The following is a 72,089-nucleotide window of genomic DNA, read 5'->3' on the forward strand; positions in this document are numbered from 1 at the left end:
GAAGGGGGCGTGGCCAAGCGGGCGAGGGCCTTCAATCAGGTAAGGGAGGTGTTGAAGGGCGGCAGCGGCAGCCAATAGCAATGAGGGGGCGGGATCTCCCCGCCCCCCCCGCCGCCGCCGAAGCTGCCAGAGAGTCAGGTGGCTCCGGGATGCGCGGTCGCGGCGACAGGCGGAGGCGGGCCGCGCCGGGGCCGCGGCTCGGCGGTGCGCGCTGCCTGCCCGCGCCTGCCCCCGCGCGGGGCTGAGGCGGCCCCCCGCGGCCCCCCGCCCGGCGGCGCTGCCGGCAGGCGCCGGGCCGCATGAACAATAGGCGGTGGCCGCGGCCCCGGCCCCGCCGCCGCCCGCAGCGCCCGGCTCCCGCGGGCGCCTCCCCCTATGGAGCGGCCTCGCCATGGAGCCCCTCACAGCGCTCAGCCAGGAGGGCGCGGGCGGCGGGGAGCCGCCGGGCGGCCCGCTCTGGACCGCCGTCTTCGAGTACGAGGCGTGCGGCGAGGACGAGCTGAGCCTGCGGCCGGGCGACGTGGTGCAGGTGCTGTCCCGGGACGCGCACGTGTCCGGCGACGAGGGCTGGTGGACGGGCAAGATCGACCAGCGCGTCGGCATCTTCCCCAGCAACTACGTGAGCAGCGGCGTGCAGGGGGGCGGCCCCGAGCTGCGGGCCCGCTACCCGCCGCCCCCCGCCATACAGTGTAAGGCGGGCCGGGGCGGCGCGGCGCGGCGCGGGGGGGCTCCGGGAGGGGGCCGGGGCCGCCGCGGGGCGGGGGGGGGCGGCCCGGCGCGGCGCGGCCCGGCGCGGCCCGGCGGGGAGGCCGCCGCTGCCCGGCGCTCGCCGCTGTCCTCCAGGCCGGCGCCTCCCTCGGCGGAGGCCCGGCGGCGCTGGCGCCGCGCTCGTGCCGGCAGCGGTTCCCCTTGGCTTTCGGGGGCTGATGCATCTTCGCGAGGTGACCGAGGCCTCCTGGGCGGGCGGCGGCGGCTCCGGCGGCTCTCCTTGGAAGGATATCCCTAGGGAGAGGTTGCTGGATGGGAAGCTGTGGCTTCCTGCAAGGTTGATTCACTGCTAGTGCTCCTTCAGTGCACTCCTTTCTCCTCGTGGGGAGAAAGCGTATTATTTAACTTACGGATTCAGCTGACTTATGTCACCAGGCTCCTTCTTAGCCCTTTATCCTCTTACAAATCCTGCTCTAAAATATTTGTGAATGAGTCTCGTTCAGGTTTGGATATTTGGGCCTTATCTGGGTGTTGCTTGAGTGAGGTGTGATATTGAAGGCATGAAGGAGTTTGTTTCTGTAAATTTAGTGCAGCTTTGAGGCCTTTGTTGGAGCCAGAGAGTAAAGTCATTTCAGTCCCTTCAGTTTTTTAGCTGATATTTACAGTTGTGGAAAGAGGAACAGTCTCAAATAGCTGTTTCTAGATCTTATTTCTCAATTCTTCCCTCTGACTTTTTCCTGCTACTGTTAAGACTTTTTAGGGGGGAGGGGAGAGGTGAAGATAAATCTTCAAACTAGTAGGCTTTTCTAGAAAGAGAAAGGAGTAAAAAGATGTTCTGTCCTATCTAAGACATAGTATCTCCAAGGAATACAAACTAATAGCTTTTTTTCCCCCCTCTTTATTCTATGTCTGCTTGAAAGCATTTAGGTAAAACTCACTAGTTCATAGTATTGCCCTTGGGACTGCAAAAGGACTAGGTTGGGCAGTAGCACTACTTTCGTCTTGATTTTTTTATTATTTTTTTCTCACACATGCAGGAAATGCTGAAAATGTTCAGTAGATTTTGCCTTTGAGGGAGTTAAAATGTGTGCCCTCCCTGCCCTAGAGGACCATGTCTACAGAAACTCCTGAAGCCCCAACTCCCCTTCTGTTTTTGATTGTGCAAGGACAATCTTCTTAATTATGGCTTCTCCTATATTACTACACTTTTTGTGGTTTGATAGTCCAGGAACAGTTGTGGAGTTGCACCTTCCCCGTTGTCCTTGTGTTACCCTTCCACTGCCATAACACGACTACACAGCTTCTGTTCCCTGAAGTCATCAACCATATGTTCATGATGGGATAGAACTTATTCTCCTCTAAGATTTTTGATATGCTAAAGGGCTTTTTTATTTTTATTTTTTTAAAGCAACAATGCAATTTGGACAGGTTGTATACCCTAAGTCATATGGTAAGGTTGATTGCTGTTGAATTGGATATTCAATTTTAATGTGACGAATCCCTCTGCTCTTTGCAAGTAATGATAATCCCTTTTAGAGCTGGTGATGTTAGTCTGATAGCTGTTTGGAATAACAGTCTACTGTTAACTTGCTTATTGGAATACAAGAATAATAAACTTTACTGTGAGTAGTCTGAGGTTATCATTCCAGAGATTGTTTGACAAAGGTGTTGGAGTGTAAGCCTGAGAGACTCTCCTTCCACTCACAGCTGTAGTGATATAGTTAGTAGCTACATGCTGTCTTTCAGTCATTGAAGTAATACGCTTCAATCTTATCTCAGTGGGGGTACTGTGAGAGATAAAAGTTGTACTCTTACTGCATTGCCTGGTAAGGCTGTCAGCGTTGGGTCAAATTGAAGGACCCTCATCTGTGCTGTGAGCTCTTACCCACTAGGGGCTGAATTAAATAGCTTAATCAATGGCATAATGAATACTGATTAAATAATAACTACTTTGCTATTGTCAACATGGCCACTGGTTCATGGCTTATAAGCTCTGTAATTCCTTACCAGTCCCCAGAGGAATGGTAATACTTCAGTTCTTAAATTCTAAGGTGATAAAAAATATCTGTTAAACATTCCCATTGTCTTTACAGTTCAGTACAGCAAGTCTGCCAAATTAAACTTGAGTTTAGAAAATTGGTTAGTATGTTTAGAAAGATGAAGAAAAACAAGTCTTCTGTGCACTAATGTAGCTGTGCACTACTCGTACCTGCAGCCTCATGGACTCTGTAACTAAGTTGTGAAAAGGAAGGAACTGATTAAACCCGAAGTTCCCTTTCTAAAAACTTATGCAAAAGTGAGCTTTTTTTCTTCTGAGAAAACTACCCATGTGGGTGAGGTGGCCATTCTGCCTTAAAGAAACAAGCACATTCAAGGTGAAGCTGAGATCCTACTCATAAATGAAAGAAAACCTTCTTTGCAAAATAACTTGTTACATTTCATCTGGAAGCATAAATCTGATAGAAGTGTCCTGGAGTTATTCTAGCAGCTTTGTGCGTGCAGCAGGAGCCTATTTCCTGAAGCGAGGCAGAAGACCGCACAGGGGAAGGGAAAGAGCTTTTCTTTCCATGTGTTTGGCCGCCTTTTCTGCTCGCCCCGCTCCTTCTTTTCCTGCCCGCAGGCTGCCTTCCCCTTCCTTGCGCGCTTCGCCTCTGCGCGGGCAGCGGAAGGCGCTGTGGCGGGGGCGGCGCGGCGCGGGCGCGGCGGCGGCGGCGGCGGCCGGAGCTGTCCCTTCAGCACCGCGCCGCGCCGCCCCGCCGCGGCTGCACGGCTGCGCCGCGCTCCCCCTCGTCGGGGCCTTCCGCGCCCGTGGGGCGTCCGAGGACGCTGCTGCCCGCTTCAATACCCCTGGCGCGTGCGAGTGTCAGGAGTTTGGGGGGTCGCCTGGCGATCTTGCTTTGTGACTTAGCTATTTGTTTGTTTTCAAGCTTTTAGTTGACCCTGTCGCTAGGAGCGGGTTAAGGGAAGGTTCGGTGCTGAAATTCCCCTGACCCAAGGGGATGGGAGCAGCTATTTGATCTGTTTAGATCTCTTTATCAAAGAGAAGCACCAGAGCATCTCCTTTTGTGAGTTCTCAGCAACACAGTAGTTTCATATCAGTAGTTATCATTGTTATTATAGTCTTGCTCTAAAATTTCACTGTTTCTGGTCAGTATCTTCTCTTTTCCCTCCACTCCTTTTCTAGTCGTTGGTAGCTCATCAGCATTTGAAACATCAAAACTATTATTGCAGGAGTGAAACCTTCTCTGTAGTTAAGGCAAAGTATGTGTAAACCCTTGAAGTTCACAGTGCTAATGAAAAGATGTATTCACAGTAACAAATTCTTTTTGCCTTCTGGATGGGAAAGAACCTTTCTTCCTTTTGGAAAACTTTCCTGGTCAGTTTTCTAGCTTGCTTCCCATCACACTTTTGTTCATGAGGGATGATGGAACACCAGGGAAAAACAACACATGCATCCTTATGACCCTAGCTAAGAAGTCTGACGTATTGGCTGTATTGCATGGGAAGGCTGATAATACCATACCTGTATGTATTCAATTACTTGTAGTTTTGACAAACTTCTTTTTGACCAAAAGTAAGCCAGACCTTTTAATATCAAGCTCATGGAAGACAGAGCTTAATAAAGGAAAAAGTGTGCAGTTGTAGGCAGCAGAGGGTTTACATCAACTCTACAGTTTTGTAACAATGTTCAGTACTGTAGGATTATACTTAGGAAAGGCTTTTCATCGAAACAACTAACATATTTTAATTAAGCTGAATCTAATCTGCTTTCTTGCTTTGTATGCCCACATAATTTCTTTTAAGACCAGTAAAGAGGTCTGTGTATAAACCCAATAACTACAAGACCAGGGTAGTGTGGTAATACTGTGCTCTGAATTAATACCTGGAATTGAGCAAGTCCTTTATAGACTTAATTTCCTCTCTGTTTGCCAAAGCAAGGGGACCATGTCAGATTTGCAATATTAATTGCAGGCAAGTATTAAAAGTATCAGTGGCTTTCCAATTAAAGAAAAAAATATTGGTACATAAGGATTTAAGATTTTTAAAAATTTCTTTATGACAGTAATTGGTAACCACCAAAATATCAGACAGAATAGCATCAACAGTATCTCACCACTGGCCTAACACTACTGTAAATTCAGTCATGTCAACATGTATTCATGATTATATGGTGAGTTTCCCATTCTGCATTAGTCATTGTTGAATGAGTTCTTTTGTTGATAGGTTCTTCATAAACTATCTAGTGTACAGTTGTAGAGAATTATTTTTTCACCTCTTATGCTTCAGATGTTAATTTATATGTTGCATTTATATGCTAATTTATATGCTGAAATTAAGGCATCTAAATTTGCAGATTTTTATGGTGTAACTCCATGTAGCCACCAGTTTGCTGTACCAGTCTGTAAACTATAAAGGATAATTGTGAGCGCATGGGAATACAAAATGATAATTCTGTTATTCCAAGTTGTTTTCTGTAATGAAAGTGTACCGTGTATTGATCAAAAAATATTTTTTCTGTTGCCAGCTCTGCATACTCAGTGTGTGGTCTCATCCATCTGTTTGTCACATTATCATCAGTAATGTCAGAATTGGGTGAGAGATCTCTTGTGGGGAACAAGTCTGCAAAGCTTGTAGAGGTGTGGGAAAATAAGCTTGATTTGAAAAGGAGTAAAAACTTGCTGGTGTCAGCTAAATAAGCAGAGACATGCAAATAAGATGCAATTTTTGTTAGCTTTTAGCTATATCCCATTAATGACTAGTCAGTGGAGATTAGCCCATGTCTCACGTGTCTCACTTTCTCACTTTTTTTTTTGAACCTTGACCTATCATTGATGGCAGGAAATAAGGGTGTATCCTTAACAGGGTTTCAGCATGTTAAGATGAGGGTATTCTTTTTTTAAGTATATCATTCACCACCCTTAGGTCAAATTCATCACCATTCACATTGAATACTTCATACAGTGTTTTTTACAATAGTGCAAGTTCTATTTTATCACACTGTATTTGGTAATAAAAGATTGTTGGAAAGGACTGCTGCTTTCATTTGTATTGTTTCAGAGTGAAAATTGTTTCTTCTCCTAAGGGTTGGCTTGTTTTGCAAGGGTGAAGTTGGGCAACGTGGACTTTTTCAGTTTATATACAGGTTGCATAGTTGCTAAATGTTTACATCTTTTTTTCCTCTTTCCCTAGTACTGGAGATCGACTTCTCAGAGCTTGTTCTGGAGGAAATCATTGGCATAGGGGGCTTCGGAAAAGTGTATCGAGCTATATGGATAGGAGATGAGGTTGCTGTCAAGGCAGCTCGCTATGACCCTGATGAGGACATCAGCCAGACCATTGAGAATGTCCGCCAAGAGGCTAAGCTCTTTGCGATGTTAAAGCATCCCAACATCATCGCCCTCAGGGGTGTTTGTTTGAAGGAACCAAATCTCTGCTTGATCATGGAGTTTGCCCGTGGAGGATCACTAAATAGAGTGTTGTCTGGTAAAAGGATACCTCCTGACATACTAGTGAACTGGGCAGTACAGATTGCAAGGGGAATGAACTACCTGCACGAGGAAGCAATTGTTTCCATAATTCACCGTGACCTCAAGTCCAGCAACAGTAAGTGTTATGCAGTGAATAGCCAGGGTACTGGGATAGGATTTCAGAAAGAAAGAGTACAAAGAAAAGAGGGGAATAATGTAAATTTAGAAATTCACTTCTGTGAACCACTGTATCCTCTAATCCATTCCCATAGGGGTTTAGTTCTCTACAATATGGTGCTACAGACCACAGGATATAAAAGTAACTAAACTGATTGGATGTCAAAGCAACTATAATTGGACCATGCTTCTGTGGTAGTTAATACATGTACAGTATCTCAGTTTTACTGACATCTCAGCAGACTCCTGTATGTTGGAAAGTCCTGTTAAATTTAAAATGCAGATCCTCCTTCCCCTGCTTGGAAGGAGAAATGCTCCTTTGGAAAGATAAAGGCTCCTCAGCTTAAGTTTTACTTCTAAAATCTGCTGTAGAAATGTGGGCCTGTTTTCCTTGTGGAAAAAGTTACCCTATCTCTGCCAAACTGAATCTTCTCCCTAGCCCTCACAGAGTTGGTGTTGACAAAAACATTAATTCAGGTGCCAATGAAGCGTTGTCCCAGTAGGTTTTCTTGAAGACCCAGATCTTGAGCTGATATTTATGGTGCTTTACATGGGATGCAGCTGGCCCATTAGACCATGGAGACTAAAGCTTTGGTACTTATGATTCTGGAAATAGTGCCAAATACTTCTGTAACACTAATACCAATGTCCTCTACAATTTCAGTGTTTTCTGTAGTATATGTATTTTCCCAAACTGAAACTGCTTTGAATTCAATGGCATATTTAGAACCGTTATTTATGGGTGTGGGAGCAAATTGCTGCAGTGGTTTTAAGGTCATTATCTTTCTTCCTGATGTATGCATGCAGCTGTTTGGTCTTTCTTTCTGCTCATCTCTGCCTAGATGTCAGGAGCAAACATGTACTTTATGTTAGCTTCAGTGGTTTAGTTAGGTGTGTAGGTGTGTTTGTACAAGCTTATTCTCATTTACGGTTTGAATTAGTAAGAAGTGCTATGAATTGGGTGGCTGAGATGCAGACACATGTTCTCTTTTGCTTTGAGGGCAGTTAACATCTAGCAAAGAGGTCTGATGGATGGATGCGAGTTATTGTCTCTTAAAGAGGTCCTGTAGAGCCAAAATTAACTGTTACAATGCTTCATATTTCTATGCATTTTCAATCCTTGTAGAACCTCCCTACATCCTGTTGGCTCGAGTCTTGTGGCAGTGAATTTGCGTAGTTGAATTTTGTTGTGGGAGGGAAGCAATGTATTATGAATTCTTGTTAATGAGTTTGAAGATAGAAATTGTGGGAGTTTTCAGTGTAACTTCTGTACTACTATTCTTAGGCTATTCAGGTTTCATTTTTTTTGCTGTTTAAAAAAGGAAGTGGCTTTAGAAGTTTCCTAATACCTAAACTTTCCCCTTCCCTTACAGATGGCAGTATATTTATGGGCATATTGATAAATGGTGATAAGTGAATTGATTAATGGATAACTTTAACTTAATTTGTGAATAAAAAGTAAAACGCTCTTAACTATTGGGCCTTTTCCCCTTGTCTAAGAAAGCATTTACTTACTGATTTCATAAACAGGCTGCTAAGACTTTATTTCTTGATGCTATCTGAACATTTTTGAGTTTAGAATACAAGCTATTTCTAAAATAACAATAAATTAACCCCTGGTATTTCACTGTTTGTTTTATTCAGAGGCTAGAGACTACTGGTTGTAAAAAAGGGAAACATATCAACTAGAGTTCGAGCCAACCTAGAGGGACACTGATGCAAAATGTCACTGACCAAACCCCGTTATGGATGCTAGAAAACATCCGTACTGTTAGCAGCAAGAGTAAATGTCTCTTGTCACCGTAAATCAGTGGTACATAACTTGCGCTGCTTTGTAAATTGTCAATGAGAAGCTGAGGGGTATGCTAAATATATTACTAGAATATTCTTCATTTTGGAAGAAAGTAATAGGAAAGGAAGAGGAAGAATGAGTGGGAATGCCTGTGAAAGGTTAAGGTAGAAGAATTCTAAGTTGTCCTATGTTTGGAGTGGAGAGACAGATTTATACGGTTGTCTGGACCAAAGATACCATCAGGTCCAGTACAGAAATATCGCGTATAGGAAACTTTTCTTCCAGCCCAGCAAAGTCTGCAGAAAGCAGTAATGCAGTTGGGAAATGAGATGAATGTGGGGGCTAATATTAGAGAGAAGGACTTTAGATCATTTTAAGTGAAACTTGCTGTTTTGTAAGTCTGCTTTGAAATAAGATAAATTAATAGCCTCAGGTGTGGACTTGACATATTGCAGCTGCTGTTTACTTCTTTAGTTTGTTAGCACAGAATGAAGAATTGTATGTCATGTGGTGAATGAGAAATTTCTGGAAAAAAAAACCACTTGAAAATGTTCTCTTCTGGGTGTATTTATAAAACGATTATCATAACTATTAGATTATGACAAAGGTGGGTCTTTTGTGTGTGTGTGTGGGGATTGCCCCAAAAGTGTATATTGCCTGTATATGTAGCTAGACTTAACTCATGGTTATCTCTAGAATAACAGCTTTGGGCTGCCCAAATTGCATCTTTCCTGAATACCCTGTGGTGCTCATGTCTCTCTTTCACTGTACCTAATGCATGTCTTGGACATTTTTCTGCCCTGTTTTCTGTAAAATGCTTTCTGCAAGTTTTGCAAAAGTGAGTGGACTAAGTATGTTATTGCATCCTGATTTATACATGGCTTGTATTTTCTGTGCTTTCTTTTTTTTTTTTGATGTACTTGGGTTTCTCCATTACTTTGGATAGTTGAGAGCTGGTTAGTATTAGCTTATTTGTGACTATAGAATTACAAGCTTGTAGCATGTTCTTTGCCTAAGTTACCACCCACCAACTGATGAACAGTGATGTGTCTCTGGAGAAGCAACAGCTTTTGCTTGCAAGAACTGGGGCAAGATTGTTGCAGACATGCTTTTCTCCTTTATTAAACATCTGCAAGTACTATAGAACAGTCATGGGAGCATCAGCCATGTTGATCTACTGATTGATACTGCCTAGGTTTAATAACAGGCAGTGATTCTCATACATCTCATTTTGTCTTCAAGAACCAGCTGGTAGCTGAGACCTGCACTATCCATCTGAGGATGCAGGAACAACGCTTAAGGAAGAGTCATTTTGGGAGTTAGGGAACAAGATGGGGGAATGAGGAAGAATAAGGTTGCCTTATATTTAAAATCAAATTTTCCATTACTAGAATAATAGTAGAAAATCATAGAATGCCTTGTTTTGAGATGTCCTCCTATTTTTAGGCAAATAACTGTATACATGAGGACACTGTACTGAATCTTCCCAGAATGTCTTGGGGTTATTTTGCTGTTGAGAATGTAAGTTAAATGGACACCTTAGTGCAAGTCTGAAAACTTACCCAATGATATTTATGTAAGGATTTGAAAACCCCTTTTTAATCTAAACTATTGCAGCTTAGTCTGTGGACTCGACTAATAGGTGCCAGAAAAAACATCTCTGAATAGTTCTCCAAATTTTGGATGGCATAATAAAAGCACACAAGGCTTTGATTGCTTTAGAAAGGTAACTTCATTTTGTACAGAGACTGAACTTGAGTGGATTATTTGAAGATTTCAGGAGATGTCTATTCCTTGAGATTTTCCCAGTAAGAAGCACCCTCTAAAGCAATTGTCTGTTTTCCTTCATTTAACCAAAAAGGTGTGCATCTTACTTTTGTTCCTCCATTTTCCTTCACTTTTTCCTCTCATTTTCTTTCACTTAGCTTTCTTAAATCTAATGCTAATGCATTAATAGTATAGAAAGTGCCTTGTAAGTTTTAGGTACCGTGTTAATTTGGAGCAGATTTTAATTGTAGACCTCAGAGGTTCTGTGAGCTGCTTATTTTCATTGCTTTGTGGATGTTACCAGAAAATGAGCATATACGGATCTTTACACAATAAATTGCACATCTGTGAATTTGATGAGCCTATGATCTATTTTTTAGAATCTGAAATTCTTCTGCTGAATTTCAATTCAGTTGGCAGTCAACTTAAGTCTGGTAGGTGGGTTTTACAATGGATCCTTCAATTGGATGTGCAAGTCCCTCTGGTGTTATCAACTTGTAAGTCGGTCATATAACTACATAAGAGAAGGAGGATAACCCAATAGGTCTCAGAAACACCAAGAAAAGCAATTTTGCTCTGTTGTGTAAGCAGATATTTCTTCTTTGTATTGCATTTGATTCAAGAGACTCAGATTTTATGCTATATAAGAAATTAATCATATTGACAGAATAATCTCTGGCTTTTTCTTCTCTTCATCTGGTGATATTGCCACCCTTCGCCTCTTCAGCTGCATGTTGGTGCCCCGCTGAGTGTGTGTTATGTAATCATTTATAGACTTCTCCCAACATGGAGGTTGCTGAATAATCTAAATGTGAGCTGCAGAAAGAAGCAACTAGGAACGTCTGCTGAGATCAACATCACCATGTAGTGTAGAACAGCCCTTGGAGTTTTTCTCTCTCTCTCTCTTTCTTTTTCTCTTTCTCTTTTTTATTATTATTTTTTTTAAATCTCACTTCTGGCCACAGGAAGGTTTTTGGTGTGTCATGCTGAGGAGGAAAAGGTTTTCATCTTAGTTTTAGTGAAATATTGTAAGTAATGCAGCTATTCCTGTTTATTTCTCTGTTTTTTTGTCAGCATTAATTATGCCAGGATTGCTGTAGGAGTAATGCCAAGTAACTAATGCTGCAGAGAACTAGCAAAAGAATCTTTGCCCTTTTTTGACCAGTCAGCAAAATATGGTTATTCTTTGCACTACATTAAAAGGTTTTGCAGAAGGTGTTCATGCCAAAGTGCTTTCTAAAAGTCACTATGTGTGTTTTCCACAAAGTGGCACAGAAGATTAGGAGCAAAGTGACATGGCTAGTGTCAAAGAATGAGATAAGGACAGAGCTTAAAAATAAAACTGAACAGTTCAAATACAACCAGGTCAGTAGTTCTTCCCTTCTAGTTCTTTGAAAATGTTCACCTCTCCTTTTTGGAGCACAAAGCTAAGTCTGTAGTATCCTGAGATTCAAAGCTCAAGCTTTCTAAAGACCTCCTAACTCTGCTACTCTTTATTTCTTTTATGCTGTTGGTAAGCCTTTTTCCTTTCATAAAGGCACTAATATAACTGGCTTTGTATGGTTTCTGGACAGTTGTTCCTAGAACTTCCAATATTCCTTGATACATACATTTTTAAAGTACGGGCAGAATTTAGAAGCAAGGATTCCATGTAACTAGTTCAAATCCAACCCAAGGACAACAGGACTTGAATGTTACATATCAGTCTTGATAATATGCAGTAGTGATGGCATTCCCTGTTCCAGTATTCAGGTCCTAATTCATTCATAATTGACCATCTTCCTGCTGGTCTCATCAGAGACGTATAAGTACTTCTTGCTCTCTCTGGCAGTGTCACAGAAGAGAGAGTTCTTTCAGGGTCTGGTTAGAGTACCTTGGCAGAACAGTTTGGAAATCTGCACTGCAATTGCCACTTCTAGTACATTAAAGTAATTTGCTGACTAACTCTCCAGTGTTGCACCTTCTATCACAACAGATTACCTTTGTCAGTGCAATTAAATAATGAGTAATACCTCATATAAAGTAGAGTGAAACTATTTGGATGGCATCTAGATTCTTTACACTGTGAATTATTTGATCTGGCCTTAGCTGTGTGCTTCCTTGCCTGCAGGAGGACAGTGATGAGAAAGTGATTTTTCTGGACAACTGCTGGAAGGTTGATCTTATGCAGATGTTCACAGGCACAGTTCAAGGAGAGCTAATCAGTCAAATCTTGTTTTTTAAGATGTAGAAAAAAGTGTGTACAGTAGAAATCCAGCCTTTCAGATAGCCTGAATATTTTCCACAAGGTGATTAAAGCTGATTTTTTTCAGATTCTGCCCTTAAGCAATTATCTGGTACTATGGATTTGCTATACCATATTGCTAATGGTGCACAAATCCTAGTACTAGTTTCTTTGTTCCTTTCTTTGTTAGCTCCCCAGAGCATTAGCATTTTTGTGTATATTCTGGTCACTCATGTGGTGATTGACAAAAACCAAAGAACCATGCCTTCTTATGCAGTAATATGAGGATGAAATTCATATCAGTGATGATATGGCTTTTTGTTGAACAGAATGCAATAAAACATTTTAATTTCATGTGTTATTAGCTCAGAAGAGGTAAATGGCTCTAAGGAATTATACTTGAAGGCGATGCTAACTTTTAAGTGTTGAAATATTGGGAATTCACAGTAGTAGGGAGACAGTTTGCTTTGACTGTGTTTGTTCTTAGCTTGTCTAAATTAGTGCAACTACTTTCCTGTCTAAGAGACTTGACAGATGCTTTCATATTGCGGTATTATTATTCTGAGTAAGTGATAGTAGATTTCTGTGACTTGCAGGAGGTTTATTTTCATTTTGGAAGTGGTTTGTTTTAGTTAATTGATGGGTTCACAGTGGATTACAAGCCAAAATTGGAAAGACTTTTTGAAATAACTTTGATATTCACAAAAATGCTTTGAACCCCTCTGCCTGCCCCTTCCCCCCCCTCCCCTCCCAATTTAGCAGCAAGGCAGTGTCATGAATGGAATCCCTTATTTTTCTAGGCAAGAGTGAAAAGAATTCCTTTCATATTTAAGTAGTAAAATTGTGTATATTACTTTTTTAGTCTAGCTAGTATCCTTTTTATGCCACTGCATATATTTTTTCTGCAGGGTTCTTGTTCCTCCCAAGAAAAAGATAATCAAGTGTTGTGACAGTGAGCACTTTCTCCAAATTGCATATATGGAATAGAAGAGCAGATACCAACAGACTTGACCACCATCATGTGGGAAATGTATGTAGGCATTTATGTGCTGCACCAATGACTTCACTATCTGACCATCTGTGCCAGAGCTCTGATAAACCCGTTTGTTTTTTTTTTTCCTTCTGAAATTTCCATCCAGTAAGTCAGCAGTGAGAACAGCCTTGTTGTGGCATTTTCAGGAAGTTAGAATAACTTTTTCAACTGCATTTGTTTTGTGTTGCTCCCACATCAATAAACTTAATCTGAATTTCAAGAGACTTCTGCCAGCAGCTTCATTTTTGCTTTCTCATCAAACAATTCCTTTCAGAATTTCAACATGTCCAAAGCAAGCAGACAAACTCTTGAAGCATCAAAAGTTAAGTGCAATCTTGCTCTTTGAAGTGATGATTCATCACCCAAGATGATTCCTTAATTTTCAGTAGTATCTCATTCTAAAGATTCTGCATGTTCCTTCGTGAGGATGAGGAAAAGATGAGGACAAGCCTTAAGTTGTTGGGAGGATCACAGACTATAGCACCTGATTTAGGCAGCTGCTTTTTGGACCATATTTACTTTCTGATTCTAGCATAGTTTCAGTTAGACTGGTGTGACTTTGTTTTCAGAAAGCTTGCCAAAGTAGCCCGGGATACTTGACAACAGCTTCTTAATGGTCAGAGTGCTAATGGAAAACTATTCCACCTGCCTTGCTGACCTGAGCTTTTTCCAGATAGGAGGCAAAGACAGGAAAGAAGTAATGGAAAACTCATGTGCTAAGAAGAGAACCTATTAGCATGTGTCAGGATTATAATTATGTTTTTTGGTTTTGTCAGTGTGTCTGTTAAGATCAGGGAGAAGAGGACTCACCTAATAGCAAATCTTCTGGTCCCAGCCTGTAGAATAGTCATTATGGTGATAATAGTAGCGTGGTGCAAGATTGTTGTCTCTTCTCTTCCAAAAAGAAGTAGCCAGGGATAGATAGCCTTCCCATAAGCTCTTTACATGATTGCCACAAACAACCCTTCCCCCTCCCTTCTAAAAGTTTTGTTATATTACTTAGGCATTTTTATAACACCAGTTGTTGTTTAAAAACAAAGCCAAAAAATCTTTAGCTAATGCGTATGTGGATTTCAGATAATCTCTGAAATCCTGTATGTGCTTTGAACAGTTTACTACTTCAGTCCTGGGCGGTTTTCAGCCCTGCAAGCCAGGCTCCTAGTTCATTGTGCAACATCTTGCTCTGATGTTTCATCAGATAGACTTTTGGAGTTTGTCTTGGCTGTTGAGAAATATTACCAGATTTGCTGTACGTGTAAGTGCAGACCTTCATTAAAACATGAGCATGGCTTCAGCCTTGCTGACTTCTAGACTTATTGTTCAGATGTGTAGCAAATGTTATGCCAGTTGGCAGGATGGAGCTAGTATGTATTTTGTAGGGAAATATTCCTGCCATTTAGATTTTTGCTTATCACAACACTTCTTGTGCTTAAGCTGGGGATTCCTGCAGTGTTTCTGGGAGACTATAAGGAAGTGGTTAACTGCTTTAAAGATGGTCTCTATAAGCACAGTGGGGGATGCATGTGAACAAGGCCATGTCATCCATCTGCCCCACCTTCCTTGTATTACAGGATTTCCTGTTGTTTCTCCTCTGTGAGCATGTGGTTATGAAAAGACAGTAGAGAGACCAGTCTTTAGTGGCCTATGACTCTGCATTGTGAAAGATCCTGGAAATAAGACAACTTCCATAATTTTGATTATTAATAGAACTTGACATGCCTAGCACTACTTGTTGGAGTGCTGTTTATCTTGCCTTTGGATTTACTGATTTGATTTTTGTCTTTGAAGTAATCAGTCACATACTGTGTGGCTTTGATATGGTTATGGTCATCTGGTAGCTGGGGCATATTCTTCATGTTTAATCGGGTACTTTTAGTCACTTATACTTTTCTGATCACAAAGCTGGTTCAGGGAGCTAACAGAAATCTTAACACATCAAAAGAAAAAGTTAACAGCTTTCTGCTATCTTGTATGGAATCTGATGGGCAGTGCTGGGCTGCCCTTTTTTATCAGCTGGCTATTTGATCTACATAACTACATCTCTGCTGATTTTTCTTAATGTTTGTGCTAAAATCTAACTGATTTTTTTTTTTTAAGTCTGGTTTTGTCTGGTTTGTGCTGCTGCCTTTGGAGGCTTTTAGTCTTCCTTTTCTTCTACCAGTCTGTTCAAGAAAAGAGTGGAACTTGATGTTATTAACTATTTCATAGAGATGTCTTAATTGAAACTCAGGATGAAAAAAGTAGCACAGAATTGTTTTGCTTTGACTTCATGTCTGGAAATGGCTCCCACTGAGCCAGCATCATTATTGAATTAATTTTCAGAAGGTCTCTTGAGCGACAATTAATATAAATGCCGTTCATGTGATTCTACTTTCCCCACTCCATCTTTTGTTTTTGCCCGATACTGTTTTTATACTTGATTTCTTACAAACCTTCAAACTGGTATGATTTGGCAAAGCACTGAGTTGGGTACAGATTTAATTTTTTTTTTTTTTCCTTGGAGCATTTAACTGATAATGAAGAGTGAAAGAATCCACACCTGAGCAAGAAGGTTGTCCCAGTGCAGGCAGTTTGCTCGGATTTAATCTGAAACCAGAGCTGAACAGCTCCATTTTTCCAGGAAACTGACTTAAATGTTCTCCAAGAGCATTCAAAGTGTTTTGTACCAGATCACTAAAGTGATAAGTCTTTTTTCAGCTTGGCTAGGTGAAAGGATCGATTCTAAATATATCATGGCTCTGGAAGCCTTCCCTTTCCCCTCCCCCATTTTGCATTAGCTCTGTAGAGTTACTGTATTGCACAGCTTAAAATCCAGGAACTGCTGTGCTGTCACATCCATCACATCCTCCAGGTTGATAGAAGAGGGCAGTCAGCCAGCTTTACGGCTTTGCTGATCCCTCACATACCCAATAATTAAAATGCTTTTGCTTCAAGATGTATTTTTTTTTTTTAATATCAGTGATGTTGCTGCATGGTTAGTAATAAAAGAGGGAGAAATATATGCTTGTTACTAGAGACAATATTTGTATTCTTTGTTTCTCCTTTTAATATGTGGAATTTTTGAGAGAGTCTTATCAGTTCTGTGCTCTACGGGATCTTATGCAACCCTTAGCCTTCTGCACCACAAACAAATAGTAGAATAAAGACCCAATCCTACTGAAAGGAACAGCAGAGTACCCAACAGTAGGTAGGTAAAGGCTGCATGCATAATATACAGTGGGAAGCCCAGACTCAGTCCATGTGCAGATCTGTTAATCATTTTAAGTACTTTGAATGCAGGATCAAGAGCAGATTGCTCATTACCTGGATACTTTTGAAGCAAAGCTAGGCAGGCTGGCTGCTGGAAGGTAGAGCTAAAGTTGCGATTAGATTTTGGCAAACCAGTACAACACAAGATTTTATTTTGGAGTGAGTTTCTGATATAATTTCCCCAAATGTAGTTCTGTCCTGAAGATGGTATGCCAGTGTACTACTTCCAATAGGGATTACTAATTAACTACCCCCCCCCCCAAAAAAAAAAAACCTACAAAAAAACTGGCAAGCCCCGTCCCTGTCCCCACTGCAGTAGAATTGAAGCCCTGGTCTTGTTGTTCACTTAATCTCAAACTGGTTTCTGTAAAGATTTTACTCTTTTCTTTTATTTCTGTAAAGCTCTTGTACCTGGGCTTTGATGGACTCGATATCTGATACATCTCCTTACAGTACTTGAATTATCTAAGAGGAGGAAGTGAATGGGCTGATGCTTGTCTACTATTGGACAAAGCTTTTGTTATTTTGCCCTTTGGTAAGTCAAGCCACAGTAAGCTGATTTGCTTCCAGGATGGAGGAAGAAATAAAACGTGCCCAGTGGTCATATCCACAATGAATGTTCAACTGTAGCAGTGATCTTTCACAGTCCAACTGCTGCATGATCAGCATTAGCTCCCCTCTTTGTAGCTGCCTGTTGACCTTATGGTTGTTGAAAGCAGTGATCATACAATAACAGTGAGGGAGATGTGCATAGCTGAGCAAAGGCCTATGGGGAAACAAATCTGTTACGAGGCTGTTGTATCCAAAGGTGGTTGAGTTCATCTGAAATGATCTGCCAAAGGATATTTTCAACACACAACTGCTGCAAAAATGTGTGACACTATTTCGAGAAAGGAAAAAAATGAAATTACATCAAGTTAGGCACAGTAGTGCCATTTCATGTGGGTCTGAGTTCCTCTGTCATTTTTCATTCTTTGGGTTCTTAAAGTAGTGGTCTTCTCATTTCTTTTCAACATAAACAAAATAAGAATAGGTATGGCTAAGCAGTGCGACTAAGGGAAAATCTCATATGAGTCCACATAAGAATTTGGGAGACTGGGGAAGAAACTTAAGTCTGTACAAGTAATTGGATGGCTATTTAATGACTTAGATGTTAGAATTAAACATTTCTGCAACAAATAAAATAACAAAAATGACATATTGCTCCCATTTACAATCCTTCTTTGTGTCACCCTCACCCACCCATCACTGTTGCTGCCACCTAGCTCTTGGACTGTGTAGGCATGTGATGGTGGCTATAATGAGACAGAGTACTACACAAAATAATGAATAGGGCTCTTGAGGGTGGGTGTAAGCAGTACGTGCCTGCAGGCACATCTTTTTGCTGGAGTTCTGTCCATGTTTTGACACAACCGTTTTCCTTGTACCTGAGTGTATTTTCTTTCAAAATCTTGGGTGGCAAAACATTCAACCCATGTGAGTGCTAATGTCACCAAAGACTAAAATAGAGCTACTGAAGTGCACTGGCACTTACAAGTATTCACTGCCAGATTTTTCAGGCCTTGTCAACTCTACATCATCAAGTTGCTGTGTTTAGGTCAGCAGAGTCTCTAGAGGAGATGCAGTGTGCGCCATACAGGCATTACCTCTGGCACTGTAATACCAATTCTCTAAGTGGCGTCTGGTTAACAGTAGCATAATTGTTCCCACCAGGGGTTTTGCTGGCACAGCAATGTTGTTTGCAGGGTATGAGTTTTGGTAGTTTGCAGTCAGGGTGCTGAGTGTACTAATGGTCTTTAATGTCTCTGACTGGCCTCACTTGGGGCCTCTGCCGACCTCCTCTGCCCATGGGTCCAGGAGCTCCATTTAAGCTCAGGCTTGGGCTCCTAGTCCTTTCCTGAGCTATGTTGTAAGTGTACCTGTCTCTGGCCCCCATCTCCTGCTACTCTTGACTGGACTTCCAGGCTGGATCCTGGGCCTGGTTCATTGCTTGCCTTATCTGGGACTGTCAGTGGACCCAGTTATCACCACTTGACTCTGGCCACCTTCTTCAGATGCTGTGGGAGTGCACACTGGTGGGTGAGGGTGCTGTGGCCTTGCCTCCCACCTCACCTTACTGTGGGGAGTAGTCTCCTCTTGCTGCTCCCTGACAGCTGTCATCTCTATGTACTGTGAACTGTGCCTTCAGAGAAAGAGAACGATACTAATTTCATGTATTGATGATGGGAGGGTGAGTTTATCACCACAACCTACCTGACTTTGGAGAGAGCTTTTTTTTTTTAATTCTAGTAATTACTTTATTATAGGCATTTGGGCATATTCAAGCTTTAGAATAATCTTATTTGAGGTATCTTTTTAATCAGTTTTCTTAAGTTTCTGGCAAATAAGTTTCTGATACTTTCTTCAGTTCTCTCAGCCTCTTTCAAAGCACCACAATCCACCCAAGCACGTGTTAGAAGCACAGTTAATGGTAGGTGTCTTTCAAACAGTTATCAAGCACTGATGAAGAGGAAAGCTTCAAAATACAACTCTAACTTCATAGAAAACATGACTTAAAGGATGTTACTTTATCACTGGTCAGTAGCACTGCCATTTTGTCATCTACCTAGAACTGTAGTAACTAAATAAAGAAAAGAAGGGCAGGTATCTAGTCACTAAAATTCTATATTGTTTTAGCTGGGGAAGAGTTATATGAAAGTTAAATGTGAAGCTATCAATCATCTATCAAGTCAGAGATGCATCCTGCTGTACCACAGACAGCAGAACCAACTTCTTTTGTTTCCCACAGTAGGGATCCTGGTCTTCCAGCCTGCTCCCTTCCGTATTTCTTCCTGTATGCTCTCAATACTCACGGAGTAAACTGAGCTCCCCTTGCTCCCCACTTAATGACTGTGAACTGTTCACAGCAGGATTGAGGTTCATTAGCTAATAGATATCTGTTCTTGTGTGCCAGGCTTATGGAGTAGCATCATGCACAGGCAAATGACTTAGAGTGAACTGTAAGCTGCATGATACAAGAGACCGTCACAGGAGATATATATATATATATATATATATATATATATACACACACACACATATTTTTTTGGTAATTTCTCTTCTTAAAGAAAAAAAAATCCGGACTGGGGGAGGGAGCAGGAGGTTGCTGATACAGCTATCGACATGAAATGTCAGGGTGGGGGGATTTGGGTTGTTAACTATTGTGGTGGTGCTGTGACGTAAGCTTGCTTTCCTTGCTGTTCTGTCATTGTTGACTTTGGCCTTTCAAGTCAGAATGTTTTTTTTATTGTGTGCTCTCTGCTAAATAAATTAGGAATATAAACAGTAGATTAGAAGAAGCTGAAGGTGATACAGCCAGAAAATTTTGGTATGCTAGGCTGTGCATACTATTGTGTGTAGTGGACAGGAGCCCCTTTCCTCTACCATCATATATAATAATGTGGTATTTTTACTCTGGGTGATAGCTCTGTAATGGTTCCCTCCACCCCAATGTTCTGCTTTTGCATGATAAGAGTCAACTTTTAGCACAAGGCAAAGGAATATCCCATTCAGCTCTGCAGTATGTAGACAAACCTAATCTTTTCTCTAGGTTGAGAAATCAGAAAAAGATTATATGACAGTATTTTGCTGCCTTGTCACTTAGTTTTGACAGTAAGATGAGATGAGGAGCCATTTTCTACTAGTTCTTTGTTACTAGCAATTGGATCAGTGTGGATTAAAGTTTATTTTTCCCCACTTGCTCCTTCCCCTTGTTGGCTGGCCCACTGGAGAGTGAGAATGCAACTTTGTCTGACCAAGCTGTCCAAAAGTGTGTGGCTGAAAAACAAAATACCCCTACTGAAACAAACAAGCAAAAAATTCCTGACAGTGTTACTGCTTTCCAGGGAGAGTTTGTGTTTGTGGGATAGCAGAGGATAATGTAATGTGTCTTTTTGGCTCTGCTCGTGTGATATGAGAAGGATAGGGGACCAAAACAGTAGCTGTTAATTCTGTTGGGGAAAAAGAAGTTTCTTAATTTCCCTTGTGAAAACTTTCCTGCTGTGAAAGTAATCTACCTGTTTGAACTATTTTTTTCATGCATAGTGGAGACAGTAGTGTAGTGCTAGATGAATAATGACAGGTGTCTTACTGAGGTTTTATTAAGTGACAAACTTAGAACCTCAGTAAAGTTTCATCATGTTTATGTTAGTGATCAGATTGAAAGATCCAGTGGAGAAGATGGTTGTTATCCATTTATGTGGGATAGAGGAGTGTGTTTGGAGAAAGGGTAGATGGGTCTGAGAACTATGAAGAAAATGAAAGGAAGAGATACAAATGGGTACATTTTGGCAAAAAGGAGGAGATCCAGACAAATTAGTGTTTCATGATTAATCTGACAGAACAAAAAAATGTTGCAATAGGAATGAGTTGGATTAAACAGAATGAAAAATACATCAATACTGTAATTATTTGCATTGGAACATGAGAGTAAGTTGAGAATATTCCTAAATCAAGGTTTGCTTAACAACATGAAACTTACTACAATGGCTAAGAAGCAGGAGTGAATGCTGACAATATTTTTGTGGTTTAAATAGTCCTTCTTAAGGGTTTTCTTAAAATGTAGGCAGACTTTTTACATACAAGTATATTGACAGGTATATTGACAGCTTCATACCCCTCTCTTTACCTCGTCATGGTGCATTGTGTATCCGATCTCACATCTTTGATAGATGTATGAACAATGAAAATGCAGCTGTTTAATATCTGAAAACTAGGCCCTATCTGCATTAAGGTTTCATGCATTTAAGAAAGATATTTACCATCAGCTGTTCAATTGATTCAGTGATCACTAAGTTGAGTGGCGCAAGATGCAATAAATTATAACCTCTAGTTGTCATTTTGAGCCTAGGAACAGTATCCATTTGACTTAGTGTTCCACCACCAAGACAGTTAACCTATAGTTCTGAAAACTTCAGTTTAAAATTTTCAGAGCACTGAAATAATCTTGTTAAAATGAGTAAAATTTTACCAGATGGCTGTTTCACATCTGGTGTTTCAGGTTTTGTAGTGTTGAGGAGTTTCTTTAATTGAAATTGCTTATTTATACCAGATCTTGAGAGAGATTCATATGGTCTAAATTTGGGCACTTAATGTAGATGTGCTTCTAATCAAGGGATGTTCCTGTAGAGAGGCATTCAGACCATCTAAGTTTGACTCATGCTTGGAATCCCCTTCTGGAGAAGCTTTATTTTCCCTCTGACTATGCTGGGAGCCTAGGTAGACTTGCTTTCTAAGTTACTGTGAATTCTGTTTTATCCCAGCTAATTTCCACTGTAATCATTCGTAAGGATGGACAAGGGGGGAAGGGAAGAGGTCTGCCTTTTGAACATGTGAAGGTATGGTAGATGTTCATCTGTTTCATGTATGCAAGATGGAATTTTATCTCTATAGAAATGTTGGTCACTTGCCTCCAGGGAGGAGGCAATTCTAAAACTGCTGGTTCCCCTTCTACCTGGACACAGACTAATCCTAGATACATTTAGTCCCAATCCTAAACGTGCTAGTGAAAACTAAGGTGAAACTCCAACTTTGGAACTGTCCTTAAAGGTCTCATTAGACCAACCTCAGTCTTAACTCTACTGGCCTTCTAGTAAATAATCCTGTATTGTCTAGTGCCCCATGGAGCAGGCCTCTGTAATGATTTGTGACAACAAGGCAGAACTGGAAGGTCCAGTACTAGCATCTCTGTGAAGGTTGAAGATTATACAGTACCTTAGAAATCTTAAGTTGTGTTTTGTGTTGCTTTAAATACTAAGGCAGGTTATGTCTTTTCACTACAACCTAATGATAGAATCCCTTGTGGAATAGGATGGGACAGGAGGAAGGGCTGACTAACCAGTGTCAGAAGCTGTTGTCAATAATATTTCTGTGAATCCATTTTCTGTGAAAATCTTGATTTTAAACAAGAAAAACTATGAATTGGCCCTGACTATAGGGAAAAAAAACCTCATTTTTCTTGATGTCGCTAATACACAGTTTTGTCTTATGAAACTGCAAATCATTCCCTTGGGGATCTGTTATCACTGGCATCTGTGTACTTCTCAAGACTTGCTTACTTTCAGCAAGGCTGACATTTCATTCTGTCAGAAGCATACTAGACATGAATGCACATATGGAATGATACTTAAACTAGAGAAGGTAAACTGGCTTCACTTGACCTCAAGAAGTGTATTTCCATCACTCAGAAATAACTCTGCTAGAAAAGCTGCTAGCTCAGGTCACAAACAAGGATAAATCAGGAGGATCCAGGGCTCATCATCAGCACTTTCTCCCCTTCTCACTAAGAAAGCATCTTTACTTGGCACCAGCCCTGCATGAATTAACTTCCCATCATTCTTTGTGCAGATTTCTGAGACTGGAATGATAAACTCTGGTCATACCAGGAGAGTCTCTAATGATATTTCTGTTTCAGCATGTAGTATTGCCTACTAACGGAGGAGTATTAGACCTGGTGAAAGCTCTGATTAATGGCTGCCATTCAGAGATTGGCAGAACATACTGAAGGTGCTCTTCACAAGCTTTATCAATCTACTTCAGCTCTGGCTTCTTAACTTTTCCTTCAATTGTCAAAGCAACTAACTCAAATGATATCTTAAACACCTGGGTTTGTTTTTGTGGAAATCGTACTCTTCAGCATTACTGTGGTTCCAAAAGGGTAAATGCCAGGACGTGTTGGCCAAGGATGATTTTCTGATAACGTGGAGCTTGGCTGCCAAGTTCCCTCATGGCACAAAGGCAAATTAAAGGATGCAATTAAGGAAGGCTGGCTAGTAGCTGGGATGACCTTACAGGCTGCAATAAATGTCCTGAATGCTGCAGTTAGTGCTGTGAACATGATGGTAATTGTCCATTGGAGTATCACAGTCCCAAGCACAGGGCATCTTAAACCTTCAGAGAGTGGATTATCGGTTGTGGCCTATAGCTCTGAACTACTCAGTGAGAGGACTGGAAATGCAAACCACAAAATGCTGTTTTTCTTCTTTGTTGCAGGAAATTGTTTTATGCTGAGCAGAAGCCAAAAGCAGCATACAGCTGGGTACCCTGTGCCAAAAAGTACCAGAGATGTAGCAGTGACAAGTTTTCCCATCTCTGGATATATGCAGTTTTTTGACTTGCTGTCATGTCTGACAGGATAACTAAGAACTGTACCAGACTCAGTTGATCAAATGGTCCTTGGATTCTGCCTTATACTGTTCTACCAGTCAGTCTGTCTCGTCTTCAAACTGGTAAATGTTGGGTCATTGCCTATGGTTACCTAACCCAGCCCTTTGTTTATACATTGCCTGCTTCTTTCTCTGTACTTCAGGAAACTTTCTCACATGAGACTGACATAAAAATATCCTTGATGATTTATGCAAGGCACAGAAGACATTCTTAAAGAATAGAGGGGAAGTTCACAAGACATCTTCATTTCAATGAAAGACTGCTCTTCATAATAATGTAGATAAGAAGAGGCCCAGTCATTACCAGTAAATGGTTTTGTCGCCGAGACTCCTCATGGTATAAAGTTCTTACTAAATTCCTAGCAGTGGAAATTATACATCTAAATCATGTGTGCCTATATCCAGATGACTGCCTGATCTAGGGCAGGTCTGTCTCACTAGAAGATACCAAGGCAGATTGGATTACATTCCTTCATATTCCAAGTGTGGAAGAGCTGTCTTGCTATGCAGAAACCATTTGAGCTGTAATTCCTGATTGGCAAATCTTTATGTCCTGGAGGACAAGTTCCACGTCTTTCAGGAATATATAAAAAAATGTATGTGAGCCCTTAGACCTTTTGGATTATTAGTTCTGTCAGCACTCAGGTTCATAATGCCCCTTACCTCATCTTGCTAACAACTTTTAATGCTAGTTTAAGCAAGCATGTTTTGCTTTTTCACTTGCAGTGAGCAAAGATCGTGCTATTGATGATTTGCTGCTCATCAGCTGAACTTCATAATGTTGTTTTGCTGTAGCAATTGGATCCTTAAAGCTGTCTGAATGTGCTTGTCATACCCAGTTTGCTTCACCAGTCCCTTTTGCATGCCTCCAATTGGTTTCCCCTACCCCCATGTTACTTAAGATCAGCTTTCAGCCACTGCATGGAGGCAGGAAAAAGATTGTTTTGTGTTACAAGCAGTAGCATGTAACATACCTTCATCTACAACTTGACTGACTCTGTGCATGCACATAAGAAAAGACTTTTTGTATGGGCCCTGCTGGAAGAGGGAAGTGGTGATTGACCGCTAAGAAGCTGACGCAGGTTCTGCATGTTCCTGCTGATTCAGCTCATTCTTCTCCAGCTGCCTGAAAACTAGGCCTAGGATTTTTGCTGCCGACCAATTTCTCTCTTTAAGGATGGGAATGGGAAAGATTTTAAATTAAATTTTCCACCTTTTTTTTTTAACCTCTTTGTCTCATGCAAATCTTTTAAATCAGCAGACCAGAATGCCAAGGATTAATCCCTTGGTAGATTAGCTGGATTTTTGGATTTTTGGTATAGGTGCTTTGTCCTTGTGTCTGAATTTTATTAGACTGATTTTTTAAAAATAGCTTTGTTTATCATCTGGCCGCTGTTCTGTCCTGAGTGATCGGATCCATTAGAAGATGGAAAGATGTGTTAACTCTAACTGCTGTTAGTGTAGGAAGTATGTTGCTAATTTGTGTTATATATTGTGCTAGACTCCACAGAGTGCAGAAAAAATAGTTTTTGCAGGAGAGAATTTACAATTAAAGCAGTAAACATGATAGACGATAGCTGGTTATAGATAAAGCTCGCAAGAAGATGAGACCATATTGATCAGCATGACAGGTAAAGTGCATTTTCAGCATTTTAGCAACCTGGATTGGGTGCTTTTAGGCATCACCATAAAAGATTTTTAAAGGGGAAACTGAAAAGTTGAAATTTCAGCTATTTTGGGGATTCTTCATTCAAACAGGAATGAACACAGGGAGAGTCAAGAGGCTTTCGACTGGAAAATCTGACAAGTTCCTAGTTGAAAAAAGTCAGTTGTCTTCTATTGACTGAGACAAGGTGAACTGAGATGGATGCAGGAAAGAGAGATGATTCTGAAAAATATTTCTTTTACAATTTTGGGTTGCAGGATTATTATCCCAAGCAGTTATAACAAGGAAATAGAAGGGGAGCCTAGGATGTAATTCAGGAATCAAGGACTTGCAATAAATCCAGTTCTTTCATTGTACTTCTCTGTTGTCTTTTGTCATTGTAATTTATCTCACTTAGGCCACATCTGAAAAAAAAAAAGTTCACGGGTACAAAAGATCTGTGTAAGTACTAATTATTTTGTTAGATCTTAACACAAAGGTAATGAGATTTAAATAATCTCTTGCCAGGAAGGTATATGCAACCCAACTGTAATATCTGGCTCCCTGTCTTGCTATTGAGACGATTCAGACAGGATATGATTTGCCTTGTGAAGAACAAATTTGCTTGTCACTTGTTGTGCTTCTGGAGGGGAACAAAAGAAAACCAAAGCACCCTTGCTCTTTTGTTTCAAAGTTTCACTTTACCTTTTCTGCTTCACTGTATCTCTATGTTAAATTTAAATGCAGTGATACATAAATACATTAAATTATATTTTTTCTGCCAGTTCTGTAGGTAAAGTGGGTAGATGGTAGAACAAATAACTTAGAGCCTGTATATCCTAGGAAGCTTTTCAACCCCTTACAATCAATGATAGACTTTCTTTTTTCAGTTAATAATTCTTCAGCTGCTAGAAAGAAGAAAAAAGAAAAAAATAGGTTAGGAAGAAGAGGGATAAAGGTAGCCTACTTATGTACCTTCATTTCCTGGGGTGATTCTGTTCTGTATTGAAGTGTGAGTCTAGAAGCGTATATGCTCTTTCCTAAGAGACAAGAATTTTAGTTCTACATCGCTTTCACTTTACTGCTGTCAGAAAGCTTCAAAGAGAGGGGTCACTTCAGCATCTCTCAATACTAGCCAACTTCTGTTTTCAGTAAAGAAATAGTGTTTGTATTTTTCTGTGGAGCAGGAACTTAGGCCTCAAGCTCCTCCTTCGTCATAATGTTCAGGAAAATGAAACATTCAGTAATATTAGAAAGGAATTTTGCAAAAGAAGCAAGAACCCAGACCTTAACCGTAAGTCTAGTTTACTCATAACTTGTGTTAGCCCACAAAAACCTTTAACAAAATAATATATTATGATTTGTGAAGTCTTATAGATGGGGTTGCTCTCTTATGAATTTTCAGAGAAAATCCAGTTTAAGCTTAATACAATAAATAGAATATGTAAACATTTAGACTTGTATTACATATTATGCGAAAGGCTTCAAATCACCATTCATCATTTTTATTTCATGGGACTTCCTGTTTTGGTTATTGAAGGGGAGGTATGCGTTGGGAATGCATAGCAAATTTTTTGAGTGTAAGAATTTTTTGCAAAACAGTCACATTAGTTCTCAACTTACACTTCTTAGAATCTTTTCAAGGACTGTTTGCTGAAAATGATCCTGAAAATAATTCGTATATGTACTATACTTATTGTGGTCCTTTTGCATTTTATAGGTACCATTATTGTATATAATTATTTTCTTGCTTTCTAAGAACCTGAGTCTGTAAAAACATTAAAAACAGAGTAGCTGCATAATGATGATATATAAGTAGCTTGATGCCATTTGATGTCAAGTCATTGGAGTAATGATGATGCAAATTTTTTTCATTGCAACCCTTTACAAAGTCACTGAAAATAGTTTCACAGGCTTATGGCTACTTTAGTTGTAGAAGTTTAGTAGCCTATTATACTCTGTGGCTTGATCTTACATTACCCTACAACTTGTGTGGTCATTTTACATCAAGATAAAAGGGTTAATAAGGTGCTGCTAAAGCAGAATGGCTACTTCTGACATCTGCTTTACATTCATTTCACTGTGGTGTGACTGGCTGGGTGAAGAGGAATGTGTGCCTTATACCAAAGGATTCTTGAGTTCTGTCTCAAGCTCTTTTTAAGTTATTGCAAGGACTTTTTTGTCATTGCAACACAGTAGAAACTTCGGCAGCTTAACTAAAAAAATAAAATAAATGGTTTTTAATGATGGGAGAAGGAGTCAATAACATGGTGGTATTTCCAAAGTCTTGGATTGGGCATGCTATTACTGATTATCAATCATTTTTTAAAAAGTTGGGACTTAAAATCTGTTTGTAGAACTTCCACTCCTAATACATTTAAGTGAGGAGTACATCCAGCCTATGAGCATATCTGGGTTAAAAAAAAAAAAGTCCTCAAGCAGTTCAAGACAAAGGTGCTATAACTGGCTTGTTGAGAGAGGACTAATTAAGAAATGTCTCCCTTTATCTGGTTTTCTAGAAGTTACAGTGGTTCACTTCCTCTTAGCAAAGAATTATTATATAGAATGACACTAGGCAGTACATTAAATAGTTATTATCTATTTGTTCTCTGGGGCTTGATATTTTGGTTAAAATTAGAGTTATATGCTAGACAGCTGTTCACTTATCAGATGACAGGATCAGCTTGAAATAACTTCATGTGGTGTGTTTGAATAACCAAAAATCAGGGAGAATCTGGGAAATTGCCTCTCTTACGAGGAGGATCTGTTTTGCCTGAATTCTAGCCTCACTCTGCATACCTTTTATTTCCCCCCTCCCCCCCCCCCCTTTTCTCCAGTACTGATACTTGAAAAGGTGGAAAATGGAGATCTGAGCAACAAGATATTGAAGATCACGGATTTCGGCTTGGCCAGGGAATGGCATAAAACTACCAAAATGAGTGCAGCTGGGACATATGCCTGGATGGCTCCTGAGGTCATCCGCTCCTCCATGTTCTCCAAAGGCAGCGATGTGTGGAGGTATTGATTTGGCATTAAGTGATTGGAAACTAAAGGGTAACTATATGTGCCAGGAAAGCTATCTTATGCTTAAAAATGAGTAACGATGAACCAAATATGAAAATTCTTGGCTTAAGGAAGCTTTATCTGCTGGCTTTACATCTGCCAGATTCTCAGCCTACTCTGAGACTAATTGTAAACCTTTGCTTTGTAGAAAGTGGTGGGCCAGCTCATGCATGCCTCTAAATTCTTGTTGTTCTGTAAACCCATATTCAGTTTATCCTAGGATTTGTAATACCTGTCCCTCTATATTACCTAAAACAAACGTTCTGTGCTATTTGGTATTGGCTGACTCAATCAAAGGCCATAAGAACAAGCTGAGAAGCACTTACAGTTGCTGCTTTTTTACTATTTCTCCAAGAGTAGTCGGATCATTTTATGTTCTGCTGGTAATCTGTGTTATATACTCTGTACCTAATCAAATTCTCTCTGCAAGTTTCAGCATGAATGTGATGTTTTTCACTTTTGTACTAAGTTTGTGAATTATTTCCACCCTTCCAGTCTTTGGCATAAGATAGGAAATCTCTTCTGTAGCTGAACCTGAGTAGGTAATCTGTAAGTAATTATTTGCATGTATATATTGTCATTTCCATTCAGGCACTAGGATTTCTGAGAATAGAAGCTATTTTGGTGGGAATGGATGTAAAGATTGGCCCACAGACTTACAAAAATTGACTCTGAATGTGACTCTTGCAAGTGAATTGGTAAATCCAGAATCCGGTAGATAGCTCTAGGAAAATGAGCTATCTAGATGGTATGTAATGTAGAATTAGTACTGAACATCTGGAACAGACAAGTAAACAGAATTTCAGTTTTCTTGTGGGGAGAGAGGTATTGAAATGTCAAGGTGACTGGATCTTTAGAACAGTAAGATTGTGTAGTTGGTCAGTGGTGCTCCCACACAGAGCATGCATACTGTGAACTCTGTCAAGATAAAGAAATATCCCAGCTGGTAGAATTATTTGGCTGTTATGGCAGAGATCTGGTGTGAGGGTTCTTATTTTCCTTATCTGGTTTTGTTGAATAGATAATATATTACTTTGTGGTAAGTCTGTGAACTTATATTTTGCACATGGTGGTAGTCAGCATGGATAAAATTCAGACACTATAATTAAACTACAGAGGTTTACCTTATTTATCTGAGAGAGGAATTGTGTAAGAGGTAGGCTTTTTTTTCTGGGTGAAATCTGGCAAAAATGAAAACCTCAGTCATGCATATTTTCCAGTGTTGACAGTACTGGCTTGAACACAGCATGCCAAACTTGAACCTCAGTTTCCTCTTCTCTGAAATAGTGCTAGAATGACTGTGGCGGGGGGAGCGATTCCTCTCTAATTGTAACCCAGACATGCTGAACAGATCAGTAGATGTTCTGTACCAGTATGATTCGGCATCATTTTGAAAGAGAGATGACCTACTAGACTGGCTGATGATTTTCATGAAGGTAGCTCAGGAATCTTTATAACTGTGCAAAAATATCAGTGTGGTCATTGACTTAAAGACTGTAAATCACTTCAAAATCTTTGGTAGTTTTTCAGACTATTATAATTCTGTTTTAAGATTAGGGAATGACTTTCCTTTTTCATTATGGTTACCACCTTTCCTTGAGAATAGGGTGAATTTCTCTAAGTGTTCTTCCTTAAACAAAGCATCATCACTGTTAAGAGCTATGTTATATTGTCTCTCTATAAGCCTTCTCTCTGTGGTGGCCAAAACCTTGGGTCATACCTAAAATAAGCTGAACAGAACACTGTGTCTGAGGCATGCATGCAGAGGAAAATGCTTGCTGGTGCAGTCCCTACTAGTGTGTCAATGTTTGAAAGCACTGGATTTTACAAGAGCAGTTGTGGACAACTATAAGAAATCCTGTCCCCACTCAAGAATGCAACTGAAGTTCTTAACAGGATGAACTTTTTTAATCCTATTAGATATACCCCTCCTCTTGTCCACTTTAAACTCTTGGTTAATCGCTGGAGTTAAGGGATCTTTTTGCCTGATAAACAACCTTCCAGTTAGTCTGTGCAGCATCAACAGAATTGGCTGTGTCTGTCCCTAACATTCACAAACCTTTTTATTCCAACATCTTTTCTAAAAAGCATGTTAGAATAATACTGCAAGAGGTCCCGGCTGAAGTGTTGCCCAGCCCTTTAACAAACATCTTATTCCACTTGTGTTCTTGCTGCACAAATAAACAAATAGCTGCTGGAAAAGATGCTTGCCAGGACTGTTATTTCCCGAGTCAGTCTTTTATCCCAGCATAAATAACCACTTCATGCAATTCCTTTCCAAAATGTATCAAGCTCCATTTTAAAATCTGTTCTTTTTTTTGCCCCATTCTGTTGGAGGGTTGGCAAAGAACTTAATAGGCTGAGGAATGCTCCGGCCACTTCTGTCCATCACCAGGGCCTTGACCAGTGCAAAGCTTGCTGATAATAACAGTACTTAGCACTTTCTGCTAGAGTAAATTTGTTGTTATGAATTGTGTTGTAGTGCACCTGGGTGTTTTAGGCCTACAGCTGAAGCTCTGTGCATATATTGCACAGAGTAGAAAGAAGATACTTTTTCATTTGAAAATGTCAGACCCATTCTATTAGTCTAATAATGTGTTTGAGAAGAGAGTTAGGAATTTGTTTTGGATTTACAGGAGTGAAATCGAAGCGCAGATATTGCAGCTTATCCAATATTGCACAGCTAACATTAGTAGGCATATAATCCAAATTCCCCTGTCATTTTACTGCTTAAATGTATTTCTTGTTTGCTTTCCACTTCATTTTTCTCTTGTGCTGCTTAAAAGAAAATCTTTTTCATGTTATTGTTATGATTGGTATGCAGAAGCTAAGGCCACCATGCAACCTTCATCTAATTTCCTCAGTTTAGATGCTCATAAGACACATCTACTCTGAGACCAGTGAAATAGCTAGGAATTAAATTTTCATTTAGGAACAAAATATCAGAACTACTTAAAACTATCTGATTAGCAGATCAAGATATTTCAGCCTTTTGGTGGTGTAGAAACTTCAGTCATTAGAATATTTCATTTGAATCAAGCGTTGGCAAGCACTTTCATCCACAACTGACCACTTGCAGGCTTCTGTAGACATTTGCCTCTACAGACACAGAGGAAACACTGGTGAGACTTCGGTTCCTGGCTGATAAGTGTTGACTAGCAATACTGACAGAAACTGTTGTGGGAGAAGCATACACAGTAACTGACTGTTTTGACATAAGCAGGAGATGTTAGTTTCTGGAGCTGCCAGTCCAATAACATGCAAAATACAAAGTGTTAATCACCATTAAAAATATGAAGAAGTTCAATCTTTTTTGGCAAAAATGATCTTCTGGTTTCTATTGTTGCCAGGATCCCCTTCTTGGACAGATGGTTCCTTTCTTACGCAAAGTCATAAACCTCAGGAGATGGTTAAGAGGAAGCCAAGGTACAAATGCCATTGAACAATAACAGTGAGAAGGGAAATGAGTTTGTTCTTTTTCTTTCTTTCTTTGTAAGTTCACAGCATTACAGGGGAGGTGGCAAAATCACATGTGAAATCCTGCAGACCTCCAGCCTCCCTCTCCCTGAAAATCCAGTGAGTAGGATTGAACCTGATGTTAAATGGCTTAAAGGATTACTGGATCACTGGGAGATGGCTAGTTATGCATATAGGTGTCAGTTGACTTGGACACATGGTCTGTATCACATGGTTCCTACTGTAACTGAAGTCCAAAAATTACTACCATTTGCTGGAAAAATAAATGAGCTTCACCAGATTTTCTTCCTCCCTGTTGAGAATGAGAAGAGCCCCTTGATTCTTTCCTCATGCTCCTTTTTTGTATGTCTCTTCTACTTCTGGCTTTTTGCTTTGTAGTTCCCAGTCCCCTGCTTGAGAGTTAACAGAAAACACTCTTTTCAGCACCTCTCTTGCTGTTTATTCACTTAGGATGGTGGATGTTTAATGCCACAAAGCAGTGCTTTCTTCACTAGTTCTCTGGAAGCAGTATTCTCAGCCTTGGACTGTCAGTGTGTGAGGAAGAGGTGGCATTAGGTTTGGTGTCAGAAACAAAGTGATCTTTTCTGCAATATGTACTTTTCCTGTCATGTTAGAAGAAACACAGATCTGTCCACTTTGTCTTTTGAAAATTATCTTGCAGAAGTGTTCTGAGCGTATCAACAGGGCTTTTTTAACCATTTCATTAAGAGAAATAACTAATCCATGCTTTATGCTGAACTAGTGGTAAAATAATAACATCTCTTTGGCAATTTGTCCTACCTTTTGATATCAAAACTTGCATCCAAACTGAAGGGTAATATGAACAATCAAATTTAAACATGACAAATATATATTTGATCCAATATTCATTTTCTGTGTGTACATCTTATGTATGAATCCTAGGAGGTCAAAAAGAAAATGGGAAATCCTTAAAATCCTGCTTTTTTTTTCTTTAGAAATGAGGATATTGATGTAGTAAGAAATTCAGGAACTTGTTGGAAAGAAATAATCAATGGGATAATATCAAAAGTATGAATTATATAGGAAAAACGAAAAGGTTGCATAGATGAAGAAATGATACTTCATGTTTAAACTACCTGTGTCAGCAGGGAAGATAGAATCTCTAGTGACTGAAACTCCACATCTAAATAGGAAAAATATAGTATTAAGACTGATTGTCCAACTAGGATGGCAACAGTTACAGTGAAATATTAAGGGCTTGTTGGGGCAGGGGAAGAGAAATTTCAAGAGTGCAAGATATGATAATAAAAATTTTGATTACCCCCCAAATGGATAAGGGCAAATGTTACTTTGAGACATGAAGAAGGAGATTAATCTTTTAGCTTCAAAAATGACTGTTTCATGGAACAGCTATTCAGGGAGCTTTTAAGAGGAGAAGCAGTTTTTCATTTGGTCTTCAGCCATGCGTAGGATGTTTTCAACATACTGCTGTATAACAGTGGTCAAAGTATACTTAGATTAAATATCTTTGCAAGATCAATTAAAGATCATTACAGAGGTGTTTAATCTAAAGGAGAGGAATGAGAACATTAAAGAATTTAGTTAAAAGCAAAAGAAAGGGGTACACAACACAATGACAGACAGCATTGATATCATTTAAAGACACCACATTAAAGCTCAGAACAAATGTGTAGGAAAAACTTTAAAAGAAAAAAAAAAACAGTAGAGGAGACTACTAGAAATGAAGACATCCTTCAAAAAGTTGAAATTGTATCCAAATGAGGAAAATAAGGCATAGACTTAAGTGCTGGAAAGCTATGTGTGAGGAACATTTTGCAAAAAACACAAAAACAATTAAATTGCTTTCAAATATAGCACAGGTGAAAAACCTGCTGAAGAACCTAAGGCCAAGAGGTGATCAAGATGTAAAAGTGCAAAGAAGATAAGGCTGTAGCAGAAAAGCTTTAGTAAGTTATTTGCAATGTATCTGCTAGAATGGAGTACAAAGAGGCTCTTTGGTTGAAACTTTTTTTTTAAAGGGGAACAAGTTGGAGGATGTCTCTGACTGAAGTACTGTCAGAAGAGGTGTTAAAACCAACTGATAAAATGAACGATAACAAATCATTGGGATTTATGGTAACACCCAAGAATACTAAAGGAAGGCAAAGGAGAAATAGCTGAGTTAATAGCTGTGGTGTGTAACCTGTTGCTTAAAGCTACCTTAATACCAGAGAAATGGAAGGTGACAAACATGATGCCAATTTTTAAAAGAGCTTCCTGGGGTATCAGTAAGTCTGATTTCCATTTATACAGAGTGGTAGAAACAGTAATAAAGAGTGAAACTGGTAGACATATGAACATATATGGAGGATAGTCAGCTTCTGTAGAAGGAAATCATGCCTTGTGAACCTATGAGACTTCTTGAAGGAGTGTCAGCGAGTATGTGGACAAGTGGTAATATTGCTTATAACATATTTGGTTTTCTAAAAACTTTCAACAAAGTCAAAAGCTTTTAAAGAAAGTAAATTGATGTGGGAAGAGAGGGAAAGTCTATGGTTTCCCATCAGTTAGTCAATTCTCAGTCTACTAACAGAATAAATCAGTTTTCTTGGTGGGAAATTCTGTGTCCAATATATTGGTAAGCGACTTGGAAAGGGGATAAATGTTTAGATAACAACATTTGCTGATGATACAAAGTTATTCAGAATAGGAAAAACAAATCTACTGCAGGGACCTGAGGAAAAGTTTTGCTCTGTTGAATGATAAAATTTAATAATAATGCGAAGTAGTGCACATGGGAGAAAAAATTTCACATGTACAATGACAGGCTCTAAGTTTTACTATTATGGTTCAGGAAAAAAATACTGGAGTTATTGTGGGTAACAGCTCATTCTGCAAGGAGTCAGAAAGGCAAGTGTAAAATTGGGAATTAATAGGAAAGAAATAAAGAAACAAAACAGGAAATACGGTGCCTCTTCCTGCAGCCTAAACTTTGTGGTTTTGGTCCTTCCAACTCAAAAATGTTAAAATGGAATGAGAAAGGGTACAAAAGATGTCAAGGTCAGTCAAAAGTATGAAATGGCTTCTGTTCAAGAAAAGATTAACTAGATTAGGACTTTTGGGGCTTGAAAGAAGATGACTTGGCAGGATGTCATGGGAGCCATGGGAGCCTGTAAAATTGTGGATGGCATGGAGGAAGCTAACAGGGAACATATGTTCACTCTTTCTTGTATTACAAGAAATACAGGGGAAAGAACAAATGAAGTTATCAGGTGGCAAGTTCAAAACAAATAATTGGAAGTATTTTTTTCCCTCAATGCATAATTAAATTGTGGAACTCGCTACCGCAGAATGTAGAGGAGGGCAAATGGGTTCCAAAGAGGATAAGACAGATCAGTGGAAGAAAAACTTGTCAGGCTACTAAATATGAAGAAGCCATCTCTGGCTCAGGATTCCTCGAAGCAGAGAGAATATTCTGGGGCTCTGTTGTCTGTCATGTTCATACTGCTACTCACTGCCAAAGGCAAGATAGAAGGCTTGAAAGGACCTTGGTCTGACTGAGCAGAAATGGTGAGTTTTAATTTTGCTGCAGGTTCAGGGCAAAGGAAGAAGAGCTAGACGTATATTGTGATCTGCTGATGCTGGAATTGTTTTTGCAATGAAACAGGAGAAGCAGGCTATTTTATTAGAATTTGAAGCTCGAAGGGATGTGCCCTTTAACCTGTATGCCTCTGGCTCATAAAACTGGATAATGTTATAATAATTGACAGTCTACTAAGGCTAAGGTATTGACCTCTGCCAGGATATCAGTATTTACCTTTTTATTATCTTACGCCTATTAAATGAGCATCCTGATGGACTCTGTGTTTCAGTGGAGAATGAAGTGTTTAGCACCCAAGGTATTTTTGGGTTGCTTCTGAATAGATGTTTAAATGTTTAGATTATGAATGGTACATCAGTGTATGTGTGGCTCGCTGTGGTTACCTGATAAAACACAAACCATTGTTCTGAACCAGAACATGTCTGACTGATTTAAGAAATTTAACGCTCCCTGAAGCTAATACGTCTGCTTGTCTATGTATAAAGTTAAGGTTGGCATTACATTATAATCCTGAAGCAGAACATGGGGAATGGTGGGGGGAAGGCGGGGAACAGAAAACCCCACTTCTATCAGCTCTGCTTCTGGGACTGAAGTTACTATATCAGCATCTGATTATCTCTGTTACTATTACAACTAGAAATTTATTTTCTGGGGCTACTTTTTTCTCTGATCACATCATAAACAGTTCTTTCCAGTTATCAGCACAAATCTTTGAAAACCAGTTGACTGCGGTACCTTGGAGGTTTCAGTCTGCTATCTACTACTATATTTGTCTGTATTACGTGTACAAAAATCCGTGTACTATTTAAAAACTGCATACGTGTGTGTGTGCATATGTGTGTGTATATATACTTAGTCTGTATTTATATATATTTTTAGTGTGTATATATATGTATATAAAAGGTTCTGGAGCTATTTCTTTAATTTGATAGTTTAGATTTTATGAAATATCTTAAGAACAACATAATTCGAAATGGATTTTCACTTATTTTTAAAAATCAAAAAACACAAAAAGCCCTTCAGGTTTTTGAGACAGTTTCACTGGGTTCTCATTTGAAGCTTGCTGAACCAGGTACAAGAATTATGTTAGAATTTTTTGAGTTGTTCCCAGTTTCCAGAGAGAAAATGCTTGTTACCCAAGAGGTGATAATGATGTCTTATTTCACACCTTGCAAGACCTTTTGAATGTTGACATAGGTTTTAATAGCTCAAAATTGTTTTAAATTGCTTAACTTCTGGTATTTGCTATTGACCCCTTCAGAGTTATAGAAATCCCGAAGTTAGAAATGATTCTGGTAGACCCCACATTCTCCCTGTGGGGCAAAAAAGGGAAAAAAAATGGGAAGTAGGACTGCCAAGTCTCTCAGAGCCATACAGTTGGCTTCTTTCTCACAGTCCTTCCCTGCTAGGCTTGCATTTCACCCATTTGCAGCATGGCGCTGCAGCCTCTCTCCTATTCAGTGCCCCGACGTACCTGATACTAGCTGATTGCGGACTCGTGCACAGATAGAGGTAGCTAGCAGGCCACAGAAAGTGGAAAAAGGTCTTGTGCTGTGGTGCAGCTGAAGGTCTGCCACCCTCCAGTGTCCTGTGCGTTTTTACTGTAATCAAACCTTGCAACTTGTGGCCTGGCATATGGGGTTGTTGAGAGAAGGAGCTTGAGCTGTCTGTGGAAGTATGACAAATCTGTCAATTTATTTACAGGTAACTGAAAACGTGTCATCTAGACACCCAGCCTGATCCCAGTGTTGCAGCTCTATTAGAGCATAATATAATAATGGAGCAGGAGATAGGTCTCTTGGTTTCTACCAGAGGTCACCTAGCCATATGAAGTGTTTGCAGATCTGTGACTTGTCAGCTGTGATACTCTCCGTTAGGCTTCCAAGTGGGATATGCCATTGTTTATCCTTCAAGGTTTAGTTGCATGGTGTGAAAAAGATGGGAAGTTCCTCTTGTTTTAAAAATAATAGCACAGCATGTTGCAAGTGTAGAATTAACTAAGCAAACAAACACCCCCCTTCTTCCCCCCCCGCCAAAAAAAAAAACCACCAAAAAACAAAAAGCAAGGGCTGTGTTCTGTATTTGAAATGTTTCAGGTCTTCTGAAACAAATTGCCAAAACAATTATCACAGGCTAGGAATTTGAAAATGAAAATGACAGATGACTACAAATCATGAGAACTGTGCCTTCATAGAAGTCATTTTAAATACTTAATCACTTTCTTGATTTTGCCAACTCAGATTTGTAACAAAAATCTCTTAAAATTTATATTTTTGGAGAATGTGTATATTTGAAGATCCAGATGATATGAATATGTTGGAATGTATATATTGATTGATATTTTGCACAGCAATATACTAAGACTGAATGAAGAAAGAGGAAAGAAAGTTGTACAGGTCCACACAGATGACTTTACTGAATGTTCTATTTTTTGAAAAGTTGTTTGAGAAACTGAAACTCTTGCAATTCTTTTTCATTAAAATGAAATATATTAAGTAGCTTTACTTTTAAAAATTAATATATTTCTACCTGATTGGCAATGTCCTTTTTACACTTAGGTGGTTTACTGGATCACGTCTTAAATTCAGGAAAATGGGGTTACCATGTTCTGTGAAAAAAACTTTCTAGAGTCTTGTAGAAGTTGCCTAAAGAAACACAGAAGGCAGGACTGACTGCTTTAGGCGTAGAATTAAGTCAGTTTTTGAGTAGTCAGAAAAATAATTACAATGCATTTCTGTGCATTAATTCGTTTTGTTATTTAGAGGCTAAGATGTTCAGCTGAGATGAATATTTATCTGGAATTTTCTTGGACAGGAAATAAGACAAAAGTCTTATTACTTTGTTTTTAAACCTAAACAAAGTCAGAATTTTCAGAAAAATAAAATTTTTCTATGCAGTGTAGGCTTAAGAATGACTAATTTGGGGGAGGGGGGAATGCTAATAATGAATTCTTCCTTTTTGTTGACTACAGGATTCAAGAGGAAGAATCTGCCATATAATCATTTTTGTAAAAACAAAACAACCTCTCCCCCAAGCACTCACTGTTTGCAGCTGAATATGCAAAAATCCTGTTTATATTGCATGATACTCACCTGATACATTCAAATTCAAAATCAGGAATGGAGGGCTGGGGGGGGTTGGGTACCATGTGACCGATACTATTTCAGCAGAGTTATTTGATGATGATGTGCTAGCAGTTAAAAAGGGGAAGCTGACACCTAGCTTGTTGCACATAAATACTCAAGTGACCTTCTCTGATCTGCCCCACCATTTAAGCAATTCTTACTTTTACTCTGATAAGAAGCTAATAGAGTTCCTTCCCTGTGATATAGTCAAATATTAACCACAGAGAGTGCAGACAGGTTAGCTGTCTGGTTCATTGAGAACATGCATTGAAAATGTATTTTTCAAGTAAATCTGTTCTAAAAACTTTATTATTTAAAATTTTTGGACATATCAGCTTGGATATCAGTACCCTTCCACAAAATTTCAAACTAAGCCCTGGACTTATTGTGGATCTTCAATTATTGTAAAATGCAGGTAAAATAAGGCATTTTTCCAGCTTGACAGCCATGATGAGCTTGTCCAGAAAACAGGAGTTTTTTGAGTATACCAGACTTGCCCTGATAGGTTTGTCTGCTTTTTTGTTACTTAACAAAGCATGTGTTAAAGTCAAGCACTTATTCTCTTTTCCATTTCCTTCCTGATAGCTATGGCGTGTTGCTTTGGGAACTGCTAACAGGCGAGGTACCATTCCGAGGAATTGATGGTCTTGCAGTAGCATATGGTGTTGCCATGAATAAACTTGCCCTTCCAATCCCTTCTACATGTCCAGAGCCTTTTGCCAAACTCATGGAAGGTAAGACAGCTGTAGTGTGAGTACAGTCTGTGCTATTTCTTGAGTGCTGTGTAGCATTGCCTCCTTGTGTTGATTTTGATACGTAAGAGCACAGATTTCTCAGATGGCTTCTTTCAGTGGCACAAGTTGTTTTGGGACCTCTCCATGGCATTGTGCTGTGACGCATTAGTCTTGTAATAGAATGACTGTAAAAGAAGTTCTCCTGCCTTTTCTTGTTTGCTTGTTTTTGTTTTTATCAGCAGGCTTTATGGTGAAAATGGGAGCTATTGCTGTCATCTTCTAGCTGTTTATATTCCAGTAGTGAAGATGCACTGACAACAAAATTTCACTTCCATATTTTGATCTAGTTCAAAGTCTTCACTTGTTTTGAAGTTCATAGCTTGAGCACCTTCTAACCATTGTCTGGTTGGTTTGTAATGAAACTTTATCCTACTGACATTTCAGGGAGAGGGTTTAAATGTGGCTTTGACATCTGAAAATGACCCAAATGTTCAGTCAGAATGGTATGTTTTTTCTGCTTTGTGTGTGGAGATAGTTCCTGCCCAAAGTGGGCTGTTTATGAATGAAGTATCAGGGGCTGTCAGCAGAGCTACTGAAGCTCTTAAAAGGATGCAGTGTGGTAGCTTTTGGGATGCACTTATGTGAGCTGGTCTGCTGGCTATTGCAACTATTTGCATGTCAGTCCCCCTTTCCCTTCCTCCCAGTAGAACCTTTAATACTTTTTTCACTGCCTCTATTCCCAAGGTTTTTCAAGTGTTTATATGTATTAAACATTTTTATCCCCATCTGGCAGAAAAAATACTGAGGTAAAGAGAAGTCAAACATATTTTTACAGTCTCAGTGATCAAGTAGTGAGACTTAACACAGAACTGACATTCTGTGGCTCCCAGTGGTGTTTTTAGCCCCAAGACAGGGTTTTCTTTATGCAAGAAAATGTTTCAGATAGGTTTCTCTGGTTTGGAATGTTTTTGCATTTCCCTAGTCTCTTGTTGTAGGTTTTTGATTTTAACTGAAGCCTATAATTCCATATGCTGTTTTGCTAAAAAAGAAACAATCTGCGGGATAATAAACAGCAGAGCTGCAGGTGCAGTAACTGGGAAGCAATGTAAAGCAAGAAACTGCATCTGAAAGAGTTTGTGGAACTGACAGCTCTGTGTTGTGCCAGGATATTTTATTTTGATAAGGCTCCCTAAAACAAGGGCTCTGGATTTTTTTAAATGTGATGTGCCTGTTGATGGGGTTAAAAAATAATGCCCTCTATTGGGAAAGTCAGGTAGAGGCATATGGCCTTGGTTTGAACCCCACATCATAGGGTAAGCCCCATGTGGCTTTGAAATGCTTGGCTTCACCAGGGCAGGGAGAAGAGGAGAACAGGAAAACAATTACTCCCTGCCCCTTCACCAAATCTGTTTTTCAGAGAGACCATTTCCTTTTCCCGTGAACTCTTCCCCCTAATGCTGCTTTTACTTCTGAATTACTGCCCTGGTGGTCTTCACAGAGACAACAAAGCTGAACTTTCCCTCATCACAGAAAAGATTTGTGTGTTACGACTGTCCTCATTAGTGCAAATAATGGCAGATCTAGGCCTGGGAAAATAAAAGCCATGGGCCACCTGCATAGTTATCCTGTTCACTCATTCGTGTATTTGGCTGGCTGCAGTATTTTGTTTTACTTTGGGCCATGTTTGCTTTGCCATGCTTAAAACCTGGGGTAGAGGGGCAGGGGTTATGCCACTGACAGTCCGGCTGTATCACCCGTTGCTGCTAATTGGTCAGCAGCAGGGGAGCTTCAGAGCACTCTTGGACATCCTCAGTTCTCTACCTCAGTAAGAGAAGCAATTTGAAAGGCATAAACGCAAATGGGTTCTAGTTTATGCCTCCTGGAACCTGATCAGATGCTTAAATACCAGTATCTTGATACACAGTTTCAACACCGAAGTTCCCCAAAACAAAACCAAGCCTCAGCAGTCGTACAGATTTTGTCAAGTTTCCTTTCCTTTTTTTTTTTTTTTTTTAAATTGCAGCTGCTTCTTGGAGTATTTCAATCCACAAAATGGAAGAATGAATGGATGCATTTGGCAATTAGTTTGACCTGTGGCACTATGTATTTTAACAGCATTAAAAAGGGGTTTTTTTGGTGATGTCCTAGAAAAACATTCTTTAAGATTGCTTACTCTTTTCTAAATATAAAGGCTGGGAAGTTTTTATAACATTTTTATAACTGTTTCCTTGCCTCTTCCTGTGGCAATACATGTCTTGAAACCAGTGACCATATAGAGGGATGACTGTATGTGCATATGGAGAGAGACCTACATGTTAGTTTCTTCAACTCATGCGCAAAAGCTATATTCCCTAGGTGTTAGGAATATACTTGAACGTTAATTTTTTTCTGTTTGCTTCTTGTCAAATTTTGGCATGCAGGAGTCCTGCAGTACTAAAAGGAGTAAGGATACACGTTGAGCAAGAACCTGCGTAAATGCCAGTACGGGACAATATAGAATGAGAAACTGATGTTTTCGGAAGAAATAGACATATAGGTGAAGTTAGGGGGGAGGATTGAATGAGTAAGAATTTCTGTTCAAAAGTGTTGTTAAGTCAAACATTTTAACTTAGTGGCTTTTTAAAAACAGGATCTTGATGATTTCATAGCTTGAGATGTTACTCCATGCCGTTTTCTATTTCCATGTCTGTTTTCAATGTCCAGTTCCCATCACTGTAGAAGGAGTACCTTTAGGGTATTATTGCAAGTTGAGCTGCTTGTTGTAGTAAGATGGGTACCTTAAATTCAACATTTCTAGAACTCTCTAACTGGTTACATCTTTGCGTTAGATTGTAAATGGAAAGGCTTGTTTATCAATGTTTCTCCTAAAAACTAAAGAAAAGCCTGATCAAACCCAATCGAACTTCTCTCAAATAAAATAAAGAAAAAAAAAACAAAACTGAAGAACAAGAAAACCCAAAACGCACTATTTGGTGTCATTATTGACTTGCATCTGCTATTTTCACTCATGCCCAGCCTGCTTTTGCAGGAAAGATTTTCAGCTCAGTGGAAGAGATTGATAATAACTTAATTTATGAAGCTTAGCATTAGAAGGAACACTGATAGATACCCTTTTGCAGTATGGCTGTGATACTCAATGCAATGTAAGTATGATAAAAGAACTGTGTACAAAAACTGTGTCTTTTCTCTAAGAGTCAGCATGTGGGACATCCACCAAAAGTAGTCTCCGCTTTATGAGAACTCACAATTTAAACCAAAATATTTAAGAAAATTATTCGATTTTTAAAATATACTTGAATGCATAACTTTCTGTGAAATTGGTAAGCCTCTACTTTATTTGACATGTTATTGCAGTAGAACCTAGAAACCAGGTGGTTCAAGATCTTAAGTCACACTGGGTATTGTATATGCACGAAAGCATCCATTCCATACTCAGCATATGATTGGACAATAGCCAATAAAAGTGAGAAATGGGAAAGACAGGGTGACACAAATAGTGTGCATGCCATTCTTAGCCACAGGGGATCAGTAAAGTACTACATAGCCTGAAACCTCCTTACTAATAGAGATGCTTAACAGTTGCTTGTCTTCGTCCTGTTCTAGATTGCTGGAATCCTGATCCACACTCACGGCCTTCCTTTGCCAGTATCCTAGACCATCTCACCGCCATAGAAGAATCTGGTTTCTTTGAAATGCCCAAAGATTCCTTCCACTCCCTGCAGGAAGACTGGAAACAAGAGATTCAAGAGATGTTTGATCAACTCAGAGCCAAAGAGAAGGTAAGTAGGGAAAAATTTCATGCTTATGCTTTCTGGATTATGATTCTCCCATTTTGTAATCCAAAAAGGAATCATCTTTTAGTGTGTCCCAGAGTTGATTCTGTCTGTGCGTTACTGGAGTTTGTAATAAGTCCTTGAATTGATGAGAAGTGATGGTGCACACAAGGGCTGAATCATGAGCAAAATAGGTGTCTACATCCTAGCTGCTGCTCTTTCTGACACTGTAGTGAGCTTCCAGTATACATTGTGCAAACTACTATGATGGTTTGTCTTCATTGTTTAATGTATCTGGTAAGTATTTCACTACTAGCTATCTTAACTGAGAAGCACAATGCTAATTTATTAACAATAACAATAGGAGAGGTAGTTTTAGACTGTATACTCCAGCAAATATTGCAGATTTGGTTCTATCAGGTTTGTGTTTCCCAAGTTTTGGGCACAGCCAAAGTAGATAGAGTGCTACCAGGTCAGTGGGTCCAACAACAGTTATAATTAAAATCCACCTTGGGAAATAGCAGGGAATGAAGAAACTAGCAGGAGTGAAAGGAAACATGGCCATCAGCCCCAACAAGTAGAAGCTAAATGAAAAGGATGAAATTTTATTCAAACATACTGTCAGAAAGCACGGCTTGCTGCATCTCTGTTAAGGTTCTCCAAGAGAATCTCTTTACAGTCATTGGTATGAAATGTTGCACTGGGATCACTACAGTAAGAATATTTTTTTCCAGGTTCACTGCCTCTTGCCTAAAAATAAATTCTTATTAAGTGGCCAACTTGATTTGGGTGCAAAAGGTGGATGTAGGTGGCAGAGAGGAAAAAAAGGAGATTTTGGGAAGAGAGGAGAGAAGTCCCACAACAATCCTTAAAACATTTCTATGCATGTATTATAGTAGCTTTTGGAAAAAAAAAAATTAGCTAGTAGGCATTTTCCTGCTGTACAGTGTTGTCCGTTGGTGCAACTTGAAACATGCAGTTGAATACTTGTTCAACAGACAAGAAACAGAAGATGAAACAGCTAGACTACTGTCTGGTTCTGAGTACCTGTATTCCTCTGTAGCAATCAGAAAAGAGAATTTGATATCCTGTTCACCTTAGGAGTAAAACTTATCAAACCTGCAGAATAATAGCATAGGTAGCAATGATATGATATTACAAAAATAATAAATCTATCCAAGAAGATGTTTCCAAACTACAAGAAGTATAACATGAACTCTTCAACTTTTACCTTCTGCAGTAGAATTGGACAACTGTAGAAAATTATTTTGAGTGCTGAATTCTTTTGCCCATGCGGAGAGAGGAGAGGAGTGCAGTGAGAAGAGCAAAGGATTTGGAGATCTCAGGGAAAATTAATTCCAGTTGATTCATTTTGTCAGCAAAGGAAAAGTTGAAAAGTTTGCCTTATGCTTCTCTATGTTTAAGGAGCAACTGTCCCTGGTGCAAACTGATGGGAATGACCTCCTGATGGTGTTTTATTTATTGATTTTATGTTAGAGCTGGGTTTTGTGCCATTTTTTGATGCATGTGTTGGCAAGGTTATTTTTAAACAGTTTAAGTCAGTACTGAAGTTAATGTAGGTACTTACTGGTCAGGAAAGCAAGGAGTGATTGTTCTTGTTACAAACAAATCTTGCAAAATGAATTCTCATGCATGTGGTGCTCTTCTATAGCTCTTGAAAACAAGTGCAACTCTTCTAGGTTTAACTCACTCTTTCAGAATTTGATATGTTCATGTAAGGGTGAGTGATAATGCTTTTCACAACACTTAAATTCTGGAGACTCGGTCTCTAGTCCTATGCCTATGTTAATGGCATCACCTACTTCTGGAAAATACTGAGGTCTGAGTATGTGTGTGTCAAATATCCAGCATATTTTCTAATGGCACTGAATTTAGGATTCAGTACTTTTTCCTTTAAACAAAAATTCTAATTTAATGTCCAAATTTTAATTCTTAATGGTAAGAATATTCATTGGAAAGTTCAAAGCAACACTGACTATCGAAGTTAGAATTTCAGTCATTTAAATAAGGTTTTAGTGTTTTGAAAGGTACCTTATTAACCCCTCTAGAAACTGAAGCTCTCCGTTTAGCTACAGATCTGATAATTGATGGACGTGAGTAAACAGGCTCTTTACTCATGGGCTTTACAAAAGCACCTGATTTGAAGAGAGCTTTGAATGGCAAGCACAGATGTTCTTCAGGATTGTTTTACATCTTTGGCTTTCAGACGAGTCTTTGAACAGTGGTGCTAGTAATGCTGTAAGCCCAAATCATCGCTGCTGTACCTTCAAAATAGGAAAAGTTAGTCTTAAATCTACCTTGTGACCTGTGGGTTTCTTCCTTCTCCTTTCTGATCTCCCTGCAGGAGCTACGCACATGGGAAGAAGAGCTGACTCGCGCTGCTGTTGAACAGAAAAATCATGAGGAGTTGCTACGACGGCGGGAACAGGAGCTAGCAGAACGTGAGATTGACATCCTGGAAAGGGAACTCAACATCATCATCCACCAGCTATGCCAGGAGAAGCCTCGGGTGAAGAAACGCATGGGGAAGTTCAAGAAGAACCGGCTCAAGTTGAAGGATGGCAATCATATTAGCCTCCCGTCAGGTTGGTGACATCTTAGGCAGTGTCAGATGAAATGGCAGGAACAGGTGAACCCTGTAGCTTTGGTAGTTTCTTTGTGCTGATACTTAAGTGTTAGAAAGTACTGGATATACTTGGGAAAAACATACCTCTTTGGCATCAGGAAACTAAATTTTGATGCTCTTGTGACTGATGTTGCCCAAAGTATGAAGGCCAGAAATGAATTTGAGGTTAATGAATAGGTGGTTCATTGTAAAGATGTTGGTGTTGTGGTTTAGCACAGTAATGATCCAGATAGTCAGTTTAGTGAAGTAAGTACCTCAAATTGACACAGATTCCTGCTGTGGGAATATTTTGCGTAATGCTGCAACAGAAACCATAATCTACTGGATTTCTTGGTGGAGAAATCTGGTTAAAAATTATTGAAAACGTTGACAACTATGGGATTGCAGCACTGCACTGCTGGTTGATATGTGAACCCAAATTATCACACAGAAGTGACATCTAACGCCACCTTTCTGGAAGAAATGATAAATATGGGTCAAGTGTCAGGGAAATCACTCTCAAGAGTGAAGATGGTAGTTTTCAAAAATAGCATATCCTCAGCATTTCTGCTAAAGATTTTGTATGGAGACTCAAATACATAAAACAACAAAAGAGAAAGTTTTGTAAATCACCTAAGGCTCATTGCCATTTAAGGATGATGGCTTACACTATGTTCCCTGTCTTCTGGGAGTGATTGGGTGTTCAGAAGAGCAGTGATGATAAACAAACTATGCTTTTCTTTAGGTCTGTAAACACCTATTGCTGGTGTTTTTGCTTAGCTCAAGAAACTTGGAGAGATAAAGATGAAAGGGAAAATAATACAGGGATATATTTGGCATAAATGTGAGTCAACATATGGGCACGCATGTGTGTATATAGGCATATATATGGGTGTGTGTGTCTGTGTGTGTGTCTGTGTGTATATGTATATGCATATATATACGTGTGTGTATGTACACACACACACGCTCCATGAGCATAAGTTTAAAATCTTTGGCCTGAAGTAATTGCATGTACAAAGGGGGGATGATGGTTAGCTGCCAAACTTAATTTCTACACAGAACCTGTAATTTGCACTCTTCAAAAGTTACCATAAAGGATTAATTTTTTCTTTCTTCCATTTAAAAAAAGGAATTTTAACTGTGTTTTTTCTGTTTTTTGTTTGAAATTTTGTCTTCTGATAAACAGATTTCCAGCATAAATTCACTGTGCAGGCTTCTCCAACGATGGATAAAAGGAAAAGTTTGATCAGTAGCTGCTCCAGTCCTCCCGCAAGTCCTACCATTATTCCCAGACTCAGGGCTATACAGTGTAAGGAACTCAATGTAATATTGAATATGGGAAATGTACGATCTGTCAGCGTGGTAAGATGCCAAGATCCCTATTCAGTATGGGACTATAAAAATGTTCCTAATATTTCCATTGTGCCCTTCATGTATGCATTTACAGGGAGAAAGATAGAGTGTATTGGGGAGGAGCTAAGTATCTTCTTCACTGGAATTTGAGCCTGCCTTACCCAGGTTTTTGAAATATTGCTGCTTGATTACGTAGAAAATATATTCCTAGGGTGCACAGACTAATTTTTAAAATGTAAATTTACAGAATAGATCTCTGAAACATTGTTGAAATGAATTATGGTACTGGTAGAAGGAAAAAAAAAAAAAAGGCCCTTGATGCACAAAAATAGAGTCCCCATAATGACACAGAACATGGAGACAAGCATGTATTAGAAGTATGAAGAGAATGTTAACTAATGTTTAGTGTTTGTATTGGATAACATGGGACTTGTTTCTGGTATCAAATCAGTAGTTCTAAAAGAAGCCAGTGATGAAATAAAGCTGTAAAGCCTGACTATACTCATTTTGATTGGACCTAGTTGTTGGATTGATGTTAATTGGTGAGGGTTATGAGAAAGGAATTTTTCATTACCATTTCTCTTCTGGCCTGTGTTTTATTCTTTACTTTTCTGTGGGACCACTTCTTTAATCTGTTTCTGTTTTCCCCCATTTTCTTCTGCTTTTCCCGCTTGTAAAGTGACTCCTGCTGAAAGCAGTAAAACATGGGGACGAAACTCAGTCCTTCCAAAGGAGGAAGGAGAGGAAGAAGAGAAGAGAGGCCAGAAGAAGAAAGGACGCACTTGGGGACCAAGTTCTCTTTGTCACAAGGAGCTAGGTGCAGGAGAAGATGGGTAAGAAGAGAGGGCCTGGGATCAGACTGGTTTCCAGGTTCTTAAACTGGTTATGAACATTGGTTCACAAGATGTTTGTGTGATCTCTTCCAAGCACTTCTTTGCTGACATAATTTATTTGCTGTACCAGAGATGTTAGAGTTTCAAAACAGAATACAAAGACAGATCATATTCAATTCCTTGCAAGATCCCCGCAGTCGTTCTGTTTTTACTATGTCTGCTATTATCTTATGTCTGTTTTTTAAGCAGTAGATTTTCTTCTCTTTAGCTGTGCTAAGCTATTTCTCAGGTAATTTTTCTTCATTTCCGGGCTCAACTTTTTACAGTTTCACATCATATCTGAAAATGTTTTTCCTCTACTTTTACAATTCTTGGCTATGCTTTTTCTTCTCTTGCATGCTATTGTTAAAAAGCATATGGTAGAGCCAGGCAAATATCTTCTCTTCAGCCTTTTAAAAAGGACATTTGTACCTTCAGTGAAATGTTGCTTAAAACATAGGAATATTTGAGAATGTTCTAAGAGAACCTGAGAAATTTGAATGCCTTGTAATTTTACTGAAATTTGAAGTTTTTTTTTTACTGCTACATTGATGGTTTGGCATTTGCCATATTTTAACAGGAGAAATAAGGTAACTTCTTATAATTTATTTTTAATATTATGAGCGCAGATGTGAAACTTATGGAAGATAGATGTTTACATAATACACTGTTGTTGAAGCCCTCTGCAAGAGGGCCTAGATCTCGGTAGTCTAAGGACATTAAACTTTATTCTGCCTTAAAGGTACTTTTGACACATATTAGCAGGGCAATGTGGAGGAATTTTCTCTGGCTGCTGCCAATGCAGCATTTATCTGTTTTATGCTTTAATTCATTCTTCAGAATTAAAACAAAACCAGCACATTTTACAATCATTAATTATAAAAAAGGGCAGGAAGTTGGTACAAAAATACTTCTACTTTGAAACCATGTTTTTAGAATTCTGGGAATAAACCTCTTCAGTTTTTCATTCCTTATCAAACAGTTTGAAGCACCGAATTGCTTTTGGGCACAGACAGCTGGAAAGGAGTTGCTTGCTAGGAATTGCTGGCTTGCTAACCATGGTTGCCATTAACATTATCCTGTTCTCTCCAAAACTGAGATGCTCTCTAGTGTTCATCACCTTCTCCAGGGAGACTCAATAAGGCCATGGCATTTTGCAGAGCGTCTGAAACATTATGGTGTTGCTGAGAGGGCAGTATAGTTAACATATAATGAACCACTGCTTCTCACTGAGATCATCCTAGATTGCAGGCTGTTTAAAGGGAGTAGGGTTGTGTTGCAGAAACATTAGGGACTCAGATGTTAGTGCCTGCTGTTATTATTATTATTATTTTTTTATTCTAATTTGGGAGAGCAGGGGGATTAAAATTGGAGTTAAGTGAAGAGTTAGACTTAGGATAGAAGAATCTGTTTTAAGCTTTCTCCATGACATTGTTCTGGTAGCAGCTTTCCTGCTATTCTAGCTGCTTACACAACTCTGTGGCCCAGGCAACTTGAATCTTTATCATTTCATCACTTTCCATGTGTTCTCCACAGGAGATAGTCCCAAACTTATGCAAGGATTACATTATGGGAATTGCAGTAAAATTCTCTTCCATGAGTAAACTGACCTATAATTAAGTAAAGCCAGTCATGAAAAATCACAGATACAGAAGGCTGAATAATTACTCCATCTTTGAACATAGATAATATGCATAGCAGCAGAAGGCCAATATGCTGAACTGCTGAGACTGCTGAAGCTTTAGGTTGGACTAGTGCTATGACAGTTTAGTTATGGTATATGTTTATATGGTATATATTTAAGGATATATGATGGAGTCTTTATTGTCTTTAATTTGTCTTTGTCTTTAATTAGAGCTCTGCATTGATTAGCCTCAGCCTGTTGCTATGAGTGGCACAAGTGATCTTTTCTCTACTTAAGGAGTTTTCACACTGTTGGTGTTACTGATCTTGCTGAAGGTGACACTGGATTTGTGATAGCCACAGTCCTTTAGCTATTATCTGTTCAGATCCTGTGAGCTAAATAGGGCTGAGCCTGGGAACAGACACTTCTTATTCATTGCAGTATTATGTTAATGTCTTAACATGGTGTTAAAGAGGAGTGTTAAGAAGACATTGGAGATGCTCTCCTACAGCTGATGTTAGTTAGGGGTCTTTTACAGTTTCCAGAGAAAATAAATTTTGTCACATTATCACTCCTAAAAAGAATGACTTCCCGATAGAAAAAGGAGGTGACGGAAAAGTAATTCAAGTGTAATGCAACAAATGGAGCAATATCCTTTCCACTACTTAACCTGAATAGATTACAGGTAAGAAATCCATAGGTGCCTGAGTGGTCCTGTTGGTGACTGAAATTGATAGTTTTGCTGCTACTGCTTTCATAGCATTTCATTGAAGACTTAGCAGGTAATACAGCTGTAGCAGCAATGTGCTCTAGGAGGGCATGTGTTGAATTGTTTTCTGATGCACCCTACTGTCTAGTAAGAGGATGTGCAGCTGTCCTTGGCACAGTTCTTTGGAGTTCCCTGGTAATGTTGCTTGTAACTGGGTGGGAAGAGAAGAGAGAGAGAGATGGGCCAGGCAAAAAATAAAAAAGGAAGGATGAAGGTTTTATGACCCTAAGACAGATTTAGAAAGCCTTTGAATTATTCCGGTAACTTTTTTTCTTTCTGATCAGAGTGAGCTGTGCTTTGTCAACGACAGGAGACATTCATGGTCTGTGTGGGTTTTTTTTGTTTGTTTTGTTTTGTTTTTCCAAGGGAAGGTTATGCTGAGAAGTCACAAGGAAGTAGACAAAGGTGATGTGTCCTGCTGTGCAATAAAAGGCAATTCCCAAGACTCTGTAGATATTATGACTGTAAAGTGAAGGCTAAACTGAGGATAACTACTGCCTATTACTCATGACTCTGCTGTTTGCCATCTCTGCATATAGACAACAGCACATTCCTGCCTCCATGAAAATCTTCCCTTCTTCAGTAATGTCTACCTATATTGTCAGAGCTTTGACATTTACTTTTAGAGGTGATCACACTGCTAATACAGCTCATTTTCACTCGTCAGCTTACCCTTAACGTGCTGCCCTCTTTATGGTATTTATCGTAACTATGCAAACTTTACATTTGGATAAGTTAGATACAAGACGTGGTCTGCCAGGTTTCATCACACAGCTGAGTGTACTTTGGAGTGAATGAATCAGGACAGAGACTTATATGCTGAATTGCACTTCTGTTGTGAAATCACATGGCTGTCTGTGTTGACAAGTAAGATTCAGCATTGTGCCGGCAGGATTCAAGTTCATAGCAGTGTGCTACACATGCCAGAATGGTTAATGAGGAGAAAATGCTGAACTTTCAAGACAGATGAGAACTGTACAGGATGGTTTTAGTGTAATCTGAAACTATTTCTGAATGTTGGGAATAATAAGAGCATCTGAAAGGTAATGTCTAAAGCATAGTCATCAACCAGCTGAACATCTGCTGAACCAATGACCTTGCCACAGTAATACAGTTCTTTGGTGACAAGCTGGGCATGCTGGTTAGCTAGAGAATAGAGGTAAACTGCATACCAAGGCAAGGAAGCCTAACATAAAACTTTGAAATCCTGGGATGGAAGCCATCATAGAAATGCAGAGTGATTGTGGTGAAAAATGAGAATCATGAGAAAGAATTCATTACAGTCCTTCCCATATAGAGAGAGAAGGATATGAGCATATACATGTTATGCCTTTTCCCAAGGAACCACACAAGTCAAGAATGGAGCTGGAAGAGATCTCATCTCCTAGTTTTCCATTTTTTTCAATAACAGAGATGCTCCTCAATGTCCAATTGAGATCATCTGTATGTAACAAAAATAGCTAAGCTTGACTAACCTCAGATCTTGTTGCTCCTTTCATTCAATTTCTGTCACAAGTGCGTACTAGCTTTTCGCCAACAGTGTAGTGTGTTTCATGTCAGAGTTTGGAGAAAGCCAAAGCAAATCTCCCTGTTCAGGCAGTATTGATAGCTGAAGAAGAAATAATTTTGCCAATTGTTGGCCTGTCAGAAAGATGTGCCACTTACTGGTGTTGTTTCTGATGTCACAAAAGTAGTGCAGGGAGTAAACGGGATGCTGGCAATGAATTCCTATGAATGGTGACTGCTAATGAGCTCAGGTGACAGGTGAAATGCCTTTAAACTCAGGTGACTTCAAAGTAGGTATTGATTTTTGGTCTGTAACTAGAAGAAACAATGATGTGATATATAGTGTTAAATTAGCTATTTTTCCATAATTTATAGCTTACACTTTTAATTCGCTCTTCTTTGTGCAGTGTTTTCTTCAGAGGAAAGGTGTTGGGGCTTATAGTGCAGAGGCATGACTCTGCCTCTTGTAATGACTTTAGCATATCTTATTGCCAGTGAGCGATCTTTGATTTTCATTGTTCACTTATATTTCTCATGGAAATGTTCTTGGAGATTTTTCTTTCCCTCCTCCTGCTAAACATTTATTTTGTACCTGCCATGGTAGGTCTGCCTTGATTTAAAAAGAAAATGTGTTTCATCTAATTTCTGCAGCCTCTAAATGTTCTGCTAAGATGGTCCTTTGTTCCATTTTGCATTCATAGAAGGCATTGATGATCAGCTGAGATCCTTTGACCACATGTTGTAACAAATGAGGAGGGGACTGTGTTTGAAGATGCCGCAAAGATGTTGTAAAATGTCTTGCTCAAACCTTTATAAGTTAAGGTAGATATGTGAATGCCCTAAATAGAGCAATAGAGAATACAGATGACAGGAAAGAAAGTTTGTTGTGAGCACTATACATTTTCTCCCATCTTTCTATTTCAGTCTTAAAGCTCTGGTAGAAGGATACAAACAGTGGTCATCCAGTGCTCCAAACCTAGGGAAGATCCAAAGAACTGTGCCTGCTTTTCCAGGATTTACCAGCTTAGCAGAGATGGGTAAAGAAATTCCCTGGACTTCATATCCTCATCCTCACTTCCATTCACATTCGAATGAACTTCTTGTTTCCTGACCTTCACCTGGTACCTTACAGCAATGGCTTTATTTTGGTTGCATCTCATCTTTCTTTTATTCTTTGCAAAGTAGCTACTTTCTTGTGTCTGCTTTTGGATTTTCTTTGTGTTCATCTCTCTCTTTTTGCTGCCATTATCTGTCAAGCTAACAAGCTTCTCTTAATTTCTCTTTAGCTCCATGCTGCCTCTCAATTAAATGTTCAGCATGGGGACTGGTTACACCTTCACTTGCATGGAAGAGTCCTTCTCATTTTCCTGCCTTTTTGCTCCTCCCTCCCAAATTTATAAATTTACTCTGGAAGTAACAGAGGTAGATTTCTTCTGAAATGCTCTTCATTAATTGATCCCAAACATATCAATCAGTCATTAGTAAGTCTTCCACTTTGATAGTGTTCCTAGCTACTTGTCTTAGCCTACCTCCTTTGGAGAGAATGCTTTGGAGAGAATAGCCTGTTAGTATTTGGCAATTGGTGAATGGTGCTTGAGATGACAACAGTTGCATCTTCTGAAGAGAAGCTTAATTCTCATATATTTTTTTTAAGACAGCATAAAATTTATCAGTGAAAATGTTACGTCCATGCAAAGTGTGCTTTCATTTGCTTTTCAGACGATGAAGACAGTGAATGTTTTAACGGAGAGGGCAAAGTGCACCCTTCACCTGGCCCCAACCAGTCATACCTCTGCATCCCATTTCAGAAGAATGAAGACTGGGATGGCCCTTCTAGCGATGCCAATGAGGAGTCCACCCCTGTGAACTCTGCTACTAGCACCCCACAGCTGACACCCACAAACAGCCTCAAACGTAGTGGCTCCCACCATAAACGGTGTGAGGTTGCTTTGCTTGGCTGTGGGGCCGTGCTGGCTGCTGCAGGCCTGGGCTTTGACCTGTTAGAAGCAGGGAAGTGTCAGCTGCTGATTGAGGAGGAGCCAGAACCACCCAAGGAAGAGAAGAAGAAGCGTGACAGCATTTTCCAACGAGCTGGACGTCCACGTAGGAGCACTAGCCCACCTTCCCGGAAGATCTTCAAGAAAGAGGAGCCCATGTTGTTTCTAGGCGAGCCATCCACGTCCCTGACCCTTCTTTCCCTGTCTTCCATTTCTGAATGTAATTCCACCCGGTCCCTGCTGCGCTCAGACAGTGATGAGATTGTGGTGTATGAAATGCCTGTCAGCCCTGTGACAGTCAAGGCTCCCTTGCCAGCCATTAACAACCCATTAGTCAATGTCCAGATTGAGAGGTTCAAACAAGACCCCAACCAATCCCTGACTCCCACACATGTGACAGTCTCTTCCCACACCCAGCAAGGTGGGCACAGACGCACACCTTCTGATGGGGCCATCAAAGGGACTGGACTAGTTGTCAATGGGTGCCCCACCAGTGGGTGCCCTTCCAGTAGCTGTTTAACTGGAACACTGGGAGCAGGTAGGTTTTCAGGCATCTTCCTTTTACTTTTCAGAATAAGGGCCCCAAAAATGTAATTACTTGCTAGGAAGTAAACATATTGCATATATAACATCTATTGTGATGCCCAGCCTGCAAGAAGGGCTCACTGACACTATCTTTACACAAGTAATGAACAGGAAAATACAATAATGGTGTCTGTCCCAGCATCTCTATACTACAGAGCTCTCTTTCAGCATCTCTCTATTGTGAGGCACAGCATATTATTATTCCTTAGACAAAGGTGTTATCAAGGTACAAATGTCATGTGTTTTTAGCAGTTCCTCAGAATTCCACCTCCATTGCCTTTATGCACTTTTTTTGTATTGCTGTTACAATTTCAGAGCAAATTCTAATTTTTAAGGCAGTTAAGTCTGGATCTCTAAAGCAGTTTGGGGCCATGCCACTGTTAATTTTAGTCCTTTGCAAGCAAGAGGCATCTTCCTGGGTAGTGTGTTTTCACTATTACAGTCTTTAAGATGGCCTGTGGTTTAATAACTTAAATGCTTTCCTGTTTTTCCACTCTAGTAATTCAGGAAAAAAAAAAAGGACTATGATATGAAATTAAAATTTGATTTAAGTGGACTTCTCCCAATGGCAGAACAGAATGTAAGTGTATCTGTCGAATGAATCTGCAGTAGAATTTGGGTTAACGGAGCTGAGAATACTCATTAAAATAGAATCCATGAAAACTTAAAAACTATGTTGTGTTTTGGAGGAGAAAATAAAAACTGTACAGAAGTGTCCACACAGACTCTTTAGTCTGAGAATGAAGAAAACAAATGAGACAATGCACAGAATACTCTGCCTATGCTATGCCAAATGAAACAGGTGTTTCTCAATAATCTGTTTAGAACAGGATAGGAACAAAAAAAACCCCAAACAGTAATTCACTTCAAACTGGTTTAATGTTACAGTTAAAGATACAGAGATTGTGGACTCTGAATAGAGGCTTTCTGCTTTGAAAATATTTTCATAGTATGTATAATAAGCTAAGATCTTTTGAAACTGTTTAGCAGTGATATCTAACATGTTTCCCTCTTCTTTTGTATCCTCTGTTTGGATAGGTGTATTAAAAACACCTAGTCCAAGCCGAGATCCAAATGAGGTCCCTCGCCTGCCAGACCCCAACCTCGTTTTTCCTCCAACCCCAAGACGATGGAATGCACAGCAGGACCCTGCACTGGAAAGACCCAAGACATTGGAGTTCCTGCCCCGGCCGCGTCCTGCAGCCAGCCGGCAGAGGCTTGACCCCTGGTGGTTTGTGTCACCAAGCAATGCTAAGGGTGAATCTTCTGCCAACAGTTCAAGTACTGACACTCCGAGCAATCTGGACTCTTGTTTTGCTAGTAGCAGCAGCACTGTAGAAGAAAGACCCGGACTTCCTGCACTGCTTCCTTTCCAGGTGGGTCTTCCTGTAGAAGAGCGGACGCTGTTGGACATAGATGCTGAGGGGCAGAGCCAGGATAGCACCATTCCGCTATGCAGAAGTGAACTTAACACACACAAAGCTGCAGCGTATGAACTCAAGCAAGAGTTCTGGTCTTAGTAAGAAATCCACTGGGGACAGTAAGCCCCTTTAAATTCAATCCTACTTCTTGCACTGAGAATGCACTTTGAAGACAGATGAAATGGAGAGATGCTACAGAGATCATATCATGGTGCTGCCTCTGCTGAAGATGTGTTTTCCGACTGCCTGATTTTTTTGTCTGCAGCTGGAAGTAACTTGGCAACTCAAAGCTGCTGACTTTTGCTGTGGGGTTTTTCTGTAGTCTTCCCTGTCCTTACTGCAGTTTGAATCTGCAGTAAGCTAAAATTACCATATCAAAGTCTCTCTTACTTGTAGGATTTGGCACTTGCAGTATATTGGTAACTATCCTGGTATTAATCAGTATTTTCAAAACTCAAGTATTACACTACAGCAGACACTAGTGTTCAGTGTTTTCCCAAGGCTTCCAGGATGGAAACAAGTAAATATCTGGAGACTAGCTTCTCTGAATTGTATTCAGATCATTAGGTAGGCCTGGGAATCATGGTGCCCCCACTGAAGGAGCAGAAGTAGCTACGTTACACTCCCTTGCCCTCATTTGCTCGTGTGATAGATGCAAAGTGGAACAGGTTGCCGAGGGAGGGCGCGGAGTCTCTATTGATGGAGGACTTTGAGAACAAATTAGACTGTCAGGAATGAATAGGTGTAGTTGATCCTGCTTTGAGGCAGGGTGGATGGACTTCGATGATCTCTTGAGGTCCCTCTCAGCCCTATTTTTCTATGACCCTATGCTTTCAAAATGATGAAGGGGGAGGGTATGGCTGTTTACTCTAACTAGGTTTTTTATTTTGAGCTTTGGATCCACCAGCCTTCTTCTTTTCCTATATCCCAGGCTCATGGTCAAGCTGCCTCGGCTCTGGGAAGGGAACTGACAGGCACTCTTTCTTTAAAGCTGTGTTGGCTTGCAGAAGCAAGTTCTTATGTGTCCCTCACTCTTTGTTTGTTTGGGTTTTTTTTGTTTTTCCTCTTTTCTCATGCTTTTTGAGTGGCCCTGGGTCATGACACCCAAGACTGTTCTAATGCACACTGATTTTTGAGATGGAGACTGTTGTTTGGTAGCTGGATTGTGCAAATAGGAATCAGAACAACTGAATTCTGTTTTATTTTGCAACTGACTCACTGTGTGACCTTGGGCAAATAATGTAACCTCTGTGCCTGAATTTCCCCATCTGTAAATAATAGGGATAATACCTACCTCACAGGGGGGCGGTTTAGGACATTTGTGATATGTATAAAGTCCTTTGAGATCTTTGCGTGGAAGGCACTATAGACATGTAAAACATTATTCTTGTTTAAATATGTAAAAAATCCTAACTCTGGAGCAGGAACAGGCCCCTGTCTTGAAGGAGGAAGTCACACAACTAAGGTGTGCCTAAGCTCAGAATTTTCTTTACAAAGAATGCAAGTGTCTGTGCCTGTACAAGTATATCTTATTGGCTTGAATAAGAGCTTCACCCTTTTCCCCGCTTTGGCACTCTAAATAAGGGATGTGGCCTTTACATTAGTATATTAAGGTAGTCTGCTTTATTGCAAGGTACAGCATGGCTGTTCACTCTTTTTGTGCAGATCTGTGCTCATTTTGCTAGTATACTGACCAGTTGGGTGCAAATGACTGATTTGAGTGCTGTGCTCAACCTATTAGGGAAGTCCTGTTGTGAAGACAGTGCAGCTGAATGCTTGTTTGCATGTGTTCAGCACAGAGAACATGAGTGATCGGACGTCTGTAACCTAATGTTAAAAACCAGCATGTGTGGGGGAGGACTGTACTTGGGTTTAATTCTGTGTTTGAGAGCTAAAACCAGCATATTGCCATTAGTCAAGTGCACCCCTTTTTCGAGCAAATGCAGTACATTATCGTGTAGAAAGGGCACGTGTTTCTTGCTCATCACATTCTATGAAACATGGTTAATAGCAGAACTATTTATTGCTGCCTACCCCACTGAGTGCTCCAGAGCTAGCATTAATGATGCTACACTAGCCCCTGATTCCGGATAGACTGTCTGTGTAGGCAAGGGATTGTGGTGTGGGGGTAGGATACTTTAAAAAGAAATCTGGTGTTTCTGGTATTTATTTTGTTAAAAGTAGGCTTTTAGCATTATTAGTTTCTTATGCATTCATCCTTTTGCTTTCCATTTCTGTAACCTCAGTTTGTTTGTGATCCAGAGACTATTAAAAAAAAAACAAAAAACCCACAAGCAGATGGTTAATTTTAATTGTACTGTAGAAACAGACTCAAGGAAAGCCCAGCCAGAGGCTGTGTCACAGGGACTGTGGAGATTAAAACTATCTAATTTGCAGAGTCTCCCTTATCCTTTTAAAAAAATCTGAAACAAAACTGGATCAGCTGTTCTGAAGTGTAACGCTTTTCACTTTAAAAAATGTCATTACAAAAGTCGTAGAAAGCAACATCTGCTCTGCAAAGACATCATGTGCCACAGCTCTGTTCAAATAGCAATTTTTAAAGTCAGTTTACTTGTTTGGAGCAGGAGGTTCCCTTTCTAGGCTGTGCTGTTTTCACTCAGCTCGGTAAGCTTCCTGCTAGTTGGCCAGTTGCTTTAACAAAGTGAACTGTAAGTTTTTTATCCAGTTCCCAGTAAGCAAGACATCTGTAAAGCCCTGTTGTTCTGTCACCTCTTTTGCTTAGGAAAGTTGAGAAGTTGTGAGGAAATCCTTTTAGATAATTACTTGGTGAAAGTGGTCTGCAGCTATCCTGTTAGAAGTATTTTGCTCTGAAGGACATCTGTCACTAACCACAAATGGCAAAGAAACCAGGTAGGACAGTTGAGGAGGAGTCAAGGATCCAAATCAGGGTCTCCTAGCTAGATACTCCCTTTTACTAAGCTGCCAGAGAGTGTGGGTAGGAGCCACAGGGATTTTCTTAAGCACTCCTTGGACGCAGTTTTCTTCTTTGAATCTAGCACATGAAATAAAATGAGATAGTCTCTTTGAGTGTCAGCCCATCACTAATACGCTCTTCCTGTTGGGAGCTCTGTGATGGACCTGAGATATCAGGCAAGAGGAGCCTGCTCTGAAGCAAAGCTGTGGCTTTAGCAAGTGGTGGGGCTTTCTTTGACAGGCAGAGGGCTCTCAAGGCAAACAGTCGTCAGGTGTTTTACCTCAGGCATACTTAAAAGCTGCTGCCATTGGTGTCATGAGGGCCAGAGGCCCTGTGCATACTTAAGCTAGGTCATGACCTTTCCCTATACCCGTCTACCCCATCTTGGCTTGATTTCTCTCCTGCCCTCATCTGTTTTTTCTCCTTCCCTGTTGCAGGAGCTGCTGGTGCTCCAAATCTCGAAAGGAGGGCTTTACTGTAGTTCACTAGATTACTGAGAAGATATAAGCCAGTCAAAGCTCACAAATCCTTGTTTCTTCTGCTGGTTACTGGTATTCCCATTTTTCAGTGAGAAATGTCTTAGGACTAGATTGGTTGACATATCTCTATAGCAGTGTGTTCTTGAGAGAGATGGTGAAAATCTTACTATAAAAATATTATAAAAAATGTATTGGTTCTTCAATATCTGAATAAGGTGCACATTTTTTCCAAGAAAATGAGGAAAAGATAGTATGAGAGCATGAAATCACTGAGCAGTCTAAGATACAATGACAAAAGAAGGGAATAAAATATGTTGAAGTAATTACAGAGCTCACAAAGAGAGACGATGACAAATTTTATAACTGATAGTAACAGCAGCAAACAAGATTGTTGCTGAGAAATGGAAAATTTTCCAGGCTGGAAATACATATATATTCACTAATTTGTGGCATTGATGCGTTGATTTAGGAAACAGAAAAAGTTTGCCAGCCCGTAAAAAATATGCTATCCACATGTCTGTTTCTCCTGTAAAATTGAGGTGAAAGCATAAACAAAGCAACCAGTACTAAAAATGATAAATTTTTGATACGTTTCTACTGGTTTAACAGGGATTGTGTGGGACAGGTAGAGAGAAAAAAGCGTTTATGTCAAAACCGAGCTGATTATGGCTGTGGGCTTTTTCTAGTAGTATTGCTTCCTATGGACTGCACAGGGCTCTGTTTTGCCATCAAATAGGTTTTATTTCCTTTAACTCCTTTTCAGAAGTGCAAATGTAACTTTTTATAAGTATTTTTTTTCCCCTCAGATTATTATTGCAGTGGGTTGATATCTGTATGGGGCAGGGAACTTCAGTGAAAATATTCTTTTTGTACTGGTTTTCTAACAAAATGAGTATTTTCAAAGTGAATTTTTTGTCATTAGTGTGGAAAGACCTGTTCTGGTTTAGCATGCTTTTATGATGTAGTATTTTTCTGTACCTCTAGGAAATGGGGTAGTTGCTTTCCTCTTCACAGCCTGTTGTTATCTTAAGACTTTGTATGGACAATACTGCATAGAGATGTACTTCAATTGTCATGAAACTGGATACCTCGTTCTGTTGAAGGTGAGGCAATAATCATCAAGTAAAGAAAGGTCTTTGCTATCTGGAGTGTTTCATTAAATAGAAAATGATAGGAAACCTCCTAACTTGGATCAGCTTTCTACCTTGAGTATTAATTTTTATTTGAAGCTTAATTGATCCCTGTGGGATGAATATGGGAGCTGGAGTCCCATTGGATATATGGAACCAAACCTAATACTGTATCCCAGAATTCAGTTATAGCCTGTTACTTTTATAACTGGTTCTAAGCAAATATTAATGTTTTTGCTTCTTTGGGTGTTTTTGAAACCCTTCTTCTTCGAAAAGGATACTCATCACTTTCTAACCTTTTTCCATGCATTTTGGAGATGTTCTTAAAAACTCTTACCAACTCTGTGGGGAATAGGGAGACTTATGCCTTGTACGATGATAAGGATCTTCCTTTTAGCTTCACTTTTTTTCAGCATGGAACGAGGAGACCAAGACTTGTAAATGAAGATTTGGTCCTAATTCTGTTGCTGTAGGACAATTGTTTTGCTTCCATAATTATAACTCATTTAAGACATAACTTGGCTAAAACCGGACATTAAACAATAATGAGGGAATAGGCATGTGTTAAAACATAAATATTTGCAAACAAGCAATGTGTACAGAGTATGTCTGCAAGAGAGAACCAAAATATACTTATGCCATCACAGAGAATAATTTTCAGACTTCATAAACCTTCAGTTGATTATATAGTGATGGTATCTTTAAGAAAGATGCATTCCTACTTTATTCTGTTAAGTTTATTATTACAAGACTAAAGTATGGTGGGTGATATGGCCAGTGGTAGATTAAAATATAGTGGGTGATATGGCTAATGGTATTGTATCTTGCTGGTCAGAAAGGGTTTTTAACCAAATTTTTAATGTGTTTCTATTTCCATATCCTGTTTGTGGTGTGGGTTTTTTTTCCTGTGTTTGTGGGTTTTCCTTTTGGGGGATGAATAAACAAAAGGCTTTAAGTCTTTTAGGAGGAACTTAAGTTTATTGTTTCCTCAAACCTACTTTCACAAAGTTGTGCAAAGCAGTGTGGAAGTGCGTTTGTGGCCTATTCTGCTGCTTCCTCTATTGAACACAGTAGTGGAATATCACATGCTGTAGTCATAATGTGGATTTTCTTCTGTTTTCTGCCATGTTCAGCGCTTGAGCAGCTTTGCCATTTGTCAGAGATGAGTACAGCTTCTGATCTGACCTACATCAACTTCGTTTTTGCATTTTTAAAAAAAGTCATTTCAGTGCTGAGGTGTATGTGCTTGATTTTTAAGGTAGCTTTCCATGGGTGATTGAGTAGTGGGTCTGATGCAGCTACCAAAATGTTTCTTACAGTGTTCCCTCTAACAAGGATCTCCTTTTTTTTGCTCTGGAAAATCTTCAGCACATCAGTGATGTTGTATGCAGAGAAACACATTTCATCTCATTCTGTACATGAGTAAGAAGTTTCTGACCAGGAACATCATTTTCCTACCGAGTGCAAGTGTCTTGGACTTTTTTCTTTTTCAAGCTGTGAAGTACAAATGCATGTTTTAGGTTCATCCTGTCTTCCTAGGTGCCTTCTCTTTCACATGCTTGCTCGCTAGGGCTGTAGGTTGTTTTAGTTTGAAAGAGATCCTTGGTTGTAACTTCCAGAACGTTAGTGTTGTTCATCACATATCAGGCTACATACCAGCCTCATAGACATTTTATGTTCTCCCATTCACTGAAGTGCATACTCCCCTGTGGAAACAAGTGTGCTGTTACTGTCTCTCCTTATTTCTTGATTAGAATTCGAAACAAATGATTTTAGTGGCTGGTTCTATCCTATCTTTATTAGTTATTCATTCTTGTTACCCATAGTATTTTGAGGCCTAAAACAGGAAACCAGTGGATTTATGAACATGTATTAGGTGTACTTAGATCTAAGTGTTTCCAGGCTAGGAACATAAGACACAACAACTAGGGGAAGTAAAAGTAGAGGTTAGCAGGAAAAAAACAATACAAGAGTGAAAATATCATTTTTAGTGTCATAAGCAACCGTCAGAGGATACCAGCTGCCTAGTAATGGCATCACATCTTGACATCACAGGGAAGCTGGGTCCTAAAAGAAGAATTTGAGTAATGCATAGTGACTTTGTTTCTGGTTGATTGGTTTTATTTTACCCTGGGCTACCTCTTTTGTAGAGATGGAGTGGGAAGAAAGTGTAAGAATTGCATTAGGTAGTCAGTTTCGGCTGGTATGATGGGAGGACAGAGGTAAATACTTGTATTTGGCTCTTGACATTCGAATCCCTGATGGAAAATAAAACCAGCAATTCACTTTTATAAATTAAGATTATATTTGCTTTTACTGTGTAGGTCTCAGAAAAAATAATAAATGACAAGGCAGGGCATGTTTCCTGGCAGTTTGACCTATGGAAGAGCTGATTGTCCTCAGTCTGAAAAGTGGTGATTTCATATTGGTCATTATTGCTTTTAATGATGAAGATCTGTAAACACAGACTTTTTTTTCTGAAGTAATCTTATGAGCTCTTAAAGTGGACCTTACAGACAATCCTGAGTGTTTCCCCACATTTGCAGTACTGATTTCCTAATATATCTGATCCTAATGCAGTCGTCGTCATATCTGAATGTTAATAATGTGCAGATAGCCCAGTGTAGCAAATATTAAGAAACCATAGTGTATTTTTAGTGTATAATGTACTGGATTTATAAGGTTGGCTTGAAGTGGGCTAGTGTTAGTTCTGCAGCTGGTAGGTCAGATGGATGCACAGATGGCAAATGGGGGCTTAAAACAAATTTGCAGGCGGAATATCAAAGTTGTATTTACTTTGAATTTATTTAAAAAATAATCATGTTGGGTGAAAATTCCCTTCCATTATTCCTGAAGAGATTATTTAGAAACATTTTTTCTAGGATCTTGTCTGTGCTGGGGTTTTAGCTTCCAGGGTAGTTAGTGAGAATGAACATCGTGTGCAAAACTTGTTGGCTAAAGCCCTAGTGTGACACCAGGAGAATGTGTTTTATATATGGTGTTTAGGAGTGATAGGCACTGTCTCCCTGTCCTACGTTGCTTGTTCCAGTTTAGCATTTGCTCAAGAGCAGATGCTGAGGTTGGATAAAGCTAACCTGCTTCTTGTCTTGAAGCAGGAGGAGGGAGACACTTGGGTCTGAGAAGGAAGCGACATTGTTCTAGCCATGTCCTGATGCTGTCCCCTTTCAGTCTCTTAGCAGCAGAGGTTATAGTGGAGTAGGAAGACATGCTGGTGTTTTTCCAAGCTTCATTGATAAGAATGCTGCTAACAGTAGATTTCAAAATACAACTGGATAAGTTCTCTGGGAACCCTTGTATTTGATTCCTTCTCATTGGGTTTCAAAGCAGACCTGGCCTCTGACTATTGTTTGGCGTAGCTCAGTTGCACACTGAACTTCTTGAGCTTAATTATAGCTTGAGAAGAACGGAGCTGCTTCCCCGATTTCTTCTGAAATTTGTGGCTGTGGCCATTTCTCAACTTAGGGGTAGGGTAATGTGATGTTTTCTCTCAGGCCCAATCTCTGTGTCATAAAATGAGTTGTCATTCTCAATTGATTGGCCAGGTATTCATAGCAGAATTTTTCTTCCGTCTTGCATGCTTTAATGAGCAGCACTTATAATGTCAAGATGGTTAGCATTTGCATCTGAATAGGGTAGCTAATACCTCTTAGCTGATTTTTCACACTGCAGCTCAAGCAGATGTTACTGCAACAGTTTTGTCATTGCTCTGTTTTCAAGGTTATCTTGACAACCATAACATCTAGAAATCCTAGACTGTAAAGAATAAAGCAGCAGGGAAAGAAAAAAAAAAAAAAAAAAGCATACCAGTGTTTCAGCTGAATAATTGAGTTTGGCTAGAGCTCTTTGCGGAGAGTGAAAGGCATTCTTCTGCAACATGGGTCTCTTCGGGGGATAAGTGAATTCCAAGTGGAGTACATACCTAGATTCACTTAAAGTCAGTAGGCACCAGTGCCTCTCAGATTTGGAAGTTTAAATTTAAAAAAAAATTTTTTTAAGCCAGGAACATCTAGCAGTAAAAGTTCATATTTAGGGGACCATTTCTTAGATTCTGGTACTGTTTTTGTAAACTTAAGGGAAGAAGCTTGATTCAGGAAAGCTCTTCACCACATACTTACATTCCACTGACTTCAGTGATGTTTATCTGTGAGTCTTAATGCACAAGACCAAGTCAGCAAAGCTCTTTTAATCTAAATTGGAGGAATGCTGTCATATAGAGATTAACGGTGAAGGACCATTATTTCTTTGTCAGAGGAAAGAGTAAACATACTTGAGGAAGGAGCTCCTCCTCCACAAGCCTCTGGGAAAATGCTGGCTTGATTGCTGTGACTCTTGTGGCCTTTCCATGCCTGCACATGCTGATGCCCATTTGATTGCTAATTCTTACTGTAAACAGGGAAAGCTTTGAGAGAGAGTTTTTTTGACACAGGAGGAAAGAACAGCTACTTCTGCACTAGCAGGCTGCTAGCTGTAAAGGGGCATTATGTGGTGTGTGGAGGTTGTGTATATGTACAAATGTCAATTTAAGCTGAGGTCTTTCCTCATGTTTTTTCTCCTTGCATAAAGGCATCCCTCCAGGCTGGTGGACAGACCTGACAAGTTCAGCAGCAGTCAGCACCCACCACTGTTAACAGGGTTCTTGTTTGCCGGCTGCTGGCCCAGCAGTCTATCTGTGCTGATATATATGACTTCCCCTCCTCATAAGTTCAGGACAAGCTGAAAATACCTGATATTTTGCCTGACTTTGTTGTGAGAGGCTTATATAGAGTGGAGAGGGCAACAGTGGTGAAAAAATCAGGGAAATTACCAGTGCTTTTAACTGTCTCTCTTCTGTGGCTTTGAAAGTCCAAAAATTTCTCAGCCAGAGAATGTATTTCCTCCCTCTTTTTATAAACTATTTCTTTCTTTTGCCTTATTAATTGTGGATCTGCTCCTGCTTCTATTTAAAGCCAGCTGCAAAAAATCAGTGACTTGACTTTTGTTGGTACAGTGTTATAAATCTGAAGAACAGGGTGAGTAGATTACTCTAGTTTTAAATCATGCCCCCATGTCCATTTTTTGAGATATGGGATAGTTCCTGCTCCTGTTGAAAAATCTGTGTGGAGGATGTTAGGTACTTTGTAAGGATCTCCAAATGCTCTGCAGGACTGGGATTCATCTTATGAATTATTATGTATTTCCGTCTGTGTTTTGGAGACCTCTGTATGACTTCTCTCCTGTTTATAGTGTTCAAAAGTCTGTTGCAATGGGAGGAGCACCTGAAGGTGTGTTTTGCCCTAAGAACCTGCAATGAAGTGGTTACATTAGCAAAAGGTAAGGTACCCCAGAGTTGAGTGAAATAACTGAGGCCACCAAGTTTACCTTGTTTGTGTGATGAAGTGTTGTCAAATGAAGTGATTTGTTGGAGCCTTCCTTTAACTTCTGTTCAGCAGTAAGCTTAGAGGAAAATAAGATTGCATTATTTTTAAAAAGCTTTATTTGTGACCCAGCTGTTGCCTCTGACCCTCCTGGGCTTAAATAGTTAAATTATATTATTGTCCAGTTTGTTTCACTGTAGGTAACACATCAACTGAATACTCTTGTGCATAATCTACTGTATCTTTCCTCTGTTCTGTGTCAATGTATTATGTGTATTTGGATTACAGTTTTTTTGTATTAAATTATTTTATGTTATAGAACAATATTTAAGTGAAGCAAAGAGCTAATGAAAGTTGTTGGAGTGTTGGGGTTTTTTCTCTTTGCTTTATTTTTTTGGGGGATGTACTGTAAATTGTAAACCAAGGATGCCAAGCAGGCTTGGTTCAATGGCTAAAATTATTGTATTACAGTGTAATGCTGATCTAGGCCTAGTCTCAACACTAGAGCACACAGACTTGAATAAAACTGTTATGAAAGCAATTGGCTTTAGGTCTTGAGTACTTGGTTTTGTGCTTCAGGTAACTTTTAGCAGGTATTTAGAATAGTAGTTGAATTGCCTTGCTCTGAGGAACTCGTCATTTTTCCCAGTGCCACAACAAGTTTACCTTTTTTCTAATCAGCTATTCCAGCTCTAGATCCTCCATAGGGTTTTGGATATCTGTTTGTGCTAAAACCCAGACAGCTTAGCCTGTATGTGTTAGTCCTGACATACAGTAGCTGTCTGCTAACCCACTTCTGGCTTTTCTCTGAACAGGTTACCTAATTGTATACTTTTTTTATTAAGGTTAATATTTCTGTTCTGTTAGTTTTCCTACTCTTTATTTAGCATCCCAGCCAGAATATGAATCTGCATGCCTGGACCTGGGGCTAATAAAGTAACACACCTCGTGCATGGTGATGTTTGGTAGATAGTGTTTAGATTCACTTTTGATGCTCTATCTTTGTCCCCTGTCTCTTCATTCAATGAGACATTGCCGCTTGAACGAGGAACTTTTCAAGCAGCTTTTCATTTCTACCATTAGTGTGAAAGTCAGAACAAGGTAGTTTTGTTTCCTCGGTTATGCCTTTGATTCCTAGGTTATGCTTTTGCTCTTCTGTCTGCCACCAAGCCATCATTTAGCTTTCTCCGTTTTAAGGCATGTAGCTGCACTGATGAAGGACTGCGCACTACAAAATCATAAGTTTCACAGTGGTCTTTGAGAAAGGGATGTCTCTCTAACATGGTGATGTGCAAGAAATCCTACACCCTTCTACTAGATATGGAGACTGAAAAAGCATTGATAGAGTATGACTATCATATATTCTGTTTAAGCTGGGGTAGTGATGGTTTTTGGGATAGACTGGAAGGAGAGTGGAAGACAAGTTTAATTAAAAATAATGACATGCAAAATGAATTACATTTTTCACTTATTTTTACAAAAGGTATCTTTTAATGGATTATCTTATAAACTGTTTCCCTCCCCCCAAATCCTGAATGCCTCAAACTAAAATATTTCATTTCTACCATACTTGAGCGCAGCTAACAGAGGCAGCGAACAGACACAGCAGTTTGCGCAGCAGTGGTTGGGCTCTGACTAGAACTTGAGGATCTTGTTGGAAGTTGTGGGCTTTCTGAGGACCCCCGAGGACCTAGAAGGTGATTGCTGTGAACAGGAAAGGGGAAGCTAGGCAAGGACAACTGCAGGAGGCCTTGACTTCTCCTGGGAAAAGCTCGTGGGAAAAGCTCTAGCTAGGAGTGGCTGCTGCTAACGAGCTCTCTGGGTTGCCCCTGACCAGAGGGAGTTGGGGCCTTTGATCCCAGTGGCCCTTGATTAGGGCAGGTCAAGCACCCTGTGAGTCAGCGCTAGGGAGAGGCCTATATAAGAGCCAGGCCTAGAGTGCAGCTCCCAGAGCGCAGCGAACAGACGCAGCAGTTTGCGCAGCAGGGTGCGCGAAGGTACCTTCGTTTCTGTTCCCTGTGGTGTACGCTTCCTCAAGTATGGTCGTGACACGCCGCACAGCGCGTTCCCCAGCAGCTGTTGGAGTTGCTGTGTCAGAGGCTGGGACCCAGACCGACCCTCTGACAGTAGATGTGGCTCTACAGGTCTCAGGCTGCAGGGAGTGCTTGGGGCCTCTCCAGGAGGCCTGGGCTGGCAGTCAGCTCTCCTGCAGGAGGTGTGCTGCTGTTGACGAGCTGTGTCGTCAGGTAAGGGAGTTACGGGAGGAGGTCAGTAGGCTGCGCAGCATCCGAGAAGATGAGCAAGAGATAGACAGGGTATTCTCGGAGACTGTGCAGCTTCGGGAGTCCCAACCCCCCGCAGCAGTGGAGTTGCCAGAGGGCTCTGTGCCGTGTGAAACGGTACATCATAACACCGTAGAAGAAGGCTGGAAACTGGTCACTGCTCGTGGGAGGAGAAAGGCTCCTACTCCTCCCGAAGACTTGCAGCTGAAGAACAGGTTTAGCGCCCTCCAGGATGAGGAGGACATGGGCATGGCTGCAAGGGAAGTACCTGGGACAACAGACCCTGTGCCCTGCTGGAACGCCCGGAAGAAGCAGCGGGTGATTGTTGTGGGGGACTCCCTGCTGCAGGGGACGGAGGCATCTATCTGTCGACCTGACCTCTTGTCTAGAGAGGTTTGTGGCCTGCCGGGGGCTCGTGTGAGAGATGTCATGGAAAGACTGCCTAGGCTCGTCCATTCTTCGGACTCTTACCCACTGCTGCTCTTCCATGTGGGCGCCAATGACACCAAGGGCAAACTGGAGACCATCAAGCAGGATTTCAGAGCTCTGGGGATGGTGGTCAAGGGTCTGGGAGCCCAGGTCATCTTCTCCTCCTCCTGCCAGTGAGGGGGATGGATGAGAGGAGGAGGAGACGGACTTTCCAGGTTAACGACTGGCTGCGCCGCTGGTGTTGGCCACAGGGTTTTGGTTTCTACGACCATGGGACCCTGTTTGAAGATCGACAACTGATGGCAAGAGATGGGATCCACCTCACGAGGCGAGGCACGCGGGTCTTTGCCAACAGGTTGGCCAACCTGGTAAGGAGGGCTTTAAACTAGGAAAGATGGGGGAAGGGGAGAGTTATAGTGCCAGGGTAGTTGGCAAAAGACTGCTCAAGTCAGGATGCCTCCAACAGGTGAATGCAGCCAGGGAAGTGCGCATGGGATGTGACTATGGAGGACCCTCTTCTACCCCTCCTGGGAAACCTGCACGCTCGATCACCTCTCTGAAATGCCTGTACACCAATGCACGCAGCTTGGGGAATAAACAGGAAGAACTAGAGATCTGTGTGCGGTTGCAGGGCCATGATCTCATTGCCATTACAGAGACATGGTGGGATAGCTCGCATGACTGGTGAGCTGTCATGGATGGCTATGTGCTTTTTAGGAAAGACAGGCCAGGAAAGCAAGGTGGTGGAGTTGCTTTTTATGTGAGAGAGCAACTGGAATGTATGGAGCTGTGCCTAGGGGTGGATGAAGAGCGAGTCGAGAGCTTATGGGTAAGGATCAAAGGGCAGGCTAGCATGGGTGACACTGTTGTGGGTGTTTACTACAGGCCACCTGATCAGGATGAGGAAGTCGATGAGGCCTTCTACAGACAGCTGGAAGTAGCCTCACAGTCACAGGCCCTGGTTCTCATGGGGGACTTCAAACACCCTGATATCTGCTGGAAAGACAACACAGCTAGGCACAAACAGTCCTGGAGGTTCCTGCAGAGCATTGGTGACAACTTCTTGACACAGGTGGTGGAGGAGCCAACAAGGAGAGGTGTGCTGCTGGACGTCGTACTAACAAACAAAGAAGGACTGGTGGAAGATGTGAAGGTTGGGGGCTGCCTTGGCTGCAGTGACCATGAGATGGTGGAGTTCAGGATCCTGCGAGGAGGAGGCAGGGCACCAAGTAGGATTGCAACCCTGGACTTCAGGAGAGCAAACTTTGGCCTCTTCAGGGACCTACTTGGAGTAGTCCCATGGGTGAGGGCCCTAGAAGGAAGGAGTGTTCAAGAGAGCTGGTTAATATTCAAACATCACTTCCTCCAGGCTCAAGAGCGGTGCATCCCTCTGAGTAGGAAGTCAAGCAAAGGAGGCAGGAGACCTGCATGGATGAGCAAGGAGCTCCTGGCAAAACTCAACCAGAAGAAGGAAGTCTACAGAAAGTGGAAAGGGGGACAGGCCACTTGGGAGGAATATAGGAATGTTGTCAGAGTATGCAGGGATGCGACGAGGAAGGCTAAGGCCCGTTTGGAATTAAATCTGGCGAGAGATGTCAAGGACAACAAGAAGGGCTTCTTCAAATACATCAGCAGCAAGAGGAAGATTAGGGAAAATGTGGGCCCTTTGCTGAATGGGGTGGGTGCCCTGGTGACGAAGGATGCAGAGAAGGCAGAGTTACTGAATGCCTTCTTTGCTTCAGTCTTTACTGCTCAGGCCAGCCCTCAGGAGCCCCAGATCCTGGAGGCAAGAGAGAAAGTCTGGAGAGAGGAAGACTTTCCCTTGGTGGAGGAGGAGTGGGTTAGAGATCATTTAAGCAAACTTGACACCCACAAATCCATGGGCCCTGATGGGATGCACCCACGAGTGCTGAGGGAGCTGGCGGATGTCATTGCTAAGCCACTCTCCATCATCTTTGAAAGGACGTGGAGAACAGGAGAGGTGCCTGAGGACTGGAAGAAAGCCAGTGTCGCCCCAGTCTTCAAAAAGGGCAAGAAGGAGGACCCAGGGAACTACAGGCCAGTCAGCCTCACCTGCATCCCTGGAAAGGTGATGGAGCAGCTCATCCTGGAGGCCATCTCCAAGCATGTGGAGGACAAGAAGGTGATCAGGAGTAGTCAGCATGGCTTCACCAAGGGGAAATCATGCCTAACCAATCTGATAGCCTTCTATGATGGAATGACTGGCTGGGTAGATGAGGGGAGAGCAGTGGATGTTGTCTACCTAGACTTCAGCAAGGCTTTTGACACTGTCTCCCATAGCATCCTCATAGGGAAGCTCAGGAAGTGTGGGTTAGATGAGTGGACAGTGAGGTGGATTGAGAACTGGCTGAATGGCAGAGCTCAGAGAGTTGTGATCAGTGGCACAGAGTCTAGTTGGAGGCCTGTAGCTAGCGGTGTCCCCCAGGGGTCAGTACTGGGTCCAGTCTTGTTCAACCTCTTCATCAATGACCTGGATGAAGGGACAGAGTGCACCCTCAGCAAGTTTGCTGACGATACCAAACTGGGAGGAGTGGCGGATACACTGGAGGGCTGTGCTGCCATTCAAAGAGACCTGGGGAGGCTGGAGAGGTGGGCGGAGAGGAACCTCATGAAGTTCAACAAAGGCAAGTGCAGGGTCCTGCACCTAGGGAGGAATAACCCCAGGCACCAGTACAGGTTGGGGGTTGACCTGCTGGAAAGCAGCTCTGCGGAGAAGGACCTGGGAGTGCTGGTGGACACCAAGTTAAGCATGAGGCAGCAATGTGCCCTTGTGGCCAAGAAGGCCAACAGTATCCTGGGGTGCATGAGGAAGAGTGTTGCCAGCAGGTCGAGGGAGGTGATCCTCCCCCTCTACTCAGCCCTGATGAGGCCCCATCTGGAGTACTGCGTCCAGTTCTGGGCTCCCCAGTACAAGAGGGATGTGGCACTACTGGAGCAAGTGCAGCGAAGGGCTACAAAGATGATGAGGGGACTGGAGCATCTCTCTTATGAGGAAAGACTGAGAGAGCTGGGCCTGTTTAGCCTGGAGAAGAGAAGGCTGAGAGGAGATCTTATCAATGTGTACAAGTATCTGAAGGGAGGGTGTCAAGAGGATGGAGCCAGACTCTTTTCAGTGGTGCTGAGCGACAGGACGCGAGGCAATGGGCACAAACTGAAACACAGACAGTTCCATCTGAACATGAGGAAAAACTTTTTCACTGTGAGGGTGACAGAGCACTGGAACAGGTTGCCCAGAGAGGTTGTGGAGTCTCCTTCTCTGGAGATATTCAAAACGCGCCTGGATGCAATCCTGTGCAACGTGCTCTAGGTGACCCTGCTTGAGCGGGGGGGTTGGACTAGATGATCTCCAGAGGTCCCTTCTAACCTCAGCGATTCTGTGATTCTCTGAGACCATTTGTAAACTTGCTCATTCCTCAAATGTTTTAGTATGCATTGAGATGTTGCCTGTAAATATTCAAAACAAACACAGTTGAGAACAAGGCATGCTGGTCAGCACCATTCCCATTAGCCTCTCTTTTGTGGCTGAAACACTATGCAAGCATCATTAAAAGCCATAGACCTTGTCTATTAGTCCTACAACTAATGCAGCCATTTTATTTGCCTTTGGGTTTGCTTCAGTTTGCAGGTATTGACTGTCTAGATCCACTGTAGTAAAATGGACTGAATCTGTCAGACTTTAAAGC

At 40.6% G+C, this 72,089-nt stretch overlaps 1 protein-coding gene across 1 annotated transcript; it reads left to right on the forward strand.

Moving 5' to 3' along the window:
• The first annotated feature begins 391 nt into the window (after nt 1–391).
• Nucleotides 392–55,913, forward strand: MAP3K9 (mitogen-activated protein kinase kinase kinase 9). The gene is made up of 11 exons (XM_067295565.1): nt 392–689; nt 5,899–6,312; nt 28,103–28,283; nt 39,078–39,226; nt 42,830–43,005; nt 45,365–45,605; nt 46,815–46,937; nt 47,661–47,814; nt 52,677–52,789; nt 53,472–54,287; nt 55,373–55,913. Exons 1-11 carry the CDS (start codon nt 392–394, stop codon nt 55,852–55,854), a joined length of 3,147 nt encoding a protein of 1,048 aa, XP_067151666.1. The 3' UTR covers nt 55,855–55,913.
• Nucleotides 55,914–72,089: the final 16,176 nt, after the last annotated feature.

The sequence above is a fragment of the Apteryx mantelli genome, chromosome 4, assembly GCF_036417845.1.
Source record: "Apteryx mantelli isolate bAptMan1 chromosome 4, bAptMan1.hap1, whole genome shotgun sequence".
In the NCBI taxonomy this organism is placed as follows: Eukaryota; Metazoa; Chordata; class Aves; order Apterygiformes; family Apterygidae; genus Apteryx; species Apteryx mantelli.

What these genes read in the sequence shown, in the direction of transcription:
- MAP3K9 (XM_067295565.1), top strand. Translation starts at nt 392, where the DNA reads ATGGAGCCCCTCACAGCGCTCAGCCAGGAGGGCGCGGGCGGCGGGGAG. An exon ending in TGACCTCAAGTCCAGCAACA is followed by an intron (nt 6,313 to 28,102) that starts GTAAGTGTTATG and finishes CCTTTTCTCCAG; the next exon opens with TACTGATACTTGAAAAGGTG. An exon ending in TCATATTAGCCTCCCGTCAG is followed by an intron (nt 45,606 to 46,814) that starts GTTGGTGACATC and finishes TCTGATAAACAG; the next exon opens with ATTTCCAGCATAAATTCACT.